The sequence below is a fragment of the Cannabis sativa genome, chromosome 3 (assembly GCF_029168945.1).
Source record: "Cannabis sativa cultivar Pink pepper isolate KNU-18-1 chromosome 3, ASM2916894v1, whole genome shotgun sequence".
In the NCBI taxonomy this organism is placed as follows: Eukaryota; Viridiplantae; Streptophyta; class Magnoliopsida; order Rosales; family Cannabaceae; genus Cannabis; species Cannabis sativa.
The window spans coordinates 30302381-30374469 of record NC_083603.1 but is presented as its reverse complement, the minus strand read 5'-3'; the positions used below and the strand labels follow the sequence as shown (position 1 = coordinate 30374469).

At 38.3% G+C, this 72089-nt stretch overlaps 1 protein-coding gene across 1 annotated transcript; it reads right to left on the bottom strand.

Annotated features, from left to right (window-relative positions):
- Positions 1–34800: 34800 nt before the first annotated feature.
- On the bottom strand, positions 34801–36450 carry LOC133035706 (stress response protein nst1-like). Its single transcript, XM_061111827.1, has 2 exons — positions 35414–36450; positions 34801–35376 (listed from the first exon to the last, which is right to left on the bottom strand). Exon 1 carries the CDS (start codon positions 36406–36408, stop codon positions 35725–35727), a length of 684 nt encoding a protein of 227 aa, XP_060967810.1. The 5' UTR covers positions 36409–36450; the 3' UTR covers positions 34801–35376; positions 35414–35724.
- Positions 36451–72089: the final 35639 nt, after the last annotated feature.

Genomic DNA, 72089 nt, shown 5'->3' with positions numbered 1-72089 from the left:
AGTGATGACTCTCATTCACACTTAACTTTGTCAGATGAAAAACTGAGCCTCTATCTATTCTCTATAGCCGAAACCTCTTCTTCTCTTTTCTTCTTCTCTAAATTTCAAAATCCTTGAGTGAATGAGTGAGTGCCCACACACATGAAGTGGTATCTCAATCATAGTGTGTAAGACTATGGAAAATCAACCAACAAGAAGGAGAATCAGCATCAAAAGAATGAGAGAAAGAGATCCAGGTTCAGATATTGATAATGCTCTGCTACAAAGGAATCAAGGGCTAGATACTTGAACGGAAGGAGTCATTATATTCCGCTGCACCCAATGTAAGGTTTCCTAAACTTTATATGTGTTTCTTTTATTATTTTAGAATTCATATTAGGATGTTAATGAAACATACTTGTTAGTAAATCTAGATCCTGGTAAAATATATCCAAAAATTGGCCTCAGAGCCATGGTAATGATTTACTTTCATGAAATATGAATTAAAACAATGTTATGTGTTGATTTGGATGGTTTTATGTGGTTTATGTGCTTATTTGATGATAGTGTAGAAATCGCAATATATGTTACTGAAATATTTTTTATTTCAATCTGTAATTATTTTTTCTAGAAAGTAGACGAAAAATTAATAAATTTAGGCTTTTACAGAAACTAATTTGGATTTTTTATGAATTAGTTATGATTTTTTGAAGTTGAACGAAAATATCAGGATTTGAATGCACGCGCGCGCGCGCGGACGCTCAGACAGCATCTTGTCTGAAGGGCAGCTCATGCCCAAGATGCTCGGTCAAATGAGGCTGCAATGCATACCCCTGTGCCTCAAACTTGTTTTCTTCATAACTTTTGATTCAAAAATCGTTTTTCTTTGAAACAAAAGCCAAATTTGGTAGAATTTTGTGTAGAATCTAAATTTTTAATTGAAAATCTAATTTTCAGAATAAAATTAATTTTTATTAATTTTTTAATTAATTAAAATTAGTTTCTGATATTAGTAGGATTTGATTTTTGAAAATTTGATTTCTCACAAAGGAGCCTTATGGTTAATTTTGAAACTTTAGATTATTTTATTTATTTTAATTATAAGATCAGATATTATTTTTAATTAAATTTTAAATGATCTTACTTTGATATTAAAATATTATCTTTTAAAATAATCTTATTCTAATTTCAAAATTTGCTAACCATATCATATCTTTTTCAAATTTGTTATTTTCAAAATATATTTTATTAATTAAAATTATAAGATTAGGAATATGTTAGGTTTAACATTTTATCTTATTAGATATTTTTTAATAAAAATATATTTTGGCAAAAATAACATGAAGATTTGAAAAATTGGTTAGTTTAGTTTGAATAGATATTTTAGGGTTTCAAACCATAAATTTTTCAAACTTATTATTTTATTATTTTAAAAAAAAAAAAATATTCTAACCATATAAAATATCTTATTTTTCAATTAGTTTATTTATGTAATATTTAAATTTATTAAATTATAAGACTCAGAATATCATAAAATATCTAAATTTAAAATTCAAGATATTATATTATATTATCTTATTAAAAATTTTAAATAAATTTAAATTTTGAATACACTTGATATTTGAAAAATTGGTTAGATATCTTTGATTTTTTTGTTAGAATTTAAGAAATTTAGGAGTTTGTTGAATTTTGAATTTTTTCAAATATTCTCTAACAACCTAAATTTGAATTCTAGTTAAGGTATATATTTTAAAATTTAAATTTTTTTAAAAATTTTAAAATTGAGATATTTTAGCTTACTTTCCAGATATTCCAAATCATCTATTATTGTTTGTATTGTTTGATTATATTATTATCTATTCAAATTTTTTTTACAAACCTATTATTTATTTGATCTAAATTGCTATGATTAACTTGTTGGCAGATCCAATGATCTGATTTTAATCATAGTCCAATTGTCAATAGATCTTATAAATAATTTGTAACAGGTAAATTTTGCAATTTCTTTCATCTGTGTAAACCTAGTAACATGATAGGGCCCATCCAAATCATTTGACCTGTGTGAGCCTATATGTTTGCTATTGGGATTAGATGCATATAAGAAGCCCATTTAAGTTTTACTAAGTAAATGGACTAGGTTGCTAAAATAAATTTTGACATAAGTAAATTTATTTAGGTCCAATTAGATTTGGGCTTATTCAATGAATAACAATTATTTATTTAAAGGTTAAATTCCTCTCTTTTGGGCCTTGTGTGAGAGTTGGGGGCCAATAGATGTGGGTACGACATACTGAACCCAGCTCCCCCTCACATGAACTACCCCAATTGTGAAGGCCCATTTGCCTTATTTAAATAATTGTATTAGGTTAATTATATTAGTCTAACCTAATTAAAATTGAATTAGCAACATAATTAACTTTTAAAATATATGAAATTTAATTTTTCATTTAATATTTTAAAGTTAATTTTAGAAAAACACTTAGTAAATGAAATTATTCTAGATAGTTATTTCTAGAACAAGTTATTTTTTCTAATATTTAATTAGGAAAATATCATAGATTGTGAGATTAATTGTTTAATAATTAATTTTGGTACAATCTAAGTTAAGTATATTTTTCCTAGTATTAAATTAGAATTCATAATTAAGTCTTCTCTATACTTAATTATTTATTTCTTGAATTTAATACATTTAATTAAATTGAAAATTTAAATATTTAAGTTGATTTTCATCATGATACTTAAATATTATTATTTTCATGTTATTTAATTAAAATTGAAAATTATTTTAAGTTTGAAATCTTATTTCATATAACTTAAATTTGAATAATTTTCAAAATATATTTTATTTTATTTTATTAATCTTTTTCCCACAATTTCGAAATTGCATTTTTTAAATGTAGAAATTTCGAATTTATTTAAAAAATAGATTAAAGTTGTAAATTATTTATTTTAATTTTGGACCAACTTAAATCAATGATTTTTTCATTTAATGATTAATTAAAATAAATGAAGTAAAATATATTTAATTAGAAAATGAATTAATTAGTCCATGAAAATCTAGATAGATATTATCTATTTTTGCTTGAAGTATTTTTCTAGTGTATTTAATTAAATAGAAAATTAATATTTAAGTTGATTTTCATCATCATGCTTAAATATTTGAAATTTTTCTTATATATTAAATTAAATAGGAAAATTATATTTTTTGTTGTAAATTAATTTTGGGCCAACATTAAATTAGAATAATTTTTCCAGGATTTATTTTTATTTTATTTTAACAAGCAATTTCGATAATTGTATTATTAAATACTTCAATTTTTCGAAATGCAATATATATTTATAGAAAATTAAATTTGAGTTGTAAATTAATTTAAATTTATTTTGTAACAACTTAAATTGAATATTTTTCTAAATATTTATTGGAAATTATTACTAAGATGGAAATAATTCATGTTATTTTCATATCCATCTAAGTAAAATTTATAAATATTAAATTAAAATTTATATTTAGAATTTTTCATTCTAAATTGGAAATTTTAATTAAATAAATATATATTTAAAATAAATTGATCAAAATAAATATTAGAAGAAAATACACTTTAAATAATGAGCTTTATTATTAGGACATTCGATCTCCATTGTTGGTTTTACATAGCTTTTGTTTTAGTGAGTAGTCCTCCCTAATGGAGGAACGTTCATTAGCAAGTTAGCACCGTTTAATCTCGAAAGACAAGTAGCTTTGTAAGTGTTTTATATGGTATGGATCACCCTAATGGTGGCGACTGTATTTGACTTACAAATTATGAAACAATGGTGGAAGCTCATAAGATAGAATAGCCTTGACTCTCGCCTAAACGGGACAACGCTGGATTCCAATCTTGATCGAATAAAAGGTTGCTAGAATGTTTAACATTTTAGATGAGGTGACAACTCTATTCAATGGATGGTAGCTTTGACTCTCGCCTAAACGGGACACTGATATCAGTTTGTTGAAGACCTTGGAAATTATTTAGGATTGTATGTTTTAGTATTTTCACTTGTCATTCCTACTTGCTAGATGTTTAATAATTTCTGAATTGTGTATGAATTTATATTGAACCATGTTATATTCTGTTATTAAATTGTAGTTTAATTTCGAATCTTCATTGTTGGTCTAACTTGGTTTGTTTATCTAATGAGATAAATCCCTAATAGATTTTCACCATTAGACATACATTATAGTGTTAGATCTCGAAAGATAAATATTGTATATGCAACATCTAGCTGTTCATCAATTGATGACACCTTACACTAGTATTTTTACAATATGAAACAAGAAGATTGTATAAATAAGATTACTTTGACTCTCGCTAATCGAAGGATCGTTGGATTCTTATTTATAAACGAAATTATCCTAATTCCTCTTAGCTTATTCATTTCGAATTAGCTCAATAACATATCATTGGATGAATGGTCTATAAATCATTTCATGTCATTCTATTTTCTCTTCAGAAATTAAATGATGCATATGATTATAATCCCGAAATTCTATTCCAAAATTATATAAATCCTCAATCATAGAAATCTCCTACTTGTATGGGCAGATCTGACTTAGAGTTTATATTAGTAGTGGTGGTCCAAGAAAGAATTACTCATGTATATTTGGTATAAATTTAAGTCTTTGACTTTAAATTTTAGATTCCAAATAATTTTTTTTAATACAATACAGTTTCACTTTCACAAGTGTTTAATACCATTTTCTATCAGTGGATGCAAACTGTATGGAATATGAGTTTAGTATTCTGTGACCAGGATCCACTTGCCCTATTCTATAAACTCTTTGAAGTAACTAAACCTAAGTCATCAAAAAGACACAACCACACATTTTTTTTAATCTATGGCTTTTGTATCTTGTTCATAGTGGTTTTGACAAGATCAATCTCTGCAAAGAGTTAATATGCCTATATCCACTGAAAGTTGTTCATCTCATTCGTAGATGGATGTACATTCAGGGGTGGATATGAGTTTTTTTGTTGTATTCTTAAAACGATAACTCTAGATTATACCTTATGCAAAGAAATTTGAAATGTTTGAAAAAATTCTGATTTCTAGCAATGGTGGAACACCATTAAGGTAAGTGGTTAAAGATCTTGCGAACTGATAGGGGTGGAGAAATAGTTAGTAGATATGCAGTTCAAAGATCATTAAATTGATTTTTGAATTATATCCAAACTTACCTCCCCAGAAATTTCGATTTGCATATTGATGATTAGTTACTAGTCGTTGCCTAAGTCCTTCTATGGTAATACAATTTCAGAATGATGCAATAATTGTATACTTAAAGTAAATCATTACTAGATTCATGGATGACCTAATCAAAATCTTGAGAAAAGCTAGAACTGTTAACCATGGTTTGCATGTTTGTTAGCTATTCTAAGTGATTAGGGGTGGACCATCCCATAGTCAATAGATAAGAAAGTGTTTGTTTAAACAAATACTACTTTTCTAAGTCTGAAAATGAAGTAGAAAATAAAGGAGATATTTTTCTTGATTCCAAAAGTGTTTTATCATCTTATTTGACATATGATGATCCCACTGCCTCTGTTGTCTTGTCACAACCGAAGAGATCAATACCATTTAGTTTTCTTAGACATAATTCACGGTACCTTGTCGTAGTGGGAGAGTTTCTAGGAACTCACCTTCTTATGACTTGGAAGACACTAGTGATTAAAATCCATTGTGAGTTTAAACAAGTAATGGATTGTCAAGATAAGAAACTAAGAAGAAAAGCCAAGAGAACTATGGTTTAATCCATTCACATGGAGTAACCTAAATTTTTCTATTACAAGGACATAAAAGGAAACTTTCGTTAATAAGTCTATTCAATGGACTTAACAAAACTTCTTGTTCCTAGTATTATAGGTTTGAGTTTATCTGAAGCTATGGCTTGTGGTATACCTGGTAATTACTTACTCTAATGCAAGTAACTTACTTTAGTAAGATGCTGAAGCATTTTCTTTCTAATGGCAATCTATAGAAGCTTCACAACTTCTTAGACATAGATTTTATTTATCTAAGGAAAAGTCTCAACTATTCCAGAAAAGATAAAGCCATGAAAGAACTTCTTAAATCAACAGTGATAGGTCTTAGATATGCTTTTGTATGCCTTAGACCAGACACCTGCTGTTGAGTGGGAGTAATGAGTAGGTATCAGATTAATCCAGGAGAAGAACATTGGAAGACAATCAAGTAAATCTTAACATTAAGAAGAGGAACTATATGTTAGTCGATAAAGGTGTGTTTAAAACTCTTAGACTACACCACATCAGATTTCAAGACTTGCCTTTGTGTTAGAAAGTCTGCTGATAAGATGGTGATTACTCTGGGGGTGGAATAGTGATTTTGGAGAAGTGTAAAAACCTATTTGAAGTCTCTAGGTCTACCAGAAAGGGACTGAATGTTAAAGTTGTAGGAAAGGTACTTATTCAGTCTAAGGAAAGTTCTATATAATTGTGGCACCGTTCCAAATTGCCTTAACTACTAGTGTTACTTCCTGAATAACCAAGAAGTACTTGCCAAAGGTATAGAATCCAGTATCCCAAGAGAGTAGACATATAGAGATGAATTTCACATTATCAATGATTTTGTGATTAAGGAAGAGTAATGGTGGAGAAAAGGTTGTGTTTAATTCAACCTTTCAGATCCTATTACGGGGAGTTTACTACTACTACACTTGATTTGTATATCAAGGTGTTGAGATTATTTGAAATGCACATTTTGTTTTATATTAGTGCAAGTGGGAGTTTTTTGGGTTTTATGCCCTAAATAAAACTCATTTCAATATAATCAGATTTACTTATTAATATAGATCAGAAATAACATTTAATGTTGCATGGTTCACATGATTTATTTCATGATTATTTACATAATGTATGAATTCTATTTAAGTCCAGAACATATCAATTTGTTAATGATTATAGTGTTGTTAACACAGTGGAATATAATCTTAATTATATGTTCGAAAGTTTATTCCCATATTTGTCAGAACACTTGATTTAGACTGACATGGTATAATCAGCGATAGGTATTCTTACACCTTGGATAAGTGTTATGTCCTTTCCAGGATATTGGCAAAGTTTACCAGCATCGGATGTATGGATTATACATCGGAAGGGACCGATATTGAACTTTGATTACATACATTAGAATTTACCGTAATATCTATTCAATTCAATATCACATGTTGATCCTAGATCAAATGATCTTAATCATGATATGATTACGTTCAATCTCAAGAGTGTTATTCGTGTTCTTTGATTTGTTAGTTAAGCCTACTTTTGGGTCAGGGTGATACGTACATTTTGGGAACACGGTAGTGCAATTGAGTGGGAGCGCTAACATAAATATGGAATCTATAGCTTCTATCTGGCGAATAGAAAGTAAAGGATGATTTCCTTCGAGTTTAACCAAACAAAAATAAATGGTGGAGATCTCACTTCACTTAGCTAAAATATCATTTATACAGGGTTAAGTGTTTTAAGGATAAAATACATTGTAGGGTGTTACGGTAATTTAATCTCTTTACAGTGTAAATCATCTATATAGAGGATCATTGATCACATTAGGGTTATAACAATGGATAACTAATGACGTGTCTATATCGTGGAACATATAGAGCGTTCTATATACTGAGAGTGCAATTCTAAGTTCTATGCGTGGATTCAACGAAGAATTAATAAGTCAGTGAATTTAAGATATAAATTCTTGATCTACTTATTGGAAGCTCGGATATATAGACTCATGGTCCCCATACTAGTTGAGACCATACTGCTTGTAAGACTCAGTTAATTGATTTTGATTAATCAATTATAATTCTAAAGTTAGACTATGTTTACTTTGTGAATTTTTACTAAGCAAGGGCGAAATTGTAAAGAAAAGAGATTCTAGGTTTATTTATTAATTAAGAGACTTTATATGTCTGATTAATAAATATATTAAATGACAATATTATTTAATAATTAATTTTTAGTTATTAAATAATTAGAATTGGCATTTAAATGGTTGAATTTGAAAATTGGCGTTTTTGAGAAAATGAGATGTAGAAATGATAAAACAACAAAATTGCATAAGTGAGGCCCATTATCCAAGGCCCATGGCCGGCCACACTTATAGGCTTTTATCATTTATTTTTCCATTATTTTACTGCCAAATAATTCTAATTTAAACCTAGGTGGTTACCTATAAATAGATAGTGATGCCTCTCAGTCACACTTAACTTTGTCAGATGAAAAACTGAGCCTCTATCTATTCTCTATAGCTGAAACCTCTTCTTCTCTTTTCTTCTTCTCTAAATTTCAAAATCCTTGAGTGAATGGGTGAGTGCCCACACACATCAAGTGGTATCTCAATCATAGTGTATAAGACTATGGAAAATCAACCAACAAGAAGGAGAATCAGCATCAAAGGAAGGAGAGAAAGAGATCTAGGTTTAGATATTGATAATGCTCTGCTACAGAAAGGAATCAAGGGCTAGATATCTGAACGGAAGGAGTCATTATATTCCGCTGCACCCAATGTAAGGTTTCCTAAACTTTATATGTGTTTATTTCATTATTTTAGAATTCATATTAGGATGTTAATGAAACATACTTGTTAGTAAATCTAGATCCTGGTAAAATATATCCAACATCAGTATGGGTCATAGTGGACAGATTCACAAAATTAGCTCACTTTCTACCAGTGAACGTTACATATTCAGTGGATCAGTACGCTAAATTGTATGTGAAGGAAATAGTTCGTCTCCATGGAGCACCTAAATCTATTGTGTTAGATAGGGATCCAAAGTTTACATCGAAATTTTGTGTGAGTCTTCAGAAGGCTATGGGTACCAAGTTAAAGTTTAGCACAGCCTTTCACCCTCAGACTGATGGTCAGTCAGAAAGAACAATTCAGATATTGGAAGATTTACTGCGAGCCTGTGTCATGGACTTTGAGGGTTCATGGAGTAAGTACTTGCCTTTAATTGAATTCTCCTACAATAATAGCTACCAGAGTACAATAGGGATGGCTCCCTATGAGATGTTATATGGTAGGAAATGTTGTTCTCCTATTCATTGGGACGAAACAGGAGAAAGGAAGTACTTGGGTCCAGAGTTAGTGCAAAGGACCAATGAGGCTATTGATAAGATCAAGGCTCGAATGCTTGCTTCTCAGAGCAGGCAGAAAAGTTATGCTGATCTGAAGCGCAGATGTAAAGCCTGCTTAGTTAATTTGGAAATTAGCAGTTGTTTATGATTAATTATGAAAATTATTTATAGCTATTTAAATAATTTACTATACTGTTATTTATGGAATTCAGTGATGCATTTTATGTCCTTCAGTAGTTTTCATATTTTGCATTTCCGGTGCCTTGTATTTTGGAACTCGGCGTTTGGCTCAGTAAAAATCACAACTTAGTATGTTAGTTGTTTGGCGCACTTTATTTGACATTGGGAATGTCGGGAATGTCCGGGAATTTAGAATTTCCCAAAAATACGCCTTTAGTATGATTTATGTGGTTTTAAGGTGGAGGGGCAAAATGGTCTTTTTGCCCCATTAGTGTTTTGTCTTTTAGTGACTTTATTATTTGAAAATTAAATATTTATTTTAATGTTTATTTGGCTGAAATGGGTTTATGTTAAGTGTCTTTTATTCATTATTCTTTTTTTTACAAAAACTACAAAGTAAAGAAAAGAAAGAAATTTTCAAAAAAACTCTCATTCTCTCTCTATTTTCGGCCAAGTCTTGGGCTGCAAGGAGCTGGGTTTTGCTCTGATTTTCAAGTAATTTCTCATCCATTCTAAGCATTCTTCAAGCTAGGTTAGCTTCTCTTCTTTGTTTCTTTAAAATTTGTTGAATTTTGATGAAATTGATGTAATGCATGCATGATAAATTGAGGTTGTTGCTGCTGTGTTTTGTGGTTGATTTCTGAGGTTTAAAGCTTGTTTATTTGAGTTGATTTGAACTGTTGTGAAGCATGATAGTTAGGTTGAGTAAAGTTATGATTTTTCTATGTTAAAACTATGGTTTTCAAAGAGAATTAGTTAGATTCTGTTGCTGTGATGTTGTTGATATTTTTAGTTGTTTTCAGAAGCTTAGTCATGCATATTTAAGTAGATTTATTCAGGTTTGAATGCATGTTAGAGGGATTTGCTCAAGTTTGAGTTTAGAACTCAAAGCTTGAGCTTTAATGGTGTTTTTCATATCTGTGATTTCTGGGTTGTTTTAGTGCTTTGAAAATGTTCTTTGGGGTATTTAGAACAGGTCTGGAAGGTTTGGTATGAATTGGGTTTGATTTGATTGAGTTAGGAATTTTTGAAAAATTCCTGCGAGGAACCGGAATTCCGGTTGTGCAACCGGAATTCCGGATGAGGGTCCAGTAATTCCCAGAACCGAAATTCCAGTTGTAGAACCGGTCTACCGGTTGGGGAATTTTCAGAACCCGTGTTTTCCTCGTTTTTATGTTATAGGGGGTATTGCCATGCTTTTTATCGATAGGGAAACTTTTAGTTCCTAGTTTAAGTCCCTGTGAAGTGATTTAGCGGGTCACTTATAGCGTTGTGATTTTTATGGTTTAGGAGCCTGTAATCCGCCGCTCAGCTAAAGTTCCAGTCAGGTTGACCGGCACACCTGAATTCGGAATCCAGGTAAGATTAGTATAACAGTATGCATATGTAGATTACAAGTTTAGCGTGCATGTAGTAAGCCTGTTAGATTACATTAGTTATGTATGTTGGCTTCGAACCGTCCAACCCTGTCACGTCGGTACAGGCTGGAGTATGACCAGCAGCCGGAGTATGACAGGTTCGACCGATCAGGCTAACACTTGGTTGGTGGTTCCGTACTATTGACGTATCCCGTCTGCACGACAGCCGAGTATGACCGATGGCGGAGTATGACCGGTTCGACCGATCAGGAGGATACTTGTCAATAGTACCGTCCCTGTGAACGTTCAAAACTCAGTACCATGTTGGACATGGCAGTAGTGGCTCAGTACCGTGTTGGACACGGCAGTAGCGGGACTCAGTATCGTGTTGGACACGGCAGTTAGGGTTATGATCAGGGGTATGGGCGTCTGATCATGACCGGGATTTATGTATGATTATTATTATGCTTTTCTTACTGAGTCTGTCGACTCACAGTTCTACGTTTATGTGTAGGTAAGGGCAAGGCTAAAGCTGATGGGCCGTGAGCGAGCTTGTGAAGATTGTACATGTCGGGGCGGTTAGGCCTGGAGCGTACGATCATCGGGACAGCGAGGCTGATTTTGTAATTGGTCGCTAGGCGACTTTTATTTTGTGTATCAGTTAAACAGTTAAATCTTTTTGTAAATGATTTTAGAATCGGGATCCCAAGTCTTTTGTAATATTATTTTATAAGTTTAATTAAAAAGCAAAAATTTTAATTAATCACGTTTTTCCATAAACCTCGTTGATTAGCAACGAGCTGCACAGCATGTTTAAAAATCACGTAATACGCCTATGTTAGTTAGGGCGTTACAATTTGGTATCAGAGCCGCCAGGTTGTCTTTCGAAGATCGTCACGACATGTACAATCATCATCAGCAGTTAGCTCGTTTCACGGTTCAGTAAGCCTTTATTGCTTTAGTAGTTTATTTTATTCAGTTATGAAAAAGAAAAGCCTGTTAGGAAGCATGTTAGTAGCCTGATAGTAGAATAGGTGCATGTTTCGTTTTTAATTTCCAAATTAAGCGGCATTAGTAAGCTCTCATTGAATACGACCTGATATGCCAACTCTTGGTTTCGCAGGCGGTTCTAATCAGATGGACGCCAGGCGGACTAGTCAGGGCAACTCCATAGGGTCGAACCAAGGACAGGGAGCTCAGTTTCCCCCACCTGTTAGGGGCCGAGGTAGAGGTCCCCGAGGCAGGGCTCGTGGTCGGGGTGATGAGAACCCGCCACAGCCGCCTGTGCCCCCGGCCCGATCAGGGAGCCCAGAATTGGGAGTTGCGGTTTGCAGAAATGCAAGCCCGGATCGAAGAGCAAGACCTCGAGATTCAGAGGTTGAGACAGCAGGGTGCTCCTGCAGTTCCAGTGCCCATAGTTCTAGTGGCACCTACCCCTGCTGCCCAGGCCGAGATAGTGGTAGCGGCCAATAGATTGGAACCCTTGTACGAACGGTTCTGGAAGCAAGCACCTCCAGTTTTCCTGGGAGGTCCGGACGTGATGAAAGCCGAGCAGTGGCTGACGGTGATTACCAAGATCCTGAACTTCATGGGTGTCACCGGTAACGACAGAGTGGTGTGTGCCACTTTCCAGTTCCAGGAGGACGCTGCAGTGCAGTGGGACATGGTGTCTCAGATCCATGACGTCACCACCATGACCTGGGAAAGGTTCCAGGAACTCTTCAACGCAAAGTACTACAACGAGGCGGTCAGAAGCGCCAAGAGGAAAGAGTTCGCTCACCTGACCCAGCGTGAGAATATGAGCGTCACTGAGTATACCACTCAGTTTGATCGGTTAGCGAGGTTAGCCTCGGGAATTGTGCCGACCGACTTCAGCAAGAAGGAGAAGTATCTGGACGGGTTGAATGCCAAGATCAGGCATGACTTGATGATCACCACGGACGACAGCACCACCTATGCTCAGATGGTGGAGAAGGCACTACGAGCTGAGGGCGCAATTGGGTGTATGTCGGAGTCAGCTAGTACTCCGGTGAGTGGCGGGGCTCCTACCCCTCCTGCATCAGGCTTTAGCAGGGGGAGTAGTGGTTCGGCCATTGATCTAAGGAAGAGAGCACCCACTGCTTCCGGTGGCTCGAGTCAGAACAAGAGGTTCCGGGGGAACCAGAACAGAGGGAGTCGTCCTGGTGGTACTGAGACCCGATTCTCCTATCCCGAGTGCCCTAGCTGCAAGAGGCACCATCGGGGTGAGTGCAAAGGTCAGGGATGCTTTCACTGTGGCATGCCCGGACACTTCAAGAGGGACTGTCCCCAGCCCCGATCGGAGGCACCGAGAGCTCCAGCGATACCCACTCCAGCCAGGGTATTCGCTATCACTCAGGCTGATGCAGATGCTAGCCCATCAGTTGTCACAGGTCAGCTTTCTATTAGTAACTCGCTATATTCAGTGATGTTTGATTTTGGGGCTACACATTCTTATGTGGCGGCCAGAGTCTTTAGTAAGTTGGGTAGACCGTATGATAGATATGAATCAGGGTTTGGAACTCTATTACCTGGCGGAGAATTGGTTATCTCCAATAGGTGGATTAGGTCTATGCCGATCAGGATAGATGGTAGAGAGTTAAGTGCTGATCTGATAGAGATGAGTTTAGTCGAATTCGATATTATTTTAGGAATGGATTTCCTATCTAAATATTCGGCGAGCATTGATTGTAAAAGGAAGATGGTGATCTTCCAACCGGAAAGTGAAGAACCATTTGTGTTTGTTGGTTCAGTTCAGGGATCCCGGATCCCGGTGATTTCGGCCATGTCAGCTAGAGATTTATTGCACGGCGGTTGTTTAGGGTTTCTGGCCGTGGTGGTGGACACCACTCGGCCAGATACCATTCGGCCAGAGGACATCAAGGTGGTTCGGGAATTTTTAGATGTTTTCCCCGAAGAACTTCCAGGGTTACCACCTCAGCGAGAGATTGACTTCGTGATAGACTTGGCACTAGGGGTGGAACCAGTTTCCAAAGCCCCGTATAGAATGGCTCCAGCTGAACTTAAGGAATTAAAGATTCAGCTCCAAGGGTTGCTTGACATAGGGTTTATTCGGCCCAGTGTGTCACCCTGGGGAGCCCCGGTTTTGTTCGTCAAGAAGAAGGATGGATCTATGAGGATGTGCATCGACTACAGAGAATTGAACAAGCTGACGGTGAAGAATAAATATCCATTACCTAGGATCGATGATTTGTTCGATCAGCTTCAGGGGAAGACGGTCTTTTCTAAGATTGATCTCCGTTCGGGTTATCATCAGTTGAGAATCTGAGAGGAGGACATTCCGAAGACGGCTTTCCGCACTAGGTATGGACATTACGAATTTCTGGTTATGTCATTCGGACTAACCAATGCTCCTGCAGCATTCATGGACTTGATGAATTGAGTATTCAAGGATTTCCTCGATATCTGTGTGATTGTGTTTATCGACGACATCCTCGTGTACTCTCAATCAGAAGAGGAGCATGAGTTACATCTTCAGATGGTACTGCAACGGCTTCGAGAACATAAGCTTTATGCCAAGTTCAAGAAATGTGAGTTCTGGCTATCTCAGGTGTCCTTCCTAGGGCACATTGTGAGCAAAGATGGGATCAAGGTGGATCCCGGGAAGATCGAATCCGTCAGGGATTGGCCGAGACCGAAGACAGTGACAGAGATCAGAAGCTTCTTAGGTTTAGCTGGGTACTACCGTAGGTTCGTGGAAGGGTTTTCTAAAATTTCAATGCCCCTAACCGAGCTTACAAAGAAGAATCAGCGGTTTATCTGGTCAGACAAGTGCGAAGCTAGTTTCCAGGAGCTTAAGCAGAGGTTGATTACCGCTCCAGTGCTAGCTTTGCCTTCAGACAAAGAGAAGTTCGTAGTTTACTGTGACGCATCCAAACAGGGTTTGGGGTGTGTATTGATGTAAGTCGATCGAGTCATCGCTTATGCCTCCCGTCAGTTAAAGGATTATGAGCAGCGATACCCGACTCATGACCTAGAGTTGACCGCGGTGGTTTTCGCATTGAAGATTTGGCGGCATTATCTTTACGGGGAAAAGTGTGAGATCTATACCGACCATAAAAGTCTCAAGTATTTCTTTACTCAGAAGGATTTGAATATGAGACAAAGGCGTTGGTTGGAATTAGTGAAAGATTACGACTGTGAAATCCTCTATCACCCGGGAAAAGCCAATGTAGTCGCCGATGCCCTGAGCAGAAAAGGTCCCGGGCAAGTAGCTAGTATGGTTCAGATCTCACCTCAGCTAGCAGAGGATATGGTTAGATCCAGCATTGAGTTTGTGGTAGGTCAGCTTCACAACTTAACGCTGCAATCTGATCTGTTGGAAAGAATAAAAGTCTCTCAGATGACGGATCCAGAGTTAGTGAAGATCCGAGATGAGGTGTTGGCTGGTCAAGCCAAGGACTTTTCAGTGTCAGACAGTGTGATGCTTTTGTATAAAGCCAGGGTTTGTGTTCCGAATAGTGTGGAACTTAGGAATGACATCTTTGAGGAGGCTCATTCTACCCTGTATTCTCTGCATCCCGGCACCACCAAGATGTACCAAGATTTGAAACCGTACTTCTGGCGGAGCGGTATGAAGAAGAATTTGGTAGAATTCGTATCGAGATGCCTCACCTGTCAGCAGATTAAGGCTGAACATCAGAAACCAGCAGGGTTGTTGCAGCCTCTAACCCTACCAGAATGGAAATGGGAAGATATCACGATGGATTTTGTGGTCGGGTTACCTAGGACCACGGGTTTATTTGATTCCATCTGGGTAGTGGTGGATCGATTTACGAAATCTGCTCATTTTCTGCCGGTTAGAACAACATTTTCAGTGGATCAGTTGGCAGAATTGTATGTCAGAGAGATAGTAAGACTTCACGGGGTACCGAAGTCTATCGTTTCGGACAGGGATCCAAAGTTTACCTCCAAATTTTGGCAAAGTTTGCAACGAGCAATGGGTACAAAGCTGAAATTCAGCACAGCATTCCATCCTCAGAAAGATGGTCAGTCCGAAAGGACAATTCAGATATTGGAGGACATGTTGAGAGCCTGTGTTATGGACTTTGAAGGCTCATGGAATAAGTATCTACCGTTGATAGAATTTTCTTACAACAACAGTTATCAGAGTACGATAGGGATGGCTCCCTATGAACTGTTATACGGTAGGAAATGTAGATCCCCTATCCACTGGGATGAGACAGGGGAGAGGAAATACCTAGGTCCGAGTCGGTGCGGCGGACCAATGAGGCAATAGAGAAGATAAAAGCTAGAATGCTTGCCTCACAGAAAGCGCATGTAAGAGTTACGCAGATCCGAAACGCAGAGATGTTGAGTTCCAAGTAGGGGACCATGTGTTTTTGCGGGTATCTCCGATGAAGGGGATTAAATGTTTCGAGAAAAGAGGCAAGTTATGCCCTAGATTTACAGGACCTTTCGAGATTCTCGAGAAGATAGGTCAAGTGGCATATCGGTTAGCATTGCCTCCAGCCTTATCAGCAGTTCACAACGTATTCCATGTCTCGATGTTGAGAAAATACGTTTCAGATCCCTCTCATATACTCAGTTATGAGAGTCTTGAGCTACAGCCAGACGTGACTTATGAGGAACAGCCGGTGCAGATCCTGGATAGAAAGGATAAAGTCCTTCGGAATAAGACCATAGCATTGGTCAAGGTTCTCTGGAGAAACAGAAAGGTGGAGGAAGCCACCTGGGAGCTAGAGTCAGATATGAGAGCTCAATATCCAGAGTTATTCAGGTTAGATTTTGGGGACGAAATCCTTTTAAGGGGGGGATAGTTGTAAAGCCCGCTTAGTTAATTTGGAAATTAGCAGTTGTTTATGATTAATTATGAAAATTATTTATAGCTATTTAAATAATTTACTATACTGTTATTTATGGAATTCAGTGATGCATTTTATGTCCTTCAGTAGTTTTCATATTTTGCATTTCCGGTGCCCAGTATTTCGGAACTCGGCGTTTGGCTCAGTAAAAATCACAACTTAGTATGTTAGTTGTTTGGGGCGGTTTATTTGACATTGGGAATGTCGGGAATGGCCGGGAATTTAGAATTTCCCAAAAATACCCCTTTAGTATGATTTATGTGGTTTTAAGGTGGAGGGGCAAAATGGTCTTTTTGCCCCATTAGTGTTTTGTCTTTTAGTGACTTTATTATTTGAAAATTAAATATTTATTTTAATGTTTATTTGGCTGAAATGGGTTTATGTTAAGTGTCTTTTATTCATTATTCTTTTTTTACAAAAATTACAAAGTAAAGAAAAGAAAGAAATTTTCAAAAAAACTCTCATTCTCTCTCTATTTTCGGCCAAGTCTTGGGCTGCAAGGAGCTGGGTTTTGCTCTGATTTTCAAGTAATTTCTCATCCATTCTAAGCATTCTTCAAGCTAGGTTAGCTTCTCTTCTTTGTTTCTTTAAAATTTGTTGAATTTTGATGAAATTGATGTAATGCATGCATGATAAATTGAGGTTGTTGCTGCTGTGTTTTGTGGTTGATTTATGAGGTTTAAAGCTTGTTTATTTGAGTTGATTTGAACTGTTCTGAAGCATGATAGTTAGGTTGAGTAAAGTTATGATTTTTCTATGTTAAAACTATGGTTTTCAAAGAGAATTGGTTAGATTCTGTTGCTGTGATGTTGTTGATATTTTTAGTTGTTTTGAGAAGCTTAGTCATGCATATTTAAGTAGATTTATTCAGGTTTGAATGCATGTTAGAGGGATTTGCTCAAGTTTGAGTTTAAAACTAAAAGCTTGAGCTTTAATGGTGTTTTTCATATCTGTGATTTCTGGGTTGTTTTAGTGCTTTGAAAATGTTCTTTGGGGTATTTAGAACAGGTCTGGAAGGTTTGGTATGAATTGGGTTTGATTTGATTGAGTTAGGAATTTTTGAAAAATTCTGAGGAACCTAATCGGTTGTGCAACTGCAATTCCGGATGAGGGTCCAGTAATTCCCAGAACCGAAATTCCGGTTGCAGAACCGGTCTACCGGTTGGGGAATTTTCAGAACCCGTGTTTTCCTCGTTTTTATGTTTTAGGGGGTATTGCCATGCTTTTTATCGATAGGGAAACTTTTAGTTCCTAGTTTAAGTCCCCGGGAAGTTATTTAGCGTGTCACTTATAGCGTTGTGATTTTTATGGTTTAGGAGCCTGTAATCCGCCGCTCAGCTAAAGTTCCAGTCAGGTTGACCGGCACACCTGAATTCGGAATCCAGGTAAGATTAGTATAACAGTATGCATATGTAGATTACATGTTTAGCGTGCATGTAGTAAGCCTGTTAGATTACATTAGTTATGTATGTTGGCTTCGAACCGTCCAACCCTGTCACGTCAGTACAGGCTGGAGTATGACCAGCAGCCGGAGTATGACAGGTTCGACCGATCAGGTTGACACTTGGTTGGTGGTTCCGTACTATTGACGTATCCCGTCGGTACAGGCTGGAGTATGACCAGCAGCCGGAATATGACCGGTTCGACCGATCAGGAGGATACTTGTCAATAGTACCGTCCCTGTGAACGTTCAAAACTCAGTACCATGTTGGACATGGCAGTAGTGGCTCAGTACCGTGTTGGACACGGCAGTAGCGGGACTCAGTATCGTGTTGGACACGGCAGTTAGGGTTATGATCAGGGGTATGGGCGTCTGATCATGACCGGGATTTATGTATGATTATTATTCTGCTTTTCTTACTGAGTCTGTCGACTCACAGTTCTACGTTTATGTGTAGGTAAAGGCAAGGCTAAAGCTGATGGGCCGTGAGCGAGCTTGTGAAGATTGTACATGTCGGGGCGGTTAGGCCTGGAGGGTACGATCATCGGGACAGCGAGGCTGATTTTGTAATTGGTCGCTAGGCGAGTTTTATTTTGTGTATCAGTTAAACAGTTAAATCTTTTTGTAAATGATTTTAGAATCGGGATCCCGAGTCTTTTGTAATATTATTTTATAAGTTTAATTAAAAAGCAAAAATTTTAATTAATCACGTTTTTCCGTAAACCTCGTTGATTAGCAACGAGCTGCACAGCATGTTTAAAAATCACGTAATACGCCTATGTTAGTTAGGGTGTTACAGCAGAGATGTTACATTTCATGCAGGGGAACATGTTTTCCTGCGGGTTTCACCAATGAAGGGTATTAGGTGCTTCGGGAAGAAGGGTAAGTTAAGCCCTAGGTTCATTGAGCCATTTCAGATACTTGAGAAGGTCGGGCAGGTAGCATATCGCCTAGCCTTACCACCAGCATTATCGGCTGTTCATGACGTATTTCACATTTCTACGTTGAGGAAATACGTGTCAGACCCGACTCATATCTTAAGTTATGAAGCCCTTGAACTGCAATCAGACTTATCCTATGAAGAGCAACCTGTACAGATTCTGGATAGAAAAGAAAAAGTTCTTCGGAACAAGACTATTGCTCTGGTTAAGGTGCTCTGGAGAAACAGTAAGGTGGAAGAAGCCACCTGGGAGTTGGAGTCTGATATGAGGACTCAACATCCAGAGCTATTTAGGTTAGATTTCGAGGGCGAAATCCTTTTATCGAGGGGATAATTGTAATGACCGCTTTAGTAATTTGGTTAGTAAAGGCAATTAGCACAAATTTTTATTATTATTTAGGAATTTATTTAATTGTGGACCCCAATATTTGGAAATAAATATTAGAGTTATAATTTCTCAATTCCGGAGGTTTTATTAAACTCTAGGGGTATTATTTAGCTTATATGCGAAATATGCTATTTTTGTAATTTTTGCTCGGCGACAACGGAAAATGCGATGGATGGCTAGTTTGATCACATGGGTAAGTTTAGAACTTTATTTCTTAGTGGGAAATATTTTTGAGGAAATAAAGTATCGGGATTGAGCGGGGTTATGGAATTTGACCATTTTACCCTTAGCTTTTGGTATATCCTAGTTTTATGTGTAAGGGCATTATAGTCATTTGGTTAAATGGTATGATAGGTGGCTGCCCTAGCTTGGTGACACCTTGTACCCTTTTTCTCAGCCAAGAATAAGTTAATTAATTAATTTTTACTTAGTTAGAAAGAAAGAGGAAATTAGAAGAAAAATACCAAAAATTGAAGGGAAAGCTCTCTCTCTCTCTCTCTCTCTCTCTCTCTCTCTCTCTCTCTCTCTCTCTCTCTCTCTCTCTCTCTCTCTCTCTCTCTCTCTCTCTCTCTCTCTCTCTCTCTCTCTCTCTCTCTCTCTCTCTCTCTCTCTCTCTCTCTCTCTCTCTCTCTCTCTCTCTCTCTCTCTCTCTCTCTCTCTCTCTCTCTCTCTCTCTCTCTCTCTCTTCGAAACTAGCAAGACCAAGGGGAAGGGCTGCTGATTTCTGGTATTTTCAGCAAAGAAACCTTGGGAGATTCAAGTTAAGGTAAGCCCTAGGGAAACCCTTCTCTAGTTTTTAAGTTTTTGCTTAGTTTGAACTTGTGAAATTGTAATATGGGGGCTGTAGGGTTTGATGTTTGTTTAGTTCGAATTCTAGGGTTAGTTTGGATTGAGTTTAGTTCATAGCAGCTGGTTTTGAGGTTTATAGTTGGTTTTATGCAACTATGAGCTTTGAGCTTTAATGGCAACTTGAGTTGTAATAGTTTGTTCTGTGAAATACTGGCTAGAATATATTGTGTATGCCCTTATTAGGTACTCTGGAAGGTTTCATTGCATTTGGTGGAAAATTGAGCAACAAATGAAGGGCTTTGGGAAAACTGGTGCAAACCGGCCACAAAAATCGGCTAGCCGGTTTTAGCAGGGTTCACCGGGCCTTTCATTTTCTCAATTTTCGTCTTTGCGGTGCCTCGGTTGGGTGTTTCCCCATTTCCACAGTTAGAATAACCTATTGAGAGTATAACAGAACCTAGGGTTTTGGTTTTGGGTTTTTCGGGATTAGGGTTTTAATCATGTAACTTACCCGGTTTCAAAATGTGATTAGGGCATCCATCTAGCACAAGATTTCCGTTCAGGTCGGCCAGTACACTTGAATTCGGAAATCAGGTAAGAACTGAATATAATGTGTGATATGATTATCTGAATGTATGTATATGTGTGTATATGCATGCTTAGATTGTTATTTCCACTACCAACACTTGTATGGTTATGATACAGAGTGCATTGGTATAGTGAGTGTTGTTTATGAGTACAATACAGTGATACCAACACGAGTACGGGAAAGTGCTGAGGTGTGTGGTATATCACTCAGTGGTACTCAGGGTACGAAACAAACCCTACCAACACTCGTACAGTGAGGTACGTTGTGTATGTGGTATAGTGGTTGTACCCTAGTATTGAACGTTCATGCTCATCTGTTAGGCCCTGTAAATAGGTGTATGGGTGCCTAATTACAGGTCGGAAATTATGTGATATGTTATATGCATTTCTTACTGAGTCTGTCGACTCACAGTTCTGCTTCCATGTGTAGGTAAAGGAAAGGCGAAAGCTGAACATGAGTGAACCTGAGCTCGGATGGGATTGGACATGTCAAAGCAGCGCGACCTGGAGTGTTCGGTCTCGCGACATCTGGGGATTGTATTTTGGTAGTCGCTGTGCAACCTGTAATATGTGTATTTTGGAATATTAACTTTTAAAAGTTTGAAAACGAGATCCCGGCACTTGTAAATATTTTATTATATTATAAAGTTTATTATTTAATATAAAAGTTTTAATTTGACACGTTTTTCGAGAAAAATTCTTTGATTAGCAAAGATTGCACTGTAATTGAAAAAGCACTGTAGCGTGCCTTAGCATTAGGGCGTTACAATTTTGGTATCAGAGCTGCCAGGTTTGTCTACCGAAGCTTGCTAAAACATGTACAATCTTCATCAGAGAAAGCTCGGTTCACGGTTCAGTAAGCCCGTACTTGTTTAGTATTTTAAATAATTGTGAAAGCATGTTAGGAAGCATATTAGATTTTAATTAATTATTTTAAAGTGTGTTGCCTTTAAGTCCTTAAGAGTGGTGTTAAGTTTTGATCGCTGTCTAACTTGCCTGGCTTATGGATTCGCAGGCTAAGTCCTATAAAATCGACGCCCGCGAAATACAAGAAGTCAGGGTGACATGGTTGAGACCGGAGGCGGTCAGAAAAATCCCTAAAATCCTTGTGGTCGCGGCCGTGGTCGTGGAAGAGCTCAGGGTGGTCGCCCTGTAAATCCACCACAAGCTCCTCCGGACTGGGAGCAAAGATTCGCGGAAATGCAAGATCGGATCTGCCAACAAGATAAAGAGATTTAGAGATTGAGGCAGCAGGGTCCTCCTATTGGAAATTATTTTACCAGGATCTTAGATCTACTCACAAGTATGTTGATTAACACCCTAAATATGAACTTCTAAAACGATTATGAAATAAACACATATAAAGTATTAGAAACCTTACATTGGGTGCAGCGGAATAATATGACTCCTTCCGTTCAGATCTCTGACCCTTGTATCCTTTCTGTCGCAGAGTATTATCAAGATCTGAACCTGGATCTCTTTCTCTCTTTCTTTAGTGCTGAAACTCCTTCTTATTGAAAGTCTTTCTTCACGATCTTCCTCACTATGATTGAGGTATCACTTGCTGTGTGTGGGCACTACTCTAATCACTAAGTATTTCGAAATCTCAAGGAAGAAGAGTGAGAGAGAGTCGGCGGCTAGGGTATAGAGAGAGAAGGCTCAGGTTTTTCTCTGAATGAAAAGTGTAATTTTCCTAAAGCCTTCACTATCTATTTATAGCATTCCACTAGGGTTAGGTTTGAATTATTTGGCATTAAAATAATGAAAATATTCGATGTAAAACCCTACAAAAGTGGTCGGCCCTAGGCAATGTGGATATGGGCCTCACTTTTTGCAATTTTGCAGTTTTATCATATCTGCATCTCATTTTCTCAAAAACGCCAATTTTCTAATTCAACCATTTAAATGCCAATTCTAATTATTTAATAACTATAAATAATTATTAAATAATATTGTCATTTATCATATTTATTAATTGAACCATACAAAGTATCATAATTAACAAATATGCCCCTAAAACTCTTTCTTTACAATTTCGCCCTTACTTAGTGAAAAATTCACAAATAGACATAGTCTAATTGAGAATTATAATTGATTAATCAAAACCAGTATATGAGTCTTACAAGCAATATTATCTCAACTAGTGGGGGGACCATGGGTCTATATAACCAAGCTTCCAATAAGCAGATCAAGAATTTATAACCTAAATTCACTGACTAATTAATTCTTCGTTGAATCCATGCATAGAACTTAGAATTGCACTCTTACTATATAGAATGCTCTATATGTTCCACCATATAGACACATCATTAGTTATCCATTGTTGTAATCCTAATTTGATCAATGATCCTCTATATGAATGATCTACACTGTAAAGGGATTAGATTACCGTTACACCCTACAATGTATTTTATCCTTAAAACACTTAACCCCGTATAAATGATATTTCAGCTTATGTGAAATGAGTACTCCACCATTTATTTTTCGTTTGGTCAAGCTCGAAGGAGATCATCCTTTACTTACTATTCGCCAGATAGAAGCTATAGATTCCATGTTTATGTTAGCGCTCCCACTCAATTGCACTACCGTGTTCCCAAAATGTACGTATCACCCTGACCTAAAAGTAGGCTTAACTAACAAATCAAAGAACACAAATAGCCTCTTGAGATTGAGCCTAATCACAATAGGATTAAGATCATTTGATCTAGGATCAACTAGGCGATATTGACTTGAATAGATATTACGGTAAGTTTAATAAATCTAAGTCAAAGTTCAATATCGGTCCCTTCCGATGCATACTCCATGCATCCAACTTGAGCTTTACTTTAACCAATGCTCTGGAAAGAACATAGCATTTCTCCAAATGCAAGTAAACTCTGTTGTAGATTATCATATCAGTAAAACCCTGTGTGTGATAAATCTAGGAAACTTTATTCACATAGTAATGCTTACTTTCCAAAGTGTTGACAACACAATAAACAGGATCAAGTATGTGAAAAGGGTTTCAGATGAATTTATAAATCAAATAGACAAGCAATTGATAAGGTGAACCAAAACATACACAAATGAATGAAAAATACTTTTGTTTCTTTATTGATGTTGAATAAAATAGATTACATTGAAATGGAGTTTTATTTAGGGCATAAAACCCAACAAACTCCCACTTGCACTAATATAAAACTAATCAGTACATATCAATTAATCCTAAATTCTGACGGTGCTTTTCAAATGCAGTCACGGCCAAGACTTTTGTGAATGGATCAGCTAAGTTATCTTCTGTGTCCACTTTCTCAACTAGTACATCCCCTCTTGCCACATATTCTTTGATAATGTGATACTTCCTTTCAATGTGTTTGCTTCTCTTGTGGCTTCGAGGTTCCTTACTGTTGGCTATTGCTCCATTATTATCACAAAGTAGGACCAGAGGCTTTTCCATTCCAGGCACGACACCGATACTGGTGAAGAACTTTCTTAGCCAGACAAGTTCTTTAGCAGCTTCTGCTGCAGCTATGTATTCGGCTTCCATCGTCGAGTCCGATATCGCGGTTTGTTTTGCACTTCTCCAAACCACTGCTCCACCCCCAAGAGTAAACACCATCCCAGATGTGGATTTCCTGTCTTCAAGACTTGCCTGGAAATCTGAATCAGTATAGCCTATGGGATTTAAAGCACCACCCTTGTAGACTAATACAAGATTCCTTGTACTCTTAAAGTATTTCAAAATATACTTAACTCCATTCCAATGTTCCGTTCCTGGATTAGACTGATACCTGCTCACGATTCAAACTGCATAGTAGATGTCAGATCTAGTGCATAACATTGCATACATTAGACATCCAACTGCAGAAGCATAAGGAATTTTCGCCATGTCCTCTATCTCTTGAGGATCAGTAGGAGACTGTTCCTTAGATAGACGAATACCATATCTAGAAGGCATGTTTTCCCCATTGGTGTTGTTCATGGAGAATCTCTCTAAAACTTTGTCAATGTAGGTTGTTTGAGAGAGAGCAAGAGATCTGTTCTTCCAGTTTCTAATAATTTGAATACCAAGAACATAGGCTGCTTCACCCAAGTCTTTCACATCGAATTGAGTGTTGAGCCATTCCTTGATGTGAGTCATTTTATTGATATTGTTTCCAATAATCAAACTGTCATCAACATAAAGGACCAGGAATACTACTACTTGGTCTTCCTTGAGTTGGTAAACACTGTTGGGTTTTATGCCCTAAATAAAACTCATTTCAATATAATCAGATTTACTTATTAATATAGATCAGAAATAACATTTAATGTTGCATGGTTCACATGATTTATTTCATGATTATATGTACATAATGTATAAATTCATCTGAAACCCTTTTCATATACTTGATCCTGTTTATTGTGCCGTCAACACATTGGAAAGTAAACATGACTATGTGAATAAAGTTTCCTAGATTAATCAGACATAGGGTTTTACTGATATGATAATCTACAACAGAGTTTACTTGCATTTGGAGAAGTGCTATGTTCTTTCCAGAACATTGGTTAAAGTAAAGCTCAGGTTGGATGCATGGAGTATGCATCGGAAGGGACCGATATTGAACTTTGACTTAGATTTATTAAACTTACCGTAATATCTATTCAAGTCAATATCGCCTAGTTCATCCTAGATCAAATGTTCTTAATCCTGTTATGATTAGGCTCAATCTTGAAAGGCTATTCGTGTTCTTTGATTTGTTAGTTAAGCCTACTTTTAGGTCAGGGTGATACATACATTTTGGGAACACGGTAGTGCAATTGAGTGGGAGCGCTAGCATAAACATGGAATCTGTAGCTTCTATCTGGCGAATAGTAAGCAAAGGATGATCTCCTTCGAGCTTGACCAAACGAACATAAATGGTGGAGTACTCATTTCACATAAGCTGAAATATCATTTATACGGGGTCAAGTGTTTTAAGGATAAAATACATTGTAGGGTGTAACGGTAATCTAATCCCTTTACAGTGTAAATCATTCATATAGAGGATCATTGATCACATTAGGATTATAACAATGGATAACTAATGATGTGTCTATATGGTGGAACATATAGAGCATTCTATATACTGAGAGTGCAATTCTAACTTCAATGCGTGGATTCAACGAAGAATTAATAAGTTAGTGAATTTTAGTGCTAAATTCTTTATCTACTTATTGGAAGCTCGGTTATATAGACCCATGGTCCCCGCACTAGTTGAGATAATATTGCTTGTAAGACTCTTATAATTGGTTTTGATTAATCAATTATAATTCTCAAATTAGACTATGTCTATTTGTGAATTTTTCACTAAGTAAGGGCGAAATTGTAAAGAAAGAGTTTATAGGGGCATATTTGTTAATTATGATACTTTGTATGGTTCAATTAATAAATATGATAAATGACAATATTATTTAATAATTATTTATAGTTATTAAATAGTTAGAATTGGCATTTAAATGGTTGAATTAGAAAATTGGCGTTTTTGAGAAAATCAGATGCAGAAAAGATAAAACTGCAAAATTGCAAAAAGTGAGGCCCAAATCCACCTTGCATGGCCGGCCACTTTTATAGGGTTTTCCATCTGATATTTTCATTATTTTAATGCCAAATAATTCAAACCTAACCCTAGTGGAATGCTACAAATAGATAGTGAAGGCTTCAGGAAATTTACACTAAATTTCTACACTTTTCTTCTGACACTTTCTGAATCAGAAAAACCTGAGCCTTCTCTCTCCCTATCTTTGGCCGAACCCACTCTCTCTCTCTTCCTCTTGAATTTCGAAATTCTTAGTGTATGAGTAGTGCCCACACACAGCAAGTGATACCTCAATTATAGTGAGGAAGATCGTGAAGAAAGGCTTTCAGCAAGAAGGAGGTTTCAGCATCAAAGATTCAGAGAAAGAGATCCAGGTTCAGATATTGATAATGCTCTGCTACAGAAAGGAATCAAGGGCTAGATATCTGAACGGAAGGAGTCATATTATTCCGCTGCAACCAATGTAAGGTTTCCTAAACTTTATATGTGTTTATTTCATTATTTTAGAAAGTTCATATTTAGGGTGTTAATAAACATACTTGTGAGTAGATCTAAGATCCTGGTAAAATAAATTCCAACAACTGGCCTCAGAGCCATGGTAATTGATTTACTTGCAAGAAATTTGGACTTTAAAACGATTGTTTGTTTGTTTTTGGATGGTATCATGTTGTATTGAGTGTTATTTGATGATTGATTGATGTTTGTAAATTTTCGTAAAACATAATTGTGATTCTGTTTCTGGAATTATTTTTATTGGATAGTATGGAAAAAATTAAGCAAGTTACTTTTTTACAGAACTCAATTTCGATTTGATTTGAATTAGTTATGATTTTTTGGAGATTCGAAAAAATCGGAGCTGTTTTGAAATTTTCCTGCGATCGCGAAAACTGTCCGTACAGCTCACAATTTTTTCGTTTTTCTTCCTTTTTTCATGCTTTTTCATGGAATTAACTTCCAATTTTTTGTGTAGTTCTGTATTTATACTATTACTATTCCTAATTCAATTCTAATTATCATTATGAATTAATTTAATATTTTTTAAATTTAATTCAAGATATTAGTGTAATTTGAATTTAAAAATAGTTAGTATCTATCTTTTTTGCTTAATAATCTATCTTATTTTTAAATTTGATTGTATCTTATCTTATTTTTAAATTTAAGGTCAGATTTTAAATTTTTAAATTAATTTTTTTTTTTAAATAATTTGACCTTATTTAAATTTAAAATAAGATAACTATAATCATGTAATTTTAAATAGATGTAAGATATTTTGCTAACTTTTAAATTTTGTTATTTTATTTATTTAAATTACATTTAAAATCTGAAAAAGATATTCATTTATCTTTTTTAATTTTTTATTTAACTTTTATTTATAAAATAACATTTAAATTTTAAAAGTAGTTAGCAAATTTTGAAATGATATTTAGGTTGGTTGAAACCTAATTTTTCAAAATTGTAGGTTTAATTTTAAATTTAAATTATTTTAAATTTTCGAATTTTTCGAATATTTTTTTTTAAATTTTCGAAAATTATTTTTTATTTAATTAATTATTTCGAAATTAATAATTTAATTTGAAATTAAATAAATCCTACATCCAACTATCCAGCTAACCTTGTTGCAGGAGTATGTGTTTTAGCTTATGTGTAAGTTTTCAAAACCTATTATTATTTGATTGCAAATAGCCATGGTTACTTTTTGCGAGATCTAATGATCTGATGGCTCCCTTGGTCAAGTAAATAATTTGTAACAGGTAAATTTACAATCTTCTTTCATCTGTGTATGACCTAGCAACATGATAGGACCCATCCAAAGTGTGCATGTGTGAGCCTATGTGTTTAATTTCATTATAGATGCATATAGGTTGTTGTTGCTAAAATAAATTATCATAGTTCTTGATAGAATTTATTTAGGCCCATTTAGTTTTTGGGCCTATTCAATTAATAACAGTTATTCTTATTAAGGTTAAATTCCTCTCTTTTGGGCCTTGTGTGAGAGTTGGGAGCCATAGTAGTGGGTACGACATACTGAACCCAACACCCCCTCACATGAACTACCCCAATTGTGAAGGCCCATTTGCCTGATTTGAATAACTGTACTAGGTTAATTAAACTAGTTTAACCTAATAAAATTGATTAGCAACATAATTAATTTCATTTATTTTGAAATTAATTTAAGAAAAATATAGTGTTGCTCGTGAATTCGCACAAAATACGTGGACCAGTCGAGAGGGGACACGTGGATCAGATAACTTGGAAAGATTTGCTAAGTCTTTGTGCGCCACCAGGAAGCGCTGTTAGCATGGGTCCCGGAGGAGGCACCCGGAGTACAAGGTACTCCAGGAAGCTAGTATAGCGTGAAGGCTCTCCGGGATATGTCAGGTCTCTCCCGAGCAATCAAGTCGCATTTAATGTCGTATGGGAGGAAGCGTGTTGGGACTGTAACACGCAATAAAGTCTGACGGCACAACCCTCAAACAGCAGCGCTACAGTAATGATCATTTAAGTATAGCGACGGCTACTCTGCGAAGAGTCACGTCAATCACAAGGCAAAAAGGACATTCTTCATAAAAGCCCTACAGCACCTAGGGATTTGACCATGCATCACCCATGGTATATTCATCGGAAATGCCCAACTTTATGGATACTTACAGATACATGTGTAAGAACAATTCTAGGGATTACCCCACCAAAACACTATAAATACCCCCTCAAAGCTCATTTAATGGGGTCGAGAATCTTGGTTTGCAAAAGAGCAAGAAGAGAAAATACTCACCAAGAGCATTCTCTGTATTTAAGAGAAAAACATTCTCTCAAGTGTAGAATCTGTATTAAATACATCCATTAATAACAGTGGCTCGTGGACTAAGGCTCATTAACGCCCCAACCACGTAAAAAATCTTCATCTCACTTTCTTACAGCTCTTTATTATAATCATATTTTAATAGTTGCCGAAAACCTCGGTCAACATTTTGGTGCTTTCATTGAGAGCTGAGGAAAGCTGCTACATAACAAGCATTTAACTTCACAACAATGGTGGAGACAAGAGCTACACGTCATCCTCGCCCTCTAGAAGACGCTCAAGATCCCAATGAGGAAGATGTAGCCTCAAGGGCAGCAGAGGAGTCCGAGGAAGAAGAAGAAGAAATAGTTCCCGACGAGAACTACGAGGAACACCTCGACGAGTACGCCTATGACGGAGGAAGCTACTCGGAGTTGGTGCTCCTTAGACAAAAAGCTATCGATCATGAAGCTGAGATCGAAGCTCAGAAAGCACAAAATCAAAAAATGCAGGAAGTGATGCTAGCCATGCAGAAAGCCATGGAGGCAGCTGGTATTCACGTGCATCCCAAGGCGATGGCCGCTGGGCTCGACGGGGAGCCAGCGACGTCTTCGCCTAATTCCCAAAGAAAGACCTAGGGAACCTAGCCCTATAAGGCACCCTGCTGAGGAAAACCAAACAAAAAACCCTACTTCTACCCCTGGTCGGAAGAAAAAGGTGCAGGATCCGCGAAGGGTCCGCTCGGATTTCCCTAAAGGGAAAGGTCCGCAGAGGGGCAAGCCCCAAAGAGGGAGTCTTGGCCCTCAGGATCGAGGGGACCGGAAAAGCGTTTCCGTGCACCAGGAACCAGGGGGTAGAGGAAGAAGAGGACAGAGATGTCCTCCCATTGATCTGAGGAATCAAATCAATGGGAATCAAGGTGACCTCCGGGATCACCTTGACCAAAAAAGATACAGGCCCGTGGTCTCCTCGGGTACTGTAAACGAAGGGATTATGGCGGAACTTGCCATACTTCGAAAAGATATTGCTCGAGTCTCCCGGAGGCAGAAGGGAGACGACTCCGACTCGGACAGTGAGGATCGGGAGCCTTGTGCCAAACATATCCTGGAGGCGGAGCTCCCTAAAAACTTCAAGATGCCCGAAATGGCGGCATATACTGGGAACTCCGACCCCAGTGATCACTTGTCACGGTTCAACCGTGTCATGACAGTCATGCGGGTCAGCAATGACGCCAAATTCTTATGCTTCCCCCTCACTCTGAGCGGATCAGCAGAGGAATGGTTCAAAAAACTGGAACCAGGATCGGTGGGTTGCTGGAACAAACTCCAAACCAACTTCCGGAGACAATTTGTCGCTGCCAGGAAGGTCAACTTGGAGGTTAGTGCCTTGATCAACATCAAGCAACTACCCACCGAAACCTTGAAGAATTACATCAAGAGGTTCCGAGAGGAAGCCTCGAAGACCAAGAAGGTCGACGACGGACAACAGCTTGCGCTTCTCCAAGCAGGAATCCGCACTGGGACTCCCTTCTGGAACGAATTACAGCAAGAAGGCGCTGCTAGCCTTCAGGACTTCCAGAAGCGAGTCCAAAAATATATTAACCTCGACAAAGCCCAGATCGTGGCTTACGGAGGCTATTATCCCACCGGGATAGCGGGATACATGCCAGGAGTGTCGCCCTCGGCATCGTCCCGACCGCGACTCCCCGTAAGTGGCATACGGTTCTCTCGCCACTCCGGATACGCCGTGGTCAAGCTTTGGCCCCGCATCTTCCCATTATGGCAACCCGTCCGGGTGAATGGACGGACTCCTTCACAGCCGCCCCGATCGCTAGCTTAACAGTGCCCTACCTGTGGGTCGAGGAGCAAAAGGTCCTCCAAGGGCAGCACCCGAACGGGAGAGAAGCGCCAAAAGAAGGGGTACACACCCCAATACACCCAGTACACAGAGCTCACGGACTCTCAGGAACGTGTATATTTTGCCACAAGGCAGAATACGCACTACCGGAGACCCCAGCCATTGTACAAAGACAGCTCCCGGAGAGATCCGAGTAAAAGATGCGAGTACCACAACGACATTGGTCATAGCACCAATGAGTGTAAAAATCTCAAAGACGAGATTGAAAATTTGATCCATTTGGGCCACCTCTATGAGTGGATCAAAAATAGGTTGCCCCACCTTAATCCAGGGCAGGTGGCCGGGGGTATGCCTCCGGGAACGCCAGGGGGTACAGCAGGAGTATTGCCTCCAGCTGCTCCCGCAGGTGACACCCAGCATATACCCGGACTACCGCCCCGGCCTAATGGACGGGTAGCCATGATCTCCGGAGGCCCCCATATCGGAGGAAACGCTCGCAAGGAGCGAAAAAGATATGCCGACGCCGCAAGACACAGTGAGGTGTGGGAGGTTACTCAACTCCCGGCTCAAAGGCCTCGGCTAATGGACCAGCCCATAACGTTCACGGAAGAAGACGCCAAGACGGTGCGTTTTCCTCACCACGACCCGCTGGTCATAGAGACCCCCATCGCAAATAAGGTGGTGGCTAGGATCCTGATTAACAATGGGAGTTCCGTGAACTTGCTCTTCAAAGAAGCCTTCACTGCGATAGGGTTGACCGACCGGGACCTCTCGCCTAGTGGATCGCAGCTCACAGGGTTTAACGGGACGACGCTAATCCCGATGGGAAAAGTCAGGCTCCCAGTTACCCTGTGCCCGGATACCCCCCAAAGCACATTCAAGTATTGCACCTTCGTGGTGGTAGACTGTCCAACAGCTTACAACGCAATCCTAGGCCGACCGGCCCTCGTCGACTTTGGTGCAATTACTTCAATCCGACATCTATGCCTAAAATTCCCTACCCAGGAAGCCGGAGTCGGAACGGTGAGGGGAAATCAGGGCGAGGCCAGGCAATGTTACAATGTTGCCACCCACTTACCAGTACTCATGGTCCGGGGGCCCCCTGAGATAGAGAAGGCTGAAGAGGACGAGTTGGATCCTCGCATAGGGTCCGAAAGGGTCGTGGAACCAATGGAGGACGTCGAAGAAATACCAGTGTGCGACGACGACTCCACCAAAGTACTCCGGATAGGGAAGAGCCTGGATCCGGAGGAAAAAGATAAAATAATAAAAACACTGAAGGGCGCCATCGACATCTTCGCATGGCGCCAAGAAGACATGACCGGCATCAGCCCTCATGTCATCACCCATGTACTCAATGTCAACCCGGACATGCCCCCTGTACAACAAAAGAGACGCCCGCTCGACTCGGTGAAAGCCGAGGCCTTAGAGAAAGAGGTGGATAAACTTTTGTCCAATGGCATGATCCGCGACGTGTATTATCCGGAATGGCTGGCCAATCCGGTCCTGGTGCCCAAGCCGAACGGGACTTGGCGGGTTTGTATAGATTTCACAGATCTAAACAAAGCCTGCCCAAAGGACTGCTTTCCGCTGCCCAGGATCGATCAGATGGTAGACGCCACGTCCGGATTTAAGCTGCTGTCTTTCATGGATGCCTATGTTGGGTACAACCAAATAAAAATGCATACGGGACTGTGAGTGCACTAGCTTCAGGACCGATAAGGGGGTATACTGTTACCTAGTCATGCCTTTCGGACTGAAAAACGCCGGAGCAACCTATCAAAGAATGGTTAACCGGATGTTTAAAAGCCTCCTGGGACGAAACATGGAGGTATATGTGGACGACATGCTCGTCAAATCCAAAGCATGCAACAGCCATGCAAGCAACTTAGAAGAATGTTTCGAAGTCGTCCGGAGATACGGCATGAAGCTCAATCTGAAAAAATGCACCTTCGGGGTCAAGTCGGGAAAATTCCTGGGCTTCATAGTCAGCCAAAGGGGGATCGAGGCGAACCCGGAGAAAATCCAAGCTCTCCTGGACATGCCATCCCCCAAGAAACATAAGGACGTGCAGAGCTTGACTGGAAAGGTAGCCGCACTGAGCCGCTTTATCTCACGATCCACGGACAAGTGCATACCCTTCTGCAACATACTGAAGAAATGCCAAAAGTTCGAATGGTCGGATGAATGCGAGGAGGCATTCAAAAGGTTGAAAGACCACATGGCCAAACCTCCTATCCTATCAAAACCCGTCCTTGGAGAAGACTTGTTCCTTTACTTGGCCGTCTCCGAGCATGCGGTCAGCGCTGCACTGGTCCGGGAGGAAGAAAAAATTCAGCACCCCGTGTACTATGTTAGTAAGTGCATGGTAGGGGCCGAGACAAGGTACCCGGTTATTGAAAAATTAGTATTCTGCCTCGTGATGGCATCAAGGAAGTTGAGACCATACTTCCAAGCCCATCCGATCAGAATCTTGACCAATCATCCGCTCCGGCAGGTTCTCCAGAAGCCTGAAGCATCCGGAAGACTCCTCAAGTGGGCGATGGAGCTGAGTCAGTTCGACTTACATTACGTGCCCCGGATTTCCATAAAAGGCCAAGCCTTGGCAGACTTCATCACCGAATGCAATGAAGCCGAGGCGACAGCCAATACACCGGAGCCACCAATCCCCACTTGGAGAGTATTTGTGGACGGAGCTTCTAATGAGAACGGTTCAGGAGCCGGAGTGGCTATGATATCACCTACTGGATTACGGCTCCAGGCGGCACTCCGATTCAACTTCACAGCTTCGAATAATGAAGCCGAATATGAGGCCCTGATAGCAGGGCTAAAATTGGCTAAAGCTGTAGGAGCCAAGAGAGTGGAAGTCTACAGTGATTCTCAGCTGGTCGTAAACCAAGTTTCCGGAGAATACCAAACTCGCGGCGAGCGGATGGCCGCGTACGTAGCCATAGTCCGAGAACTGCTCCACGAGTTCACGGACTACAAAGTAGAAAGAATCCCCCGAGAGAAGAATGCTCATGCAGACTGTCTGGCTAAGTTAGCCTCGGACAGCGAAATCGAAGAGCTGGGGGTAGTACCAGTGGAACGCTTGGCAGAGCCAAGCATCAAAATAAAAGAGACCACACAAACGGTTGGGCAAGAACCCAGCTGGATGGTCCCCATCATAAAGTACATAACCACAGGTGAGTTGCCCCAAGAAAGGGCACTGTCTCGAAAGATTCAGTATCAAGCTCATCGTTATGTAATGATGGACCGCATTCTCTACCGGAGAGGACTCAGCATGCCTTATTTAAGGTGTGTATCGGACCCTGAAGCTAGACAAATCATGCTAGAGGTCCATGAAGGGTTCTGTGGAGATCATACGGGAGGACCCAGCCTCTCAAAGAAAATATTGAGGCAAGGGTACTTCTGGCCAACAATGAAAAAAGATTGTATAGACTATGTCCAAAAGTGTGACTCGTGCCAAAGGTACGCGAACATACCGAGAGCCCCTCCAAATGAGATCACTTTGATGACCAGCCCCTAGCCCTTCGCGGTCTGGGGAATAGATCTCATCGGGTCTCTACCTACGGGAAAAGGAGGGGTAAAGTATGCAATAGTAGCAGTGGACTACTTCACCAAGTGGACAGAGGTTGAGCCTATGAAGACAATAACTGCTAAGAAGGCATTGGACTTTGTTATTAAAAACATAGTGTGTCGATACGGCTTGCCTCACAAAATAGTCTCAGACAATGGAAAGCAATTTGATTGCGAGGAATTTACTGACTTTTGCAACCAACACGGAGTGGTAAAAAGCTTCTCCGCGGTAGCCCGGCCTCAAACAAACGGCCAGGCGGAAGGCCAATAAAATCCTAAAGGTCACCTTGAAAAAGAAGCTACCGACTCCGTAAAAATAACTGGCCCGAAGAATTGCCAAGGGTATTGTGGGCCTACCGACGACCCCCGTAACCACAACCGTCACTCGCCGTTCTCAATGGCGTACGGTTGTGAAGCAATGGTCCCGGTGGAAACATTATTCCCATCCCACAGGAGGACGACTTATGATCCGGCCACCAATCAGGCACTGCTCCAAGAGGCTTTGGATCAAGTCGAAGAACTCCGAGATGAGTCTCAAATACGGATGGCTGCTTATCAAAAGAAGGTGACCAAGTATTTTAACTCCAAGGTTAAAAACAGAAAATTCGCTATTGGGGATATGGTCCTAAGAAGGGTTTTTCCAGCCACCCAAGAACCCGGAGTGGGGGTACTTGGACCAAATTGGGAAGGACCGTATGAAATCGAGGACGAAATCGGTTCTGGCACTTACAAACTGAAAAGAATGGACGGAACTACTGTCCCAAGAGCCTGGAATGCCGATCACCTCAGAAAATATTACCAGTAGCGAATTAAACTTAGATTTTGTTCAAAGGGTTTGTACCGTCCAAATGTATGCCTCCTCTATATTAAATAAAACTGAGTGCCTTAAAAACAAAGTTTCTATGCCACTCAGGGGGGTACTAGGGTATACCGCACGGACAAACAAAAACAAACTAAGTAAAATATCCTGACCTAAAGTAAGGTGTCAAACTAAGTAAAATATCCTGACCCAAAGGGCAGGTCAAAAAGTATGCGCAAAAATAAAAAGCATAAGTATAAAAACCCTGAGCCAAAGGACAGGTTAAAATATATAAGTGTGACAAATAAAGATCGCATATATAAAAAAAATATCCTAGCCCAAAGGGCAGGTCATATACATATAAATGGCCCGGGGACAGGCCTTAAAATATAATTGTCTCCCCTTCAAATGAAAGCTGCCGCCTATATGTAAATTGTTCTAAGGCAGCAGCAAATATGTACAAACAAAAAAAAAAGAGTTATAAAAGAAACGGGTAGAATCTGGGTCAATAATACGGTAGCTCAGTCAGCCCGCGGAGGAAGACGAGGTCCAATCCGTGCCTCAAGCGCAGCATCAAGCTTCTTCTTCTTTTCCCGAAATCTGGCAATCATCTCCTCGGGTTTGGGATAAAAAGTAAGCTTGATACTCTGATCATTGGTGGCCCAAGCCATATAGACACCATCATCAAAGCGCTTCGGGCACCGGGCGCAGGAAACAGGAGAAAGGAGCTCGGCCCTCTTGGCCTTCCTGGTGGACTGTTCTTTGAAATCCCTAAGCTCCTTCAACTCCGCAGCTAGAGCGGCCTTGGATTCGATGTCCGACTGGTGAGTCTCCTCTAGAGATCTCACCTTGGCGGCCATTTCATCCAAAGCCTCCCTGGCCTCCCGGAGATCTCGCCTGGCCTTCTCGGCAGCCTCGGTTTGAGCCCTTAGTTCCTCCTGATGATGGGCCTCCATCTTGTCTCTCCGCTGAGCCTCGTCCCGGATCATGGCCTCCGCCTGAGCCTCCCTCCGTTTGGCCTCCTCTTCCTTGGCCTTGGCCGCTGCCTCCTGGCGCTCGGCAGCCTCCTGGTAGATCTGCCTCTCCGCTGTGAGGTCTTGGAGGACCTTCCTGACATCATTCATGTCCCCAAAGTCGGACAGAGCGAAGCCATGGTTTATGATGTTCCTGGAGAGGCGGCCAGCCTCAGCAGCAAGCTGAACCATAACGAAGTATAAGGAAAAATTTCTCAAAGGAAGAAAACAAAATACAAACAACGAAAAGGAAACGCAAAAAAATTGCAAAGTACTTACCACCGTGAGAGAATGGCTGAGGTCCTGGACCTGGAAGATGGAGTTCAAGGAAGCACAAGTGGCAAACCGCTTGGGCGCGCAACGTGTAAGCTGAGAAGCGAACTCGCCAGTCATCTCCGCGGCAAAGGGAGCCAAAGTAGGCCCTAGGAGAGGACGGAACCAGTCCGTTAAGGGGTCCAGATTGAGGTTCCACGGATCATGGTATTCCGGGTGGTTGATGCTCGCCTCAACCTCAGCTCGCAGAATCCTCCTAAGGGCCTCCACTTCGGCATACCCCCGGGAGTACTCATCCATAGCGTAGTTGTGTTTGGCTATGCGAAGCTCCTGCCTCACCTCATCCCCCAGAATCGGGGTAAGCTCGATGTGGGGAGGAGCAGGATTTTCCTCCATCGGGGAGACCCCGCCGTCTAGGCCATGGGCAGGAGTGTCGGCCCTCCGAGGCCTCTTCGGCTCGTCCTGGGCAATCATCTTGCCCTTACGCTTGCGAATTAGAGCCACTTCAGGCTCCTCCTCGTCCTCCTCTGCTACCTCCGGAAGGGCTTGAGGCTCTCCTGCACCCTCAACGGCCTCTCCCAGAAGCACCTCCTCGTCATCCACTAAGTCAATGGTTTCGGGAGGAGCGCCGGAAGGAACCTTCAAGGAAGGGGCCGGGGGAGAGGGGTTGAAAGCGGGAGGAGCCACGGGAGTATGAACCCCGGCAAGCTGTTCCAGGATGGCATCCATGGAGGTACCTGTTCCAAAAAAAAATAAGCAAGTGTTAGAAGTTCGTGAGGAACCGCTTATAAAAGATACAGCAAATAAGCTACTCCTACCCGAACTTCCTAATTCGGCCCTAGCAAAGTCCTGAACTTTAATGCCGGGCAGCATCATCTCCAAGATAACTGTCCGAGGGCCGAAACCAGCTGGACGCTATGTAAGCTGATGGACCTAAGGGAATAGGTTCCGGAGGGCCGGAGCCCATCCGGGACCGACCTAGGTAATCTCCTAAGCTCGTAAAATAAAATTCCTTCAAACGATCCCCCCACCGGGTCAACGGCATCTTAAATCTACGAAGACGCTCGTCGAACCCTATGGGCCTATGACTGGTATATTCATCAACGGAAGGAACATAGCGAATTATCAAGGGAGACTTACCGCCGGCACCGGAAGTGCTAGCATCGGGAGCACCCGAGTTTGGTTCGGGGGCTGAAGGCTGAGGCCGGGAAGTCTGTTTCTCGGAAGAATCTTCAAGACGAAGGGGCCCCCCGGCGGGACGATCCTCAATCTCTTCTTGAAGTATCTTGTCAAAAAATTTAGCTTCGGACTTCCCACCAATGGCTTGGCTCCTTCGCACCACCGGACTCCCCACGCGAAGCCCTCTCCCAGAGGCAGCCTGGGCCTTAGAGTACGCCTTCTCCTGGGCCTTCCGGTAGAGATAATCTTGGTACTTCTTCTGTGCCGTAGCAATGAGCTCATCCCGGAAGGCCTTCTCCGCAACCGGCGCCCTCACATTGGGGCAGATGACCCGTGAGAGGTTGGAGTCATCCACGGATTAATGAGAAAGGATAAGTTTGGCCTTCCTACAATTCTCCGTGGTGACTAGGCCCCCGACATCAAGATCGGCGTGGTCGTAGGAGGCGAAGGCTTGGGCCCTTCGAAGGAAAGCCTGAGTGGGAAGCGTCCGCTGGTAAGGTGGGATCCGCACCCACTCCGTGAGAAGCTCCGGGTGGTCCACGGCCCTGAACCCGGACGAGAAGAAAAAGCGGTGGCGGTACTCCTTAACGTGAGTCTGCCGGTTATACGGAACCACCCCCTCGTTAGCAGGGTGGATCCGGAACCCATAAAAACCATCCTTAAGTTTGTCCCCTTTCTTGGGGACGGATACAAGTTCATAAAAATACAAAATTTCCGCCGGGCTGGGAGACCCCCAGCCACGGGCGGTGTAAAAAATAAATAAGCCTGAGAGCAGGCGGTAAGCTTGAGGAATAAGTTGGTATGGCGCAAGGCCGACAAATACAAGAAAATTAACAAAGTAATCTTGGAGCGGGAGCATGGCACCGGTCATCAAATGGGTCTGACTCCAAGCCCCGAAGCCGTCATAGTTATGATTAGGCGTCTCTGAGTCGCGAAGAGGCCGGTGAAATGTCCCTGAGGTGGAGAGTTTAATCCCGGCCACATTAATAATGTTCTCCAGCTGGTGAGGACAAGTCAGGGTTGATCGAAGCTCGGCCGCTTCCCAACCGGTTGCACGGGACTTATACCCCTCCTGGGCAACGGGTCCCAGAGAAACCTCCTCCAGCGTGGCCATACCTTTCCCTTTCTTCTTCGAAGATTTTGAGCCGTGGCGTACATTTTGTGTTCTGAGAAAAACAAAAAGGGAAAAAGAAAAGTCCAGCAGTTAGGTCCCATACCAAACCCTAAATCAAGAAAAAGGGAGTGGGGATCCCCTAACCGCTGGAAAGAGGCCCCCTCCAGACACGTGTCACCTGGGAAACTCTGGAGAGAATCCCTGAACAGGTGTCGGGTGCAGTGAAATCGCAGAAAGTGGTTTCGCAAAAAGGAAAAAAAAGAAAAAAAGAGAAAAGCCATCCTATGCCCTAAGCAACTGTTAAACGAAGAACACATGGCCCTCTTCAAACAGAACTGTATAACTACAACAGGGGCATGATAATGGCGATTCTACAACTAACGCAGTAAACATAAAGCAGAACTCGAAGAACTTAAACACTCACACACCCAGAAGCCTCTAAGTACGAACCCAGAAAACGAACGAAGTAAATATAAGCATGTTATTATCTAAGGATGCAAGAAACTTACAGTCGATCGTTGAACTGGAGGTACTGAATGTGGTTGAGTGAGAGTTGAGAAGAACTGGCAAAGGCAAACATTGGAAAACTGAATGAAGTGTCTGGGTATTAAGACAGTTCGTGCTACTTTGAGGAATTTTCTCTCTAGGAAATTCGAGCAGAAATGGCAAGGAATGGAAAGTAACCGAAATGAAGGAAAGGTGGTGGCTTTTATAGGCAAAAACGCATGAGGAACAGGCGTCATCACCTACCAATCGCACGGTGGGGGAGACGCACGATTCGAATTCCCAAAGATCAACGAATCAGATCAATCTACCATTAAGGCGATGGAAACGTTTGAGTATCCGTCTGACACCATTAATGCGCCGCATCAATCATGGGGCGTGAAACGAATCGACCTCTGCAAAAGCGAATCGCTGCATTTAATGCCATTATCCGACGCACCTCCACGCGCCCCCAGGTTCGTATCAGAAGTCCGAGGAGGCGGCTGGAGACATTCCTGCAAAAAGCAAATCGCTGCATTAAATGACATCATTTAATTTGCCCCCACGCGCTCGAGGCTCGAGCTAGGGAAACGAGGAGTCAACTGGAGACACTTGAACAAGCCTTGGTTTATTTTTACTAAGTAAACAAGGCTTGGGGGGTAAATGTTGCTCGTGAATTCGCTCAAAATACGTGGACCAGTCGAGAGGGGACACGTGGATCAGATAACTTGGAAAGATTTGCTAAGTCTTTGTGCGCCACCAGGAAGCGCTGTTAGCATGGGTCCCGGAGGAGGCACCCGGAGTACAAGGTACTCCAGGAAGCTAGTATAGCGTGAAGGCTCTCCGGGATATGTCAGGTCTCTCCCGAGCAATCAAGTCGCATTTAATGCCGTATGGGAGGAAGCGTGTTGGGACTGTAACACGCAATAAAGTCTGACGGCACAACCCCCAAACAGCAGCGCTACAGTAATGATCATTTAAGTCTAGCGACGGCTACTCTGCGAAGAGTCGCGTCAATCACAAGGCAAAAAGGACATTCTTCATAAAAGCCCTACAACACCTAGGGATTTGACCATGCATCACCCATGGTATATTCATCGGAAATGCCCAACTTTATGGATACTTACAGATACATGTGTAAGAACAATTCTAGGGATTACCCCACCAAAACACTATAAATACCCCCTCAAAGCTCATTTAATGGGGTCGAGAATCTTGGTTTGCAAAAGAGCAAGAAGAGAAAATACTCGCCAAGAACATTCTCTGTATTTAAGAGAAAAACATTCTCTCAAGTGTAGAATCTGTATTAAATACATCCATTAATAGCAGTGGCTCGTGGACTAAGGCTCATTAACGCCCCAACCACGTAAAAAATCTTCATCTCACTTTCTTACAGCTCTTTATTATAATCATATTTTAATAGTTGCCGAAAACCTCGGTCAACATATAGTTTAAAGAATTTTTTATTCTAAGCTAAACTATGTGTATTTTCTTGTATTTAATTAAATATAGAATTATAACCATCTAAATTCTTTCTGAAGCTTAATTTAAATTTTTCATTAAATATTCCTATTTAAGTTGATATTTAGTTATCTACAACTAACCAACTTAAATCTGAATATCTTTTGGATTTAAAATTTCAAAATTAAGTTGAGGAATTTTAGGCATTGGTTATTAAGATTCTTTAGATATTTTTTAAGTTAATATCTTTTCGAATATTAACTTAAAATGGAATATTTTTAATTAAGTGGTTACAACTTAATTTTTGATATTTAATTAAATTTAAATTTGAAAATATTTAAGTTTTAGATTTTTTCTAATACAACTTAAATTAAATATTTTTTCAAATTTTGTGGAAAAGATACTTAGTCAAATAAGATATTTTGTAGATAATTAATTCTAGGCTACTTATTATTTCTAATATTAAATAGGAAAATATTTTACATTGTGAAATTAATTATTTATATAATTAATTTTGGTACAATTTATTTTAAGTATATTTTTCCTAGTATTAAACTAGAGATTAGTAATTAAGCCTTCTCTACACATAATTATTTATTTCTTGAATTTAATACATTTAATTAATTTGAAAATTAAATATCTAAGTTGATTTTTATCATCATACTTAAATATTTCTTTTTCATGACATTTAATTAAATAGAAAATTATTTTTAGTTGAAATTTATTTTTTCAACTAAATTTAAATAATTTTCAAAGTATATTTTTTCTTTATTTTATTAATCAAATTTCGAAATTGCATTTCTTAAATGCTGGAATTTCGAATTTTATTTGAAAAATAGATTAAAGTTGTAAATTATTTATTTTAATTTTGGAGCAACTTAAATCAATGATTTTTTTCATTTAATGATTAATTTAAAATAAATTGAATTAAAGTATATTATTAGAAATTGAATTAATTAGTCAAAGGAAAATCTAGATAGATGATATTTTTGCTTGAAGTATTTTCCTAGTTTATTTAATTAAATAGAGAATTAATATTTAAGTTGATTTTCATCATCATACTTAAATATTTGAAATTTTTCTTATATATTTAATTAAATAGGAAAATTATATTTTTTGTTGTAAATTAATTTTATTAATTAATTTTGGGCCAACATTAAATTAGAATAATTTTTCCAGGATTAATTTTTTATTTTAACATGCATTTTCGAAAATTGTATCCTTGAATACTTTAATTTTTCGAAATGCAATATATATTTATAGAAAATTAAATTTGAGTTGTAAATTAATTTAAATTAATTTTGTAACAACTTAAATTGAATATTTTTCTAAATATTTATTGGAAATTATTACTAAGATGGAAATAATTCATGTTATTTTCTTATCCATCTAAGTAAAATTTATAAATATTAAATTAAAATTTATATTTAGAATTTTTTATTCTAAATTGGAAATTTTAATTAAATAAATATATATTTAAAATAAATAGATTAAATAAAGAGAATCAAAGAAAATACAACTCTCTTTAAATAATGAGCTTTATTATTAAGATATTCGATCTCCATTGTGGGTTTTACACCGCGTTTGTTTTAGTGAGTAATCCTCCCTAATGGAGGAACGTTCATTAGCAATTTCGCACCGTTTAACCTCGCATGATAAGTAGTTTGTAAGTGTTTTGTATGGTATGGATCACCCTAATGGTGGCGACCATACTTGACTTGCAAATTATGAAACAATGGTGGAAGCTCATAAGATAGAATTGCCTTGACTCTCGCCCAAACGGGACAACGCTGAATTCCAATCTTGATCGAATAAAAGGTTGCTAGAATGTTTAACATTTTAGACGAGCTGACAACTCTATTCAATGAATGGTAGCTTTGACTCTCGCCTAAACGGGACACTGATATCAGTTTGTTGAAAACCTTGGAAATTATTTAGGATTGTAAGTTTTAGTATTTTCACTTGTCATTCCTACTTGCTATATGTTTATAATTTCTGAATTGTGTATGAATTTATATTGAACCATGTTATTTTCTGTTATTAAGTTGTAGTTTAATTTTGAATCTTCATTGTTGGTCTAACTTGGCTTGTTTATCTAATGAGATAAATCCCTAGTGGATTTTCACCATTAGACATACATAATAGTGTTAGATCTCGAAAGATAAATATTGTATATGCGACATCTAGCTGTTCATCAATTGATGACACCTTAGACTAGTATTTTTACGATATGAAACAAGAAGATTGTATAAATAAGATTACTTTGACATTCGCTAATCGAAGCATCGTTGGATTCTTATTTATAAACGAAATTATCCTAATTCCTCTTAGCTTATTCATTTTGAATTAGCTTCAAAACATATCATTGAAAGAATGGTCTATAAATCATTTCATGTCATTCTATATTTTCTCTTAAGAAATTAAATGACGCTTATGATTATAATCCCGAAATTCTATTCCCAATTGATATAAATCCTCAATCTTAGAAATCTCCTACTTGTATGGGCAAATCAGACTTAGAATTAAATAGTAGTGGTGGCCCAAGATAGAATTACTCATTATATTTGGTATAAATTTTAAGTCTTTGACTTTAATTTTAGATTCCAAATAGAAATTTTCTTATATTTCTAATTCCAGATACAATACAGTTACACTTTCTCAAGTGTTTAATATCCATCTTTTATTAATGGATTCAAACTGTATGGAATATGAGTTAGGTATTCTGTGACCAGGATCCACTTGCACTATTCTAAGAATTCTTTAATGTAACTAAACCTAAGTCATCAAAAGACACTACCACACTTTTTTTTAATCTATGGCATTTGTATCTTGTTCATAGTGGATTTGACAAGATCGATCTCTGCAAAGAGTTAATATGCCTATATCCACTGAAAGTAGTTCATCTCATTCGCAGATGGATGTACATTCAGGGGTGGATATGAGTTTTTCGTTGTATTCTTAAAACGATAACTCTAGATTATACCTTTTAGCAAGAAATTTGAAATGTTTAAATATTTCATTAATTTCTAGCAATGGTTAAAACCATTAAGGTAAGTGGTTAAAGATCTTGCGAACTGATAGGGGTGGAGAAATAGTTAGTAGATATGCAGTTCAAAGATCATTAAATTAATTTTTGAATTATATCCAAACATACCTCCCCAAAATTTCGAGTTGCATGTTGATGATTAATTACTAGTCGTTGCCTAATTCCTTCTATGGTAATACAATTTCAGAATGATGTAATGGTTGGGTACTTAATGTAAATCATTACTAGATTCATGGATGACCTAATCAAAATCTTAAGAAAAGCTAGAACTGTTAACCATGGTTTCTTAGCTATTCTAAGTGATTAGGGGTGGACCATCCCAGTGTCAATAGATAAGAAAGTGTTTGTTCAAACAAATACTACTTTTCTAAGATAATGACTAAGTCTGAAAACAAGTAGCAAATAAAGGAGATATTTATTTCTTGATTCCAAAAGTGTTCTATCATCTTATTTGACATATGATGATCCCACTGCCTCTGTTGTCTTGTCACAACCGAAGAGATAAATACCATTTAGTTTTTCTTAGACATAATTCACGGTACCTTGTCGTAGTGGGAGAGTTTCTAGGAACACACCTTCTTATGACTTGGGAGACACTAGTGATTAAAATCCATTGTGAGTTTAAACAAGTAATGGATTGTCAAGATAAGAAACTAAGAAGAAAGCCAATAGAACTATGGTTTAATCCATTCACATGGAGTAACCTAAAGTTTTCTATTACAAGGACATAAAAGGAAATTTTCGTTTATAAGTCAATTCAATGGACTTAACAAAACTTCCTGTTCCTAGTATTATAGGTTTGAGTTTATCTAAACCTATGGCTTATGGTATACCTGGTAATTACTTACTCTAATGCAAGCAACTTACTTTAGTAAGATGCTAAAGCATTTTCTTTCTAATGGCAATCTATAGAAGCTTCACAACTTCTTAGGTATAGATTTTATTTATCTAAGGAAAAATCTTAACTATTCCAGAAAAGATAAAGCCATGAAAGAATTTCTTATATCAACAGTGAGAGGTCTTAGATATGCTTTTGTATGCCTTAGACCAGACACCTGCTGTTGAGTGGGAGTAATGAGTAGGTATCAGATTAATCCAGGAGAAGAACATTGGAAGACAATCAAGTAAATCCTAAGATTAAGAAGAGGAACTATATGTTAGTCTATAAGAGTGTGTTTAAAACTCTTAGACTACACCACATCAGATTTCAAGACTTGCCTTTGTGTTAGAAAGTCTGCTGATAAGATGGTGATTACTCTGGGGGTGGAATAGTGATTTTGGAGAAGTGTAAAAACCTATCTGAAGTCTCTAGGTCTACCAGAGAGGGACTGAATGTTAAGGTTGCAGGAAAGGTACTTATTCAGTCTAAGGAAAGTTCTATACATCTTTGGCACCATTCCAAATTGGCTTAAACTACTAGTGTTAATTTCCTGATTAACCAAAAGTAGTTGCCAAAGGTATAGAATCCAGTATCCCAAGAGAGTAGACATATAGAGAGGAATTTCACATTATCAATGATTTTGTGATTAAAGGAAGAGTAATGGTGGAGAAAAGGTTGTGGTTAATTCAACCTTTCAGATCCTATTACGAGGAGTTTACTACTACTACACTTGATTTGTATATCAAGGTGTTGAGATTATTTGAAACGCACCTTTTGTTTTATATTAGTTGTGGTTAATTCAACCTTTCAGATCCTATTACGAGGAGTTTACTACTACTACACTTGATTTGTATATCAAGGTGTTGAGATTATTTGAAACGCACCTTTTGTTTTATATTAGTGCGAGTGGGAGTTTGTTGGGTTTTATGCCCTAAATAAAACTCATTTCAATATAATCAGATTTACTTATTAATATAGATCAGAAATAACATTTAATGTTGCATGGTTCACATGATTTATTTCATGATTATATGTACATAATGTATAAATTCATCTGAAACCCTTTTCACATACTTGATCCTGTTTATTGTGCCGTCAACACATTGGAAAGTAAACATGACTATGTGAATAAAGTTTCCTAGATTTATCAGACATAGGGTTTTACTGATATGATAATCTACAACAGAGTTTACTTGCATTTGGAGAAGTGCTATGTTCTTTCCAGAACATTGGTTAAAGTAAAGCTCAGGTTGGATGCATGGAGTATGCATCGGAAGGGACCGATATTGAACTTTGACTTAGATTTATTAAACTTACCGTAATATCTATTCAAGTCAATATCGCCTAGTTGATCCTAGATCAAATGTTCTTAATCCTGTTATGATTAGGCTCAATCTTGAAAGGCTATTCGTGTTCTTTGATTTGTTAGTTAAGCCTACTTTTAGGTCAGGGTGATACGTACATTTTGGGAACACGGTAGTGCAATTGAGTGGGAGCGCTAGCATAAACATGGAATCTATAGCTTCTATCTGGCGAATAGTAAGCAAAGGATGATCTCCTTCGAGCTTGACCAAACGAACATAAATGGTGGAGTACTCATTTCACATAAGCTGAAATATCATTTATACGGGGTCAAGTGTTTTAAGGATAAAATACATTGTAGGGTGTAACGGTAATCTAATCCCTTTACAGTGTAAATCATTCATATAGAGGATCATTGATCACATTAGGATTATAACAATGGATAACTAATGATGTGTCTATATGGTGGAACATATAGAGCATTCTATATACTGAGAGTGCAATTCTAAGTTCTATGCGTGGATTCAACGAAGAATTAATAAGTTAGTGAATTTTAGTGCTAAATTCTTTATCTACTTATTGGAAGCTCGGTTATATAGACCCATGGTCCCCGCACTAGTTGAGATAATATTGCTTGTAAGACTCTTATAACTGGTTTTGATTAATCAATTATAATTCTCAAATTAGACTATGTCTATTTTGTGAATTTTTCACTAAGTAAGGGCGAAATTGTAAAGAAAGAGTTTATAGGGGCATATTTGTTAATTATAATACTTTGTATGGTTCAATTAATAAATATGATAAATGACAATATTATTTAATAATTATTTATAGTTATTAAATAGTTAGAATTGGCATTTAAATGGTTGAATAAGAAAATTGGCGTTTTTTAGAAAATCAGATGCAGAAAAGATAAAACTGCAAAATTGCAAAAAGTGAGGCCCAAATCCACCTTGCATGGCCGCCCACTTTTGTAGGGTTTTCCCTCTGATATTTTCATTATTTTAATGCAAAATAATTCAAACCTAACCCTAGTGGAATGCTACAAATAGATAGTGAAGGCTTCTGGAAATTTACACTAAATTTCTACACTTTTCTTCTGACACTTTCTGAATCAGAAAAACCTGAGCCTTCTCTCTCTCTCTATCTTTGGCCGAACCCACTCTCTCTCTTCCTCTTGAATTTCGAAATTCTTAGTGTATGAGTAGTGCCCACACACAGCAAGTGATACCTCAATCATAGTGAGGAACATCGTAAAGAAAGACTTTCAGCAAGAAGGAGGTTTCAGCATCAAAGATTTAGAGAAAGAGATCCAGGTTCAGATATTGATAATGCTCTGCTACAGAAAGGAATCAAGGGCTAGATATCTGAACGGAAGGAGTCATATTATTCCGCTGCAACCAATGTAAGGTTTCTTAAACTTTATATGTGTTTATTTCATCGTTTTAGAAAGTTCATATTTAGGGTGTTAATAAACATACTTGTGAGTAGATCTAAGATCCTGGTAAAATAAATTCCAACAAACACAAGGTTCATCTTCATTCTGAAGAAAGCCGTAGGTCTTGATGATTTCATCAAACCTTTTGTTCCATGAGCGAGAAGCTTGCTTAAGTCCATAGATAGACCTATTTAATTTGCAAACTTTCTTTTCCTGCCCTGGAAAAACATAGCCTTCTGGTTGCTCCATATAGATGGTTTCTTCAAGTACCCCATTAAGGAAGGCAGTCTTGACATCCATTTGCCAGATTTCATAATCGAAAGCAGCAGCTATGGAGAGAAGAATTTGGATGGATTTGAGCATGGCAACAGGACTAAAAGTTTCCTCATAGTCCACGCCTTCTCTTTGGGTTTAACCCTTGGCTACAAGTCTAGCTTTAAAAGTTTCGACTTTGCCTCCAGCTCCTCTTTTCTTCTTGTAAACCCACTTGCATCCTATCGGATGATAGTCATCAGGTGCGTCTACATATTCCCAGACTTTGTTCTTTTTCATGGAATCCATTTCTGAATCCATGCCGGCCGACCATCGTTTTCGTTGCGGACTAGCCATTGCCTGTTTATAGGTTAATGGATCGTCTTCAATACCGTCACCAACGACCATATTGATTTCACCATCCAAGCCATAACCAGCTGGTTTTGTTGAAACCCTCCCACTACGACGAGGAGCGGTGATCTTCTGAACAGAAACTTTAGTAGTAGATTTCTCAGTTGGTTCTACTAAGGGAGTGGGATTGTCCTCTTCTTGAGTGGAAGAGGACGGAACATTGGAAGGAGTTATATCTGAAAGCATTTCCTCTAAAACAACTTTACTTTTCGGTTTGTTGTCTTTAATATAGTTCTCTTCAAGAAAAGTAGCATTTGTAGAAACAAACACTTTGTTATCCTTGTGACTATAAAATAGTCCACCCCTAGTCTCTTTAGAATTTCCGACAAACATGCATACTTCGGTACGTGATTCAAGTTTGCCTTCTTTCTTTCTCAAGACATGAGCAGGGCACCCCCAAATTCTGTAGTGGCGTAAACTAGGTGTACGACCATTCCAAAGTTCGACGGGTGTCTTAGGGACTGCTTTAGATGGAAGAACATTTAAAATGTCATTAGCCATCTGTATAGAATATCCCCACAAGGACGTAGACAGAGTTGAATAACTCAGCATAGACCTGACCATTTCCAAAAGAGTGTGATATCTTCTTTCTGCAACTCCATTTTGTTGTGGATTGCCTGGGGCAGTGTATTGGGATTTAATTCCAAGTTCAACGAAATGATCTTTGAACTGCATATCCATATATTCTCCACCCCTATCAGTTCGCAAGATCTTTAATGATTTACTTAATTGGTTTTGAGCCAAAGCATGAAACTCCTGAAACTTTTCAAACGTTTCAGATTTCTTTTGCATTAGGTAAAGAAAACTATATCTAGAGTAATCATCAATGAAAGTGACAAAATACTCATAACCACCTCGGGCTTTACATTCAAAGGTCCGCAGACATCGGAATGCACTAACCCTAGGGGTATTTGTGACGCTCTTCCTCTGCAGAGAAAGAACGTTTAGTCATTTTTCCTTCTAGGCAGGACTCGCATACTGGCAATTCACCTAAGACGATATTTTTCAATGGACCGCCTTTGGTTAGCCTATTGAGTCTATCAAAGCCTATATGACCTAAACGTAAATGCCATAGATAAGTTTGATCATCACTATCAATCTCTTTTCTTTTGAGGTTTCTAGGTTTAGCTACATTGAAAAGTTCACTGTTTAGTGAGATTTGTGTATTTGGTCTTAAAACATAAAGCCCTTGTTCCATGGGAGCAACACATATTTGAAATCCATTACGAGAAATTGAACAATCAGAACTCGAAAAATTCAATATATAAGATTGTATTTGCAAACATGAGACACTAATCAAGTTTCTACTAAAGTTTGGAATAAATAAAACATTTTCTTAAATTAAAAATCTTTGTTGAAACTTGATGCGGGCTTTTCCTCTAGCTTTGACCGACACTAACTCGACATTACCAACTTTAAGCTTTAACTCTCCTGGAAGCAGATTTTCCCAAGTTTCAAGCAGCTGCAGTGATTAACATACATGGTTAGTTATAACACCCTAACTAGCATAGGCGTATTACGTGATTATTAAACATACTGTCCAGCTCGTTGCTAATCAACGAGGTTTATGGAAATCGTGATTAATTAAAATTTTTGCTTTTTAATTAAACTGATAAAATATTTCATACAAAATACTGTGGGATCCCATTTACAAAAAGTTTTACAAAAGTTTACTGTCTAATACAAAATACTTGACGCCTAGCGTCTAATTACAAAAAAGCACTACTGTCCCGAGGATCGTACGCTCCAGGCCTAACCGCCCCGACATGTACAATCTTCACCGGCTCGCTCTCACGGTTCCTCAGCCTTGGCCTTGCCCTTACCTACACATAAACACAGCACTGTGAGTCGACAGACTCAGCAAGAAAAGCATAATCATAATCATACATAAATCCTGGGTTATGATCAGACGCCCATACCCCTGATCACAACCCTAACTGCCGTGTCCCACACAATACTGAGTCCCGAACGTTCATAAGACGGAACTATTGACAAGTAACAGCCTATACTCGGTTCACTGGTCATACTCAAGCTGCTAGTCATACTCTAGCCTAATCGATGTGTTACAGTATCAGCCTATACTCAGTTCACTGGTCATACTCCAGTTGCTAGTCATACTCTAGCCTAACCGATGTGATACGATACCACCAACCCTAGAATCAGCCTATACTCGGTGTACTGGTCATACTCCAGTTGCAAGTCATACTCTAGCCTAACCGATGTGATATGGTCGGATGGTACGAAGCCAACATATATATCTAATGTAATCTAACAGGCTTCCTAACATGCACGCTAAACATGTAATATATATGCATACTGTTATACTAATCTTACCTCAATTCCGAATTCAGGTGTGCCGGTCAACCTGACTGGAACGAACTGCGCGGCGTTTTACAGGCTCCTAAACCATAACAATCACAACACTAATAAGTGATACGCTAAATCACTTCCCGGAGACTTAAACTAGAAACTAAAAGTTTCCTTATCGATAAAAAGCGTGGCAATACCCCAAATAACATAAAAACGAGGAAATCTAGGGTTCCTGAAAATCCCCCAACCGGCAGACCGGTTCTGCAACCGGAATTTCGGTTCTGGGAATTCCTAAACCGCATCCGAAATTCCGGATGCACAACAAGAATTCCGGTTCCTCGCAGGAAACTTTCAAAAATTCATAACTTGCTCAAATAAAATCCAAACAACACCAAAACTTCCAGACCTGTTCTAAATATCCCATAGAACATTTCCAAAGCACCAAAACAACCCAGAACACACAGATACTAAAAATGACATGTGAGCTCCAAGCTTTGAGTTTCAAACTCAAACTTGGCTAAAGCTCACCTACAAGCATCAAAACCTCAATCAAACTACATATTCATGCATATAAAAACTGTAGAAACTGAACTCAAGCACAACCAAACTTTACAGCAACTATTTTCACATTTTCTCTTTGAAAACCAAAGCTTTTGAATAAAAATTCCATAACTTTAAACAACACCACCAACATGCATCACAAGTAGCTCTAATCTACACAAATACTCATGAATAAACTTCAGAAATCAACAACAACATACAGCAGCAAGAACACTCAAAAATTAAGCATGCAAAACATCATTTTCTTCCAAAAATTTCCAAGAAACTTAAAAGAAGCATCATTTTCTTCCAACAATTTGGAAACACTAAAACTTGCTAAAAGGAGCTTGAATCACCAAGAAAACCCCCCACTTCCTTGCTGCTCAAGGTGGGTCGAAAGGAGAGAGAGAGAGAGAGAGAGAGAGAGAGAGAGAGAGAGAGAGAGAGAGAGAGAGAGAGAGAGAGAGAGAGCTCTTGAATTTTCTAATTTTTTCTAAGTTTTGAAATATTTGAATAAATGATAGTGAAATGCAAATAATAAACCTTTATTTTAGCCAAACCAATGGCACATAATCGCATAATTTCCAATTGCAAAGTCCACTAAAAGACAAAATATCATTGGGGCAAAATGACCAATTTGCCCCTCCATACTAATATAACATAAAGGGCACTAAAGGGGATATTTCGGGAAATTCTAAATTCTCGGCCAATCCCGACATTCCCAATGTCGAATAAACCGTCCCACAATACTAACATACTAAGTTGTGATCTTATTGAGCCAAATACCGAGTTTCGTATTACCGGGCACTGGAAATGCAAAATTATGAAATTCACTATATGACATAAAATGCATCTCAGAACTCAATAATAACAGCATAAATAATTATTTAAATATCTATAAATAATTTTCCATAATTAAACATAATTAACTACTAATTTCTAAATTAAACTAAGCGGTCTTTACAAGTATTCCCCCCCTTAAAAGGATTTCGTCCCCGAAATCTAACCTGAATAACTCTGGATATTGAGCTCTCATATCTGACTCTAGCTCCTAGGTGGCTTCCTCCACCTTGCTGTTTCTCCAGAGTACTTTGACCAATGTTATGGTCTTATTCCAAAGTACTTTATCCTTTCTATCCAGGATCTGCACTGGCTGTACTTTGTAAGTCATATCTGGCTGCAGTTCAAGGCTCTCACAACTGAGTATATGAGAAGGATCTGAAACGTATTTTCTCAACATAGAGACATGGAATACGTTATGAACTACTGATAAAGCTGGAGGCAACGCTAACCGGTATGCCACTTGACCTATCTTCTCGAGAATCTCAAAAGGTCCTGTAAATCTAGGGCATAACTTGCCTCTTTTCCCGAAACGTTTGATCCCCTTCATTGGAGACACCCGTAAAAACACATGGTCCCCTACTTGGAACTCAACATCCCTGCGTTTCGAATCTGCGTAACTTTTCTGTCTACTCTGTGAGGCAAGCCTTCTAGCTTTTATTTTCTCAATTGCCTCATTGGTCCGCTGCACTGACTCTGGACCTAGATACTTCCTCTCCCCTGTCCCATCCCAGTGGATGGGAGATCTACACTTCCTACCGTATAACAGTTCATAGGGAGCCATCCCTATTGTACTCTGATAACTGTTGTTGTAAGAAAATTCAATCAACGGTAGATATTTATTCCAAGAGCCTTCAAAATCCATAACACAAGCTCGTAACATGTCCTCTAATATCTGAATTGTCCTTTCGGACTGCCCATCTGTCTGAGGATGGAATGTTGTACTGAATTTCAGTTTTGTACCCATTGCTCGTTGCAAACTCTGCCAAAACTTGGAGGTGAACTTCTGATCTCTATCTGAAACTATAGACTTCGGTACCCCGTGAAGTCTTACAATCTCTCTAACATACAAATCTGCTAACTGATCCAATGTAAAGGTTATTCTAGCATGCAGAAAATGAGCAGATTTCGTGAATCGATCCACCACTACCTAGATGGAATCGAATAAGCCCGTGGTTCTAGGTAACCCAACTACGAAATCCATCGTGATGTCTTCCCACTTCCATTCAGGTAGGGTTAAAGGCTGCAACAACCCTGCTGGTCTCTGATGTTCAACCTTAATGTGCTGACAGGTGAGGCATCTCGACACGAATTCTACCAAATTCTTCTTCATACCGCTCCACCAGAAGTACGGTTTAAGATCCCGGTACATCTTGTGGTGCCGGGATGCAGAGAATAAGGGGTAGAATGAGCCTCTTCATTCCTGAGTTCCACACTACTTGGAACACAAACCCTAGCTTTATACAGAAGCATCCTGTTGTCTAACACTGAGAAATCTATGGCTTGACCAGCCGAAACCTCATCTCTGATTTTCACTAACTCTGGATCAGTCATCTGAGCGGCTTTAATTCTTTCCAACAGATCAGATTGCAGTGTCAAGTTGTGAAGTTGACCTACCACAAACTCAATGCTGGATCTAACCATGTCTTCTGCTAACTGAGGTGAGATCTGAATCATGCTAGCTACCTGCCCGAGACCCTTCCTGCTCAGGGCATCGACCACTACATTGGCCTTCCTAGGGTGATAGAGAATCTCACAGTCATAATCTTTCACTAATTCCAACCAGCGCCTCTGTCTCATATTCAAATCTTTCTAAGTAAAGAAATATTTGAGACTTTTATGGCCGGTATAAATTTCACACCTTTCTCCGTAAAGGTAATGCCGCCAGATCTTCAATGCAAAAACTACCGCGGCCAATTCTAGGTCATGAGTCGGGTATCGCTGTTCATAATCTTTTAACTGACGGGAGGCATAAGCGATAACCCGATCGGCTTGCATCAGCACACACCCCAGACCTTGTCTGGATGCATCGCAATAAACTACGAATTTCTCTTTGTCTGAGGGCAAAGCTAGCACTGGAGCTGTAATCAACCTCTGTTTCAGCTCCTGAAAACTAGCTTCGCACTTATCTGACCAGACAAACCGCTGATTCTTCTTCGTAAGTTCGGTTAAGGGTGTTGAAATCTTAGAAAACCCTTCCACAAACCTACGATAATACCCGGCTAAACCCAAGAAGCTTCTAATTTCTGTCACTGACTTCGGTCTCGGCCAATCCCATCTTTGCTAACAATGTGCCCTAAGAAAGACACCTGAGATAGCCAAAATTTACATTTCTTGAATTTGGCATAAAGCTTGTGTTCCCGAAGCCGTTGTAGTACCATCTGAAGATGTAACTCATGCTCCTCCTCTGATTGAGAGTACACAAGGATGTCATCGATAAACACAATAACACAGATATCGAGGAAATCCTTGAATACTCTATTCATCAAATCCATAAATGTCGCAGGAGCATTGGTTAGTCCAAACGACATAACCAAGAATTCGTAATGTCCATACCTAGTACGGAAAGCCATCTTCAGAATGTCCTCCTCTTGGATTTTCAACTGATGATAACCCGATCGGAGATCAATCTTGGAAAAGACTGTCTTCCCCTGAAGTTGATCGAACAGATCATCGATCCTAGGTAATGGATATTTATTCTTCACTGTTAGCTTGTTCAATTCTCTGTAATCGATACACATCCTCATAGTTCAATCTTTCTTCTTGAAGAATAAAACCAGGGCTCCCCAGGGTGACACACTAGGCCGAATAAACCCGATGTCAAGCAACCCCTGGAGCTGAATCTTTAATTCCTTAAGTTCAGCTGGATCCATTCTATACGGAGCCTTGGATACCGGTTCCACTCCTGGTGCCAAATCTATTACGAAATCAATCTCCCGCTGAGGTGGTAAACCTGGAAGTTCTTCGGGAAAAATATATAGAAATTCCCGAACCACCTTGATACCCTCTGGCCGAATGGTATCTGGCCGAGTGGTGTCCATCACCACGGCCAGAAACCCTAAACAACTGCCATGCAGTAACTCCCTAGCTGACATGGCCGAAATCACTGGGATCCGAGATCCCCGAACCGAACCAACAAATACAAATGGTTCTTCACTTTCCGATTGGAAGATCACCATCTTCCTCTTACAATCAATACTGGCTGAGTATTTAGATAGGAAATCCATTCCTAGAATAACATCGAAATCTACTAGGCTCATCTCTATCAAGTCAGCACTTAACTCTCTACCATCTATTCTGATTGGCATAGACTTAATCCACCTTTTGGAGATAACTAATTCTCCGCCAGGTAATAGGGTTCCAAACCCTGATTCATAACTATCCCATGGTCTATCCAATTTACTAAAGATTCTGGCTGCCACATAAGAATGTGTGGCCCCAGAATAAAACAGCACTGAGTAAAACGAGTAATTAACTGAGAGCTGACCTGTTACAACTGAAGGGCTGGCTTCTGTATCAGCCTGCGTGATGGCGAACACCCTAGCTGGAGTGGGTCTCACCGGAGCCCTAGGTGCCTCTAATCTGAGCTGGGGACAATCCCTCTTGTAGTGTCCGGGCATGCCACACTGAAAGCATCCCTGACCTCTGCACTCACCCAGATGGTGCCTTTTACAACTGGGGCACTCTGGGTTAGAAAACCGGGTCTCAGCACTACCCTGACGACTACCTCTACTCTGGTTCCCCCGGAACCTCTTGTTTTGCCTCGAGCCACCGGATGCAGTGGATGTTCTCCTCTTCTTGTCCATGGCCGAACCATTACCTCCCCTGCTAAAGCCTAATGCAAGAGGGGTAGGAGCCCCGCCACTCACTGGAGTCCTAGCCGACTCCGACATACATCCAACTGCGCCCTCAGCTCGCAGTGCTTTCTCCACCATCTCAACATAGATGGTCTTGTCGTCAGTGGTGATCATAAGGTCATGTTTGATCTTCACATTTAATCCGTCCAGATACTTTTCCTTCTTGCTGAAATCGGTTGGCACAGTTCCCGAGGCCAACCTCGCCAACCGATCAAACTGGGTAGTGTACTCTGTTACACTCATATTCTCCTTCTGGGTTAGGTGGGTGAACTCTTTCCTCTTGGCACTTCTAACGGCCTCATTGTAATACTTCGCGTTGAAGAGTTCCTGGAACCTTTCCCAGGTCATAGTGGTGACATCATGAATCTGAGACACCATGTCCCACCAGACTAGAGCGTCTTCTTAGAATTGGAAGGTGGCACACACCACCCTGTCATTCCCGGTGACACCCATAAAGTTCAATATCCTGGTGATCACTGTTAGCCACTGTTCGGGTTTCATGACGTCCGGACTTCCCAGAAAAACTGGAGGTGCTTGCTTCCAGAACCTTTCATACAAGGGTTCCATTCTGTTTACCGCTACCACTATCTCGGCCTGAGCAATAGAGGCAGGTGCCACAGGAGCTTCTGGCACCGGCACTGCAGGAGCACCCTGCTGCCTCAATCTCTGAATCTCCTGATCTTGCTCCTCTATTCTGGCTTGCATTTCAGCAAACCTAGTTTCCCGATTCTGGGCTTCCTGATCGGCTTGAGCAGCCTGGGCAGCCTGTGGAGGGTTATCGTCACCCCGACCACGGGCCCTGCCCCGGGGACCTCTACCACGGCCCTTAGCATGCGGGGGAAACTGAGCTCCTTGACCCTAATTTGACCCTACTGAGTTGCCCTGACTCCTGGTGTTCCGCCTGGCGTCCATCTAGTCTGAACAGCCTACGAAACCAAGAGTTGGCACATCAGGTCATGATCAAAGAGAGCTTACTAATGCCGCTTAATTTGAAAATTAAAAACATGCGCCTATTCTACTATCAGGCTACTAACATGCTTCCTATCAAGCTTTTCTTATTTCATAATAATTAAATAAGCTACTAAAGCAATAAAAGCTTACTGAACTGTAGAACGAGCTAACTGTTGATGATGATTGTACATGTCGTGACGATCTTTGGAAGATAACCTGGCGGCTCTGATACCAAATTGTAACACCCTAACTAGCATAGGCGTATTACGTGATTTTTAAACATACTGTGCAGCTCGTTGCTAATAACCGAGGTTTATGGAAATCGTGATTAATTAAAATTTTTGCTTTTTTATTAAACTTATAAAATATTTCATACAAAATACTGTGGGATCCCATTTACAAAAATCTTTACAAAAGTATACTGTCTAATACAAAATACTTGACGCCTAGCATCTAATTACAAAAAAGCACTACTGTCCCGAGGATCGTACGCTCCAGGCCTAACCGCCCCGACATGTACAATCTTCATCGGCTCGCTCTCACAGTTCCTCAGCCTTGGCCTTGCCCTTACCTACACATAAACACATCACTGTGAGTCGACAGACTCAGCAAGAAAAGCATAATCATAATCATACATAAATCCCGGGTTATGATCAGACGCCCATTGTAACGTCCCCGCTTCAAGCCTCCATTGGGCCCTTACACCCACGGACTAATGGCTCTTATACACGAGTACGCCACTCTGGCTGCTTCCTGGATTGATGACTGACCCTACAGACCAACACAAGTGTTTCCAGCGTGCTTTGTCCTCACTCACACGCATCCTGGGAAAACTTCCCAGGAGGTCACCCATCCTCGAAATTGCTCCAGGCCAAGCATGCTTAACTGTGGAGTTCTTTCGAGATGGGCTACCGAAAAACAAGATGCACCTTGTTGACATAGGTAGTACCAATCAATCCATTTAAGCCCTCTTCAACTGTATAGTCCCATACCTATACAGTCTCAAAATCGTCCCACTTGACCTTCCCCAGGCGGTGTGGGATTGCACAGCTTACCCGGTATTTCCCCTTACGGATCACGGGACTACTGACTGTCACAATCACCCCCCCTTACGGGGTCCGACGTCCTCGTCGACCACACTTCCAGCTGGGTCAAGGCTCTGATACCATTTGTAACGTCCCCGCTTCAAGCCTCCATTGGGCCCTTACACCCACGGACTAATGGCTCTTATACACGAGTACGCCACTCTGGCTGCTTTCTGGATTGATGACTGACCCTACAGACCAACACAAGTGTTTCCAGCGTGCTTTGTCCTCACTCACACGCATCCTAGGAAAACTTCCCAGGAGGTCACCCATCCTTGAAATTGCTCCAGGCCAAGCACGCTTAACTGTGGAGTTCTTTCGAGATGGGCTACCGAAAAACAAGATGCACCTTGTTGACATAGGTAGTACCAATCAATCCATTTAAGCCCTCTTCAACTGTATAGTCCCATACCTACACAGTCTCAGAATCGTCCCACTTGACCTTCCCCAAGCGGTGTGGGATTGCACAGCTTACCCGGTATTTCCCCTTACGGATCACGGGACTACTGACTGTCACACCCATACCCCTGATCACAACCCTAACTGCCGTGTCCCACACGATACTGAGTCCCGAACGTTCATAAGACGGAACTATTGACAAGTAACAGCCTATACTCGGTTCACTGGTCATACTCCAGCTGCTAGTCATACTCTAGCCTAACTGATGTGTTACAGTATCAGCCTATACTCGGTTCACTGGTCATACTCCAGTTGCTAGTCATACTCTAGCCTAACCGATGTGATACGGTCTAATAGCACAGTACCACCAACCCTAGAATCAGCCTATACTCGGTGTACTGGTCATACTCCAGTTGCTAGTCATACTCTAGCCTAACCGATGTGATATGGTCGGATGGTACAAAGCCAACATACATATCTAATGTAATCTAACAGGCTTCCTAACATGCACGCTAAACATGTAATATAGATGCATACTGCTATACTAATCTTACCTCAATTCTGAATTCAGGTGTGCCGGTCAACCTGACTGGAACGAACTGCGCGGCGGTTTACAGGCTCCTAAACCATAACAATCACAACACTAATAAGTGATACGCTAAATTACTTCCCGGGGACTTAAACTAGAAACTAAAAGTTTCCCTATCGATAAAAAGCATGGCAATACCCCAAATAACATAAAAACGAGAGAATCTAGGGTTCCTGAAAATCCCCCAACCGACAGACCGGTTCTACAACCGGAATTCCGGCTCTGGGAATTCCTGAACCCCATCCGAAATTCCAGATGCAAAACCGGAATTCCGGTTCCTCGCAGGAAACTTTCAAAAATTCATAACTTGCTCAAATCAAATCCAAACCACACCAAAACTTCCAGACCTGTTGTAAATACCCCATAGAACATTTCCAAAGCACCAAAACAACCCAGAACACACAGATACTAAAAGTGCCATGTGAGCTCCAAGCTTTGAGTTTGAAACTCAAACTTGGCTAAAGCTCACCTACAAGCATCAAAACCTGAATAAAACTACATATTCATGCATATAAAAACTGCAGAAACTGAACTCAAGCACAACTAAACTTTACAGCAACTATTTTCACATTTTCTGTTTGAAAACCAAAGCTTTTGAATAAAAATTCAATAACTTTAAACAACACCACCAACATGCATCACAAGTAGCTCTAATCTACACAAATACTCATGAATAAACTTCAGAAATCAACAACAACATACAGCAGCAAGAACACTCAAAAATTAAGCATACGAAACATCATTTTCTTCCAAAAATTTCCAAGAAACTTAAAAGAAAGTTGTAGAAATCATACCAACAATTTGGAAACACTAAAACTTGCTAAAAGGAGCTTGAATCACCAAGAAAAACCCCCATTTCCTTGCTGCTCAAGGTGGGCCGAAAGGAGAGAGAGAGAGCTCTTGAATTTTTTAATTTTTTCTAAGTTTTGAAATCTTTGAATAAATGAGAGTGAAATGCAAATAATAAACCTTTATTTCAGCCAAACAAATGCCACATAATCACATAATTTCCAATTACAAAGTCCACTAAAGGACAAAATATCATTGGGGAAAAATGACCAATTTGCCCCTCCATACTAAAATAACATAAAGGGCACTAAAGGGGGTATTTTGGGAAATTCTAAATTCCCGGCCAATCCCGACATTCCGAATGTCTAATAAACCGTCCCACAATACTAACATACTAAGTTGTGATCTTATTGAGCCAAACACCGAGTTCCATGTTACCGGGCACCGGAAATGCAAAATTATGAAATTCACTATATGACATAAAATACATCTCAGAATTCAATAATAAGAGCATAAATAATTATTTAAATATCTATAAATAATTTTCCATAATTAAACATAATTAACTGCTAATTTCCAAATTAAACTAAGCGGTCTTTACATTAGTAGACCCAGAATCAACAATCCAAGCGGATTTGTCGTTCTCTAAAACACATGATTGAAAGACAAAAGCATTACCTTCGTTTGAATTGTTTAGAAGCCGGGAACATCGTTCTTTTTGATGTCCCTTTTCATTACAATTCGAACATAGAAGATTATGTCTGATAATTGTACTTGAAAGGAACCTCGAAGCCACAAGAGAAGCAAACACATAGAAAGGAAGTATCACATCATCAGAGAATATGTGGCAAGAGGGGATGTACTGGTTGAGAAAGTGGACACAGAAGACAACTTAGCAGATCCATTCACCAAAGTCTTGGCAGTAACTGCATTTGAAAATCACCGTCAGAATTTAGGATTAATGATATGTACTAATTGTTTGAAATTATTTTACTAGGATCTTAGATCTACTCACAAGTATGTTGATTAACACCCTAAATATGAACTTTCTAAAACGATGAAATAAACACATATAAAGTTTAGGAAACCTTACATTGGGTGCAGCGGAATAATATGACTCCTTCCGTTCAAATATCTAGCCCTTGAATCCTTTCTGTAGCAGAGCATTATCAATATCTGAACCTGGATCTCTTTCTCTGATTCTTTAGTGCTGAAACTCCTTCTTGCTGAAAGTGTTTCTTCACGATGTTCCTCACTATGGCTGAGGTATCACTTGCTGTGTGTGGGCACTACTCTCACACTAAGGATTTCGAAATCTCAATGAAAAAGAGAGAGAGGGAGTGGTCGGCCAAAGATAGGGAGAGAGAGAGGCTCAGTTTTTTCTGAATGAAAAGTCAGAAGAAAAGTGTGTAGAAATTTAGTGTAAATTTCCTGAAGCCTTCACTATCTATTTATAGCATTTCACTAGGGTTAGGTTTGAATTATTTGGCATTAAAATAATGAAAATATCAGTTTAAATTCCCTACAAAAGTGGCCGGCCATACAAATTGGATTTGGGCCTCAGTTTTTGCAATTTTGCAGTTTTATCTTTTCTGCATCTGATTTTCTCAAAAACGCCAATTTTCTAATTCGACCATTTAAATGCCAATTCTAACTATTTAATAACTATAAATAATTATTAAATAATATTGTCATTTATCATATTTATTAATTGAACCATACAAAGTATCATTATTAACAAATATGCCCCTAAAACTCTTTCTTTACAATTTCGCCCTTACTTAGTGAAAAATTCACAAATAGACATAGTCTAATTTGAAAATTATAATTGATTAATCAAAACCAATTATATGAGTCTTACAAGCAATATTATCTCAACTAGTGGGGGGACCATGGGTCTATATAACCGAGCTTCCAATAAGCAGATCAAGAATTTATCACCTAAATTCACTGACTTATTAATTCTTCGTTGAATCCACGCATAGAACTTAGAATTGCACTCTCAGTATATAGAATGCTCTATATGTTCCACCATATAGACACATCATTAGTTATCCATTGTTATAATCCTAATTTGATCAATGATCCTCTATATGAATGATCTACACTGTAAAGGGATTAGATTACCGTTACACCTTACAATGTATTTAATCCTTAAAACACTTAACCCCGTATAAATGATATTTCAGCTTATGTGAAATGAGATCTCCACCATTTATTTTTCGTTTGGTCAAGCTGGAAGGAGATCATCCTTTACTTACTATTCGCCAGATGGAAGCTATAGATTCCATGTTTATGTTAGCACTCCCACTCAATTGCACTACCGTGTTCCCAAAATGTACGTATCACCCTAACCTAAAAGTTGGCTTAACTAACAAATCAAAGAACACGAATAGCCTTTCAAGATTGAGCCTAATCATAACAGGATTAAGATCATTTGATCTAGGATCAACTAGGAGATATTGACTTGAATAGATATTACGGTAAGTTTAATAAATCTAAGTCAAAGTTCAATATCGGTCCCTTCCGATGCATACTCCATGCATCCAACCTGAGCTTTACTTTAACCAATGCTCTGGAAAGAACATAGCATTTCTCCAAATGCAAGTAAACTCTTTTGTAGATTATCATATCAGTAAAACCCTATGTCTGATAAATCTAGGAAACTTTGTTCACATAGTCATGTTTACTTTCCAATGTGTTGAGAGCACAATAAATAGGATCAAGTATGTGAAAAGTGTTTCAGATGAATTCATACATTATATACATATAATCATGAAATAAATCATGTGAACCATGCAACATTAAATGTTATTTCTGATCTATATTAATAAGTAAATTTGATTATATTGAAATGAGTTTTATTTAGGGAATAATACCCAACACTGATTAGTTTTATATTAGTGCAAGTGGGAGTTTGTTGGATTTTATGCCCTAAATAAAACTCCATTTCAATGTAAACCATTTTATTCAACATCATTAAAGAAACAGAAGTATTTTTCATTCATTTGTGTATGTTTTGGTTCATCTTATCAATTGCTTGTCTATTTGATTTATAAATTCATCTAAAACCCTTTTCACATACTTGATCCTGTTTATTGTGTTATCAACACATTGGAAAGTAAACATGACTATGTACAATCCACACTCATAGAGAGAGGGCTTGTACAGACCCTGATGGGGGAAATACGACAAACCACACTCATGGGGAAAGAACAGAGCGTGAAGAAGCAAGTGTGACCTCAGAGCATTCAAGGACCCACAGTCGATCAACTCGAAGAGGAGAAAGTACTCGACGAGCTAATGATCGAGAAAGTATGGGAACCAGTAAATCTGCGATCACTCGAGGACGAGGTCTATGAGCAAGACGAGGTCCGTGAGTAGGACACATTTTGTGAGTAAAATGAGGTCTGCCAGTAATTACTCCCAACCGGTTCTATGAGAGCACTTGAATCGGAAGAAACCTGATCTTCGCCAACAACTCGGTCCAGAGCAAGAGGATCCTATCCAACTGCGGATAGACGAGTTGGAGGACAAGTTCAAGAAATATCAAGTGGGGGAATTAGGGAGACAATCTGGATATGACTCAAACGAGGAGCTTGAGTCGTACCATCCAAATATCATGAATACCATTTTTCCCTTGGGATTTAAAAACCCACATGTCTCATCGTATGATGGAACCACCGATCTGGTCTCGCATTTGAACAACTTCAACACAATAATGCGAGCTAGTAATGTGACAAACAATTTACGCTGTATCTTGTTTCCCACCTCGCTAGTTAGAGCAGCAAGCAACTGCTTCAACAAGTTTAATCACCATTCAATAACTTCCTGGGAACAACTGTCCAGGGATTTCAAGAAATAGTTCCAGGCTGCAAGGGATAGACGACCCGAAGTGGCCTCGCTAACCAATATAAAGCAACAGCCCAGCGAGACACTTAGGGCATACTTAAGTCGTTTTAGCACGGCTGCTGCAAGGGTTAGAAATTTGGATGATAGTACACAACTTACAGTCCTTTAGGCGGGAATCTCTACTGATTCATGAACCACTGGGGGCGAGCAGTGGGACGACTTACAAGGTCTTCCAGTGAGAAACATCACTGAGTTCAACGAAAGGGCTCAGGTGTTCGTTCGAAAAGAGGAAGCCCGAAAAGAAATGAATTTGTTGAAAACAAGCTCGGGAGGCAAACCCAGCAATGTTTCGACAAGTATTGTCTCAACGAGAGTTGATAACTCGGGGGCTTCTAGCTCGAAGAGAAAGGACGGTTCTAAGGAACCGTCAAAGGATAAAAAGAAACAGAAGAAGCACGATAAGTACATGCTAGTGTATACTATTTATACCGAGCTTAATGAAACTTGGGAGAATATTTACCTCGCACATGAGCAAAAGGTTGCCTTCGGCAAGCCTGAGCCCATGAGGCATGCGAGGAACAAAAGAGATCCTAACATGTATTATAAATACCATAAGGACATTGGGCACACGACCGACGAATGCCGCTAGCTGAAAGATGAGATAGAAAGTCTCATCGCTCGAGGCCACTTCAAACAGTACGTGAAGAGACAGGGCAATGGACACAACCAGCCCAGTCTGCCCAATAACCCAAACAACTAGGGGTTACAACCTCTTCCTGTTGAAGGAGAGGACATCCTGATTATTTTAGGAGAGTCACATATCACAGGGGAGAGCAATAACGCTCAAAAGAGATATGTGAAAGAGATAAAGAACGGGCGTCGACATTTGCCCCATAACCTTCCAAGAAGGTAAAAACTGAGGAACTTCCAATAATATTTTTGGAGGAGGATGAGAAGAACGTGAGATATCCTCACGTCGACCCATGGTGATCACTATTCAACTCGCCAATAAAAGGATAAAGAGGGTGTTAATAGATAATGAGAGCTCGGTAAACATCCTTTATAAGGAAACGTTGAAGAAGATGGGGCTTAAAAAAGCTAAATTGAAGCCTTGCTTGGTAAATCTTTGTGGCTTCACCGGCGACAGTATTGCCAGTCAAGGAATAATCGAGCTCGCATTAACCTTAGGCGAGGCCCCCTATCCGCCACAGTTATGCAAGACTTTCTAGTTGTTGACCTGCCATCGGCTTACAATATATTGTTGGGACCCCCAGCATTGATCGGACTAGGGGTAGTTAGTTCGATCAAGCACCTATCACTGAAGTTCCAAACACCAGAAGGTGTAGGAGTGGTGTGAGGTGATCAAATGTTATTGGCTCATGATTGCTATCGCATAGAGTTGCAGCATAGAAAAGTCGGTCACTAGTTAATGGCGGTTTTGGCAGATGAAAGAGAAAAGAAGGACGAGGATCTTGACCCTCGGGTTCAAGATGAAAGAAACTTATTAAAACCAATTGAAGAATTGGGAGAAGTTGTTCTCGACCCAGGAAATCTCGCAAAATGTGTTTACATAGGGAAGAACCTAGACGAGCAGTTAAAATAGCAGCTAATAAGTTTCTTAAGGGTGAACCAGGATCAGTTCGCCTGGAGCCATGGAGATATGATAGGGATTGACCCTAACATTATCTGTCATCATTTAAATGTCAATCCAAACTACTCAACTAAGAGGCAGAAAAGGAGACCCTTGGATTCCGAGAGACAAGGGGCACTAAAACAGGAATTGGACAAGTTATAAGTCAATGACTTTATACGCGAGGTGTTTTATCTCTCGTGGATAGCCATGTTGGAAATTATTTTACTAGGATCTTAGATCTACTCACAAGTATGTTTATTAACACCCTAAATATGAACTTTCTAAAACGATGAAATAAACACATATAAAGTTTAGGAAACCTTACATTGGGTGCAGCGGAATAATATGACTCCTTCCGTTCAGATATCTAGCCCTTGATTCCTTTCTGTAGCAGAGCATTATCAATATCTGAACCTGGATCTCTTTCTCTGAATCTTTGATGCTGAAACCTCCTTCTTGCTGAAAGTCTTTCTTCACGATCTTCCTCACTATGATTGAGGTATCACTTGCTGTGTGTGGGCACTACTCTTACACTAAGAATTTTCGAAATTTAAGAGGGAAGAGAAAGAAGAAGTGGCAGCTAAAGATAGGGAGAGAGAAAGGCTCAGTTTTTCTGAATCAAAAGTGTAGAAAATTTAGTGTAATTTTCCTGAAGCCTTCACTATCTATTTATAGCATTCCACTAGGGTTAGGTTTGAATTATTTGGCATTAAAATAATGAAAAATATCAGTTTAAATTTCTTACAAAAGTGGCAGGCCCTATACTAGTGGATTTGGGCCTCACTTTTTGCAATTTTGCAGTTTTACCTTTTCTGCATCTGATTTTCTCAAAAATGCCAATTTTCTAATTCAACCATTTAAATGCCAATTCTAACTATTTAATAACTATAAATAATTATTAAATAATATTGTCATTTATCATATTTATTAATTGAACCATACAAAGTATCATAATTAACAAATATGCCCCTAAAACTCTTTCTTTACAATTTCGCCCTTACTTAGTGAAAAATTCACAAATAGACATAGTCTAATTTGAGAATTATAATTGATTAATCAAAACCAATTATATGAGTCTTACAAGCAATATTATCTCAACTAGTGGGGGGACCATGGGTCTATATAACCGAGCTTCCAATAAGTAGATCAAGAATTTAGCACTAAAATTCACTAACTTATTAATTCTTCGTTGAATCCACGCATAGAACTTAGAATTGCACTCTCAGTATATAGAATGCTCTATATGTTCCACCATATAGACACATCATTAGTTATCCATTGTTATAATCCTAATTTGATCAATTATCCTCTATATGAATGATCTACACAGTAAAGGAATTAAATTACCGTAACACCCTACTATGTATTTTATCCTTAAAACACTTGACCCCGTATAAATGATATTTCAGCTTATGTGAAATGAGATCTCCACCATTTATTTTCGTTTGGTCAAGCTCGAAGGAGATCATCCTTTGGTTACTATTCGCCAGATAGAAGCTATAGATTCCATGTTTATGCTAGCGCTCCCACTCAATTGCACTACCGTGTTCCCAAAAAGTACGTATCACCCTGACCTAAAAGTAGGCTTAACTAACAATTCAAGGAACACGAATAGCCTTTCAAGATTGAGCCTAATCATAACAGGATTAAGATCATTTGATCTAGGATCAACTAGGCGATATTGACTTGAATAGATTTTACGGTAAGTTTAATTAAATCTAAGTCAAAGTTCAATATCGGTCCCTTCCGATGCATACTCCATGCATCCAACCTGAGCTTTACTTTAACCAATGTTCTGGAAAGAACATAGTATTTCTCCAAATACAAGTAAACTCTTGTTGTAGATTATCATATCAGTAAAACCCTGTGTCTGATAAATCTAGGAAAATTTATTCACATAGTCATGTTTACTTTCCAATGTGTTGACGGCACAATAAACAGGATCAAGTATGTGAAAAGGGTTTCAGATGAATCTATACATTATGTACATATAATCATGAAACAAATCATGTGAACCATGCAACATTAAATGTTATTTCTGATCTATATTAATAAGTAAATCTGATTATATTGAAATGAGTTTTATTTAGGGCATAAAACCCAACAAACTCCCACTTGCACTAATTTAAAACAAAAAGTGTGTTTCAAATAATCTCAACACCTTGATATACAAATCAAGTGTAGTAGTAGGAAACTCCTCGTAATATGATCTGAAAGGTTGAATTAACCACAACCTTTTCTCCACCATTACTCTTCCTTTAATCACAAAATCATTGATAATGTGAAATTCCTCTCTATATGTCTACTCTCTTGGGATACTGGATTCTATATCTTTGGCAACTACTTTTGGTTAATCAGGAAATTAACACTAGTAGTTTAAGGCAATTTGGAATGGTGCCAAAAATGTATAGAACTTTCCTTAGACTGAATAAGTACCTTTCCTGCAGCTTTAACATTCAGTCCCTCTCTGGTAGACCTAGAGACTTCAGATAGGTTTTTACACTTCTCCAAAATCTCTATTCCACCCCCAGAGTAATCACCATCTTATCAGAAAGATTTTCTAGCACAAAGGCAAATTTCGAAATCTGATATGGTGTAGTCTAAGAGTTTTAAACACACCCTTATAGACTAACATATAGTTCCTCTTCTTAATCTTAAGATTTACTTGATTGTCTTCCAATGTTCTTCTCCTGGATTAATCCGATACCTACTCATTACTCCCACTCAACAGCAGGTGTCTGGTCTAAGGCATACAAAAGCATATCTAAGACCTCTCACTGTTGATATAAGAAATTCTTTCATGGCTTTATCTTTTCTGGAATAGTTAAGACTTTTCCTTAGATTAATAAAATCTATACCTAAGAAGTTGTGAAGCTTCTATAGATTGCCATTAGAAAGAAAATGCTTCAGCATCTTACTAAAGTAAGTTGCTTGCATTAGAGTAAGTAATTACCAGGTATACCACAAGCCATAGGTTTAGATAAACTCAAACCTATAATACTAGGAACAGGAAGTTTGTTAAGTCCATAGAATAGACTTATTAACTAAAACTTCCTTTTATGTCCTTGTAATCGAAAACTTTAGGTTATTCCATGTGAATGGATTAAACCATAGTTCTATTGGCTTTCTTCTTAGTTTCTTATCTTAACAATCCATTACTTGTTTAAACTCACAATGGATTTTAATCACTAGTGTCTCCCAAGTCATAAGAAGGTGAGTTCCTAGAAACTCTCCCACTACGACAAGGCACCGTGAATTATGTCTAAGAAAACTAAATGGTATTGATCTCTTCGGTTGTGACAAGACAACAGAGGTAGTGGGATCATCATATGTTATATAAGATGATAGAACACTTTTGGAATCAAGAATTAAATATCTCCTTTATTTGCTACTTGTTTTTCAGACTTAGTCATTTTCTTAGAAAAGTAGTATTTGTTTGAACAAACACTTTCTTATCTATTGACAATGGGATGGTCCACCCCTAATCACTTAGAATAGCTAACAAACCATGGTTAACAGTTCTAGCTTTTCTTAAGATTTTTTGATTAGGTCATCCATGAATCTGGTAATGATTTACATTAAGTATACAACCATTACATCATTCTTAAATTGTATTACCATAGAAGGAATTACGCAACGACTATTAACTAATCATCAACACGCAACTCGAAATTTCTGGGGAGGTAAGTTTGGATATAATTCAAAAATCAATTTAATGATCTTTGAACTGCATATCAACTAACTATTTCTCCACCCCTATCAGTTCGCAAGATCTTTAACCACTTACCTTAATGGTTTTAACCATTGCTAGAAATTAATGAAATATTTAAACATTTCAAATTTCTTCGCATAAGGTATAATCTAGAGTTATCGTTTTAAGAATACAACGAAAAACTCATATCCACCCCTGAATGTACATCCATCTGCGAATGAGATGAACTACTTTCAGTGGATATAGGCATATTAACTCTTTGCAGAGATTGATCTTGTCAAATCCACTATGAACAAGATACAAATGCCATAGATTAAAAAAAATGGTAGTGTCTTTTGATGACATAGGTTTAGTTATCTCAAAGAGTTTTTTAGAATACTGCAAGTGGATCCTGGTCATAGAATACCTAACTCATATTCCATACAGTTTGAATCCATTAATAAAAGATGGATATTAAACACTTGAGAAAGTGTAACTGTATTGTATTCTGGAATTAGAAATATAAGAAAATTTCTATTTGGAATCTAAAATTAAAGTTAAAGACTTAAATTTATACCAAATATTATGAGTAATTCTATCTTGGACCAGCACTACTAATACAAACTCTAAGTCAGATTTGCCCATACAAGTAGGAGATTTCTAAGATTGAGGATTTATATCAATTGGGAATAGAATTTCGGGATTATAATCATATGCCTCATATAAAATGACATGAAATGATTTATAGACCATTCATCCAATGATATGTTTTTAAAGCTAATTCGGAATGAATAAGCTAAGAGGAATTAGGATAATTTCGTTTAAAATAAGAATCCAACGATGCTTCGATTAGCGAAAGTCAAAGTAATCTTATTTATACAATCTTCTTGTTTCATATCGTAAAAATACTAGTCTAAGGTGTCATCAATTGATGAACAGCTAGATGTCGCATATACAATATTTATCTTTCGAGATCTAACACTATTATGTATGTCTAATGGTGAAAATCCACTAGGGATTTATCTCATTAGATAAACAAGCCAAGTTAGACCAACAATGAAGATTCGAAATTAAACTACAACTTAATAACAGAAAATAACATGGTTCAATATAAATTCATACACAATTCAGAAATTATAAGCATATAGCAAGTAGGAATGACAAGTGAAAATACTAAAACTTATAATCCTAAATAATTTCCAAGGTTTTCAACAAACTGATATCAGTGTCCCGTTTAGGCGAGAGTCAAAGCTACCATCCATTGAATAGAGTTGTCAGCTCATCTAAAATGTTAAACATTCTAGCAACCTTTTATTCGATCAAGATTGGAATTCAGCGTTGTCCCGTTTAGGCGAGAGTCAAGGCAATTCTATCTTATGAGCTTCCACCATTGTTTCATAATTTACAAGTCAAGTATGGTCGCCACCATTAGGGTGATCCATACCATACAAAACACTTACAAACTACTTATCATGCGAGGTTAAACGGTGCGAAATTGCTAATGAACGTTCCTCCATTAGGGAGGATTACTCACTAAAACAAACGCGGTGTAAAACCCACAATGGAGATTGAATATCTTAATAATAAAGCTCATTATTTAAAAAAAAGAGTTGTATTTTCTTTGATTCTCTTTATTTATTCTATTTATTTTAAATATATATTTATTTAATTAAAATTTCCAATTTAGAATGAAAAATTCTAAATATAAATGTTAATTTAATATTTATAAATTTTACTTAGATGGATATGAAAATAACATGAATTATTTCCATCTTAGTAATAATTTCCAATAAATATTTAGAAAAATATTCAATTCAAGTTGTTACAAAATTAATTTAAATTAATTTACAACTCAAATTTAATTTTCTATAAATATATATTGCATTTCGAAAAATTAAAGTATTCAAGGACACAATTTTTGAAAATGCATGTTAAAATAAAAAATTAATCCTGGAAAAATTATTTTAATTTAATGTTGGCCCAAAATTAATTAATAAAATTAATTTACAACAAAAAATATAATTTTCCTATTTAATTAAATATATAAGAAAATTTTTAAATATTTAAGTATGATGATGAAAATCAACTTAAATATTAATTTTCTATTTAATTAAATACACTAGAAAAATACTTCAAGCAAAAATATCACCTATCTAGATTTTCCTTTGACTAATTAATTCAATTTCTAATAATATATTTTAATTTTTTATTTTAAATTAATCAATTAATGAAAAAATCATTGATTTAAGTTGGTCCAAAATTAAAATAAATAATTTACAACTTTAATCTATTTTTCAAATAAAATTCGAAATTCCAGCATTTAAGAAATGCAATTTCAAAATTTGATTAATAAAATAAAGAAAAAAAAATATATTTTGAAAATTATTTAAATTTGGTTGAAAAATTAAATTTCAACTAAAAATAATTTTCTATTTAATTAAGTGTCATGAAAAAGAAATATTTAAGTATCATGATGAAAATCAACTTAGATATTTAATTTTCAAATTAATTAAATGTATTAAATTCAAGAAATAAATAATTAAGTGTAGAGAAGGCTTAATTATTAATCTCTAGTTTAATACTAGGAAAAAATATACTTAAAATAAATTGTACCAAAATTAATTATTTAAATAATTAATTTCACAATTTATAATATTTTCCCATTTAATATTAGAAATAATAAGTAGTCTAGAAATAACTATCTAGAAAATATCTTATTTGACTAAGTATCTTTTCCACAAAATTTGAAAAAAAATATCTAATTTAAGTTGTATTAGAAAAAATCTAGAACTTAAATATTTTTCAAATTTAAATTTAATTAAATATCAAAAATTAAGTTGTAACCACTTAATTCAAAAATATTCCATTTTAAGTTAATATTCGAAAAAATATTAACCTAAAAAATATCTAAAATATTCCATTTTAAGTTAATATTCGAAAAGATATTAACTTAAAAAATATCTAAAGAATCTTAATAACCAATGCCTAAAATTCCTCAACTTAATTTTGAAATTTGAAATTCAAAAGATATTCAGATTTAAGTTGGTTAGTTGAAGATAACTAAATATCAACTTAAATAGGAATATTTAATGAAAAATTTAAATTAAGCCCCAGAAAGAATCTAGATGATTATAATTCTATATTTAATTAAATACAAGAAAATACATATAGTTTAGCTTAGAATAAAAAAAATTCTTTAAACTATAATTTTCTTAAATTAATTTCAAAATAAATGAAATTAATTATGTTGCTAATCAATTTTATTAGGTTAAACTAGTGTAATTAACCTAGTACAGTTGTTCAAATCAGGCAAATAGGCCTTCACAATTGGGGTGGTTCATGTGAGGGGGTGCTGGGTTCAGTATGTCGTACCCACTTCTATGGCTCCCAACTCTCACACAAGGCCCAAAAGAGAGGAATTTAACCTTAATAAGAACAACTGTTATTAATTGAATAAGCCCAATAACTAAATGGGCCTAAATAAATTCTATCAAGAAC

What these genes read in the sequence shown, in the direction of transcription:
- LOC133035706 (XM_061111827.1), bottom strand. Translation starts at nt 36,408, where the DNA reads ATGGTTCAGCTTGCTGCTGAGGCTGGCCGCCTCTCCAGGAACATCATA.